The following is a 72,089-nucleotide window of genomic DNA, read 5'->3' as shown; positions in this document are numbered from 1 at the left end:
TGGGGAGGTCACCCTGTCCACTTACCACGCTGATCAAGCACAAACAGCACCTGTTTTCCTCTATATACACACTACTAAGCACTTACAACAGGGGCATATTCCAGCAAAACACGCCTTATGTCCTATTGTGCCTTTGTTTTAGTGTTCCAAGAGTGTCTGCACAAGGCTTTTGCTGAAACATCATGTGAGTTGGAAAACCAGTGAAAGAATGAGATCATTTGCACTTCTGACCTCCAAAGTTATTAATAAATCCATATGCAGCACCCTAAATACTAAGGAACTTGTGAAGATTATAAAACAAGTTGCAGCCATGAGAATAAAGTTTGTGTGACTGTCACCTGATATCTAATTCAAACAGTTCTGACCTTGGAAATGTAACAAACATGCAAATGTCTGTATTATGGCTTACTCACAGGCCTCAACAAGTTGAATCACAACAGTAGCAGCAACGTTCATCCCTTAGGAATTATTAACACAGAAAAAAAGCATAAAAACTTGCGCCCTTTTTTGCGACTTTCAAGAAATGTCTGGGTCATATTATATTTCACCTCACAATAATTCAATGATTAATTTATATTCATATGCGACCCAGATATGGCTGTTAAATTCAGTCTTCAACTCTTTTAGACCGATTTGCATGACTTTTCCTGTCATTTGTGATAGATAAAGTATCCATAAATATTTCATTACATTTACATTTATGCATTTGGCAGACGCTTTTATCCAAAGCGACTTACAGTGCAATTATTACAGGGACAATCCCCCCGGAACAACCTGGAGTTAAGTGCCTTGCTCAAGAACACAATGGTGGTGGCCATGGGGTTAGAACCACCGACCATCTGATTAGCAGCCCTGTGCTTTAGCCACTACGCCACCACCACTCATTAGCGGATTGACCTCCATCAAAATTTATTTTATGATTTAGACTGATAATTTTGTAAATCTGTTAAAAGCTAAAACTGTGGTTTGTGAGCAAGAGCAATATCCAGCCCAGCGTTTCCCCAACCGTGTCGCTGTGGCACCCTGGGGTGCCATCTGGTGAGATCATTAGTGCCGTGTGAACAATCCTTCAAACATTTCTAAAACCCAAAAGATTTAGTAAATTCTCAAAGGGTGTCATGACTGAAAAAAGGCTGGAAAACACTGATCTAGCCAATAGAATATTTTAGAGCAAAGCAAAGCACAAAAATTTAGATTCACTATAAAAAAAAATCCCATTATTTTTCCATGACCTTAAATATTTGATTAATTTCCAGTTCCATGACTTTTCCAGGTCAGGAAAACACTATTTAAAATGTTCAGGTTTTCCATGACCATGGGAAACCTGTAGTCTCACTTCTAAACTCAGTTTTCCCTCAGTTTAAAATCAAGTGCACTATAATGTCAGTAAAATTGAAACAATTCTGCTGCTCAAATACAAACTGTCATAACAACTATGAATATGTCAGCAGTCAGCTCATTTCCGGCAATGTGAGCGGCTTATGTGGCCTTTGTGGCTTGGACTGATTTGAATAGTCTTACCAAGTGTGGGAGAAGAAAAGAGGCCTACTGGTTTAACAATCATACAAGATGGCGCGGCGCTAAAAGCACCAAATCAACGACGAGCACAGCACTTGTTATTAACAGCTGTGTCAGCAAGAGCAGCATTTGTGCCGTCCAGCGCCGGCCGCCCATTACTCTTCTCTGTGTGCAACAGTTCAGCAGCTGTGCAGCCTTTACAGAGCAAGCGGGAGACATCCTGTTTTTAAAGCAAAATTTGCTGGGGGGGGTGTACGTGTGTGTATGGAACAGACCTGTTTCCAACATACCACTTCAAAATACCAGAGTGCTGATGGAGCTTATTTTGGGAGGTTAACATGAATGTACATTATTTGAGATTAGAACTTACACCTTGAGAGGATCTGTAAATTACTGTACTCTTTGTTCCTGTGCAAATGAATGCAATGACTCACTCACCAAATAAACAGGCTCACAAAAAAGTCTGATGTTTAACATGTCCCCTTTAGAAAGATGTCCAGTGTGCAAACAAATGAAGAGGTCAAACATTAAACCCAACACACATTCTTACCAATGTATCTACCATGGAGTCCAGAGTTCATGTGGTGCAAATACACATGGACCACAATGCAACTACTCACTAAAAGTGAGATAAAATACTTGTCATGTGCACTACCCAGAACAATATGTAAAAAGCGAGATGAATGTCCTTACTGTCATCCGACTTTGATTTGGCTTCATAAATGACAGTGGAAACTCCCCTTACATAAATTCTTGAAAAACAGCATCAAACTGGTCAGAATAAGAATGTACTTAAGCTTTTAAAATGACTAAGTTTAATTTGAAGAAGTAATTACATGGGTGTTTCTGTACACATTTCTCGAAATGAGTAAAACAAAGAGGGGAAATTAACAGAATGAAGTATTTCTCTCAAAAATTCAGTCCACTCTACCACAGGCACTACACTTGAAACGTAAGAATGTAACAATACCACATTTTAGAGACATATGACTAAGTGAAAAACAATCTGGTCAATGCGTTTAGCCTATATGGTAAAGGGGCTACAAAAGGCATCCCTTTCGACTTGTAAATCAAATCTTGTTTAATTTTCACTTGTTTTGAGCTACACTGCAATGCAGATACAAACCTTTCGGCAACCTTTTGAGAGCACAAGACATCACTCAGTTTGATTAAGCTATTAAGTTTATATCTATGGCAATTCTTTCATTCAGAATTATAGCCAAAGATTTTGTTTGCATAAAATGGTTCATGGACTCATTTACAGGTTGATTATCATTGTATGTGAGTGATATCATAATTATGGTATGGTTTTACACCACATTGCTACCTACAGTTAGTATGCTGCAACCTCCTCAGCAAATCTGTGCTTTGCTACAGTATATGCCTGGACAGCTTTTTTGACACATCTTGGTATAAAATGTCTTTAACACACTGATGGACCATTTGTTGGAGACAAAACCCCAAACTCTCAAAAGAACTGAAAACAACAAAGATAGAAAACCTACACTTTCGAGGAAAAAAATATATAGAGAATCTTCATTTAGGAATGCTTTGTCATGTTAAGCCATAGTCCAAGGTGTGACAAGTGTTTGCCACAATTCACAGAAAATTAAAAGCAAGCCAACCCCATTACGTTTCAAAGAGATACATTTTTAAGGGTCATTTCAAACCAAAACAAAAATAAATGTTAACTATAAGTCAAAATATGACGAATATTTGTTGGGAGACATCTGATTTGCCCCATACTGAGTTTATTTGTCCTAAACAGTCAGTGCCAATCGCTGTCATTAAGACTTGTAGTTAGACGTTAACCAAGTTAAGCCCTCGTACAGTCCATCGCCGGTGGTCGCGCATGAGGGCTGCACGTACCAATTCCTATCCCTGATGCGGGTCAGTCCCAGCTTCTCCTGGATCTCGTGCGGCTTCATGGCATCCGGTAGATCTTGCTTATTGGCGAAAATCAAAATGATGGCATCCCGCATCTCGCGGTCGTTGATGATGCGGTGGAGTTCTTGTCTGGCCTCGTCGATGCGATCTCGATCCGCACAATCCACTACGAAAATTAACCCTTGTGTGCCTGTGTAGTAATGTCGCCAGAGGGGACGGATCTTGTCCTGGCCGCCAACGTCCCAAACGTTGAACTTGACGTTTTTATAGGTGACCGTCTCCACGTTGAACCCGACAGTGGGTATCGTGGTCACAGACTGGCCCAGTTTCAGTTTATAAAGGATGGTGGTCTTCCCTGCAGCATCGAGTCCGAGCATCAGTATTCTCATCTCTTTGTTACCAAATATCTTTGATAGCATCTTCCCCATCTTGTAAAATGTTCATAAATGGTTACTTCCCTCCAAAATTACAAATATGATACGAGTCAATCAAGACAGTTGACTTACAACAGAACTATGTGGGCTGTTCTTTTAATATTACCTTGGAGGAATGTCAAATTTGGAAGTAAACAAGATCACAGAGTGTGTATGTGTGTAAAATGTCAATTTGAACATACAATAACGGTGAACCGATTTGGGCTACTGAACCACTGATTATGTGACAGTACTGAACACTTATGGAAGGTCAACAGCTCGAGCAGTTTCTCCAGTTGTGGGGTGATCCCTGTTTGAAAAGCACCACAACTGGATAATAATCCAGAAAAATAAGAAGAAAATAGCGTATTTCAGAGCTGTTGCCTTGTGGGTGTCAAGAGCCTGCGGTCTTTCGAGACTTCCTCTTGGCGTATGAATGTCCGTCTTGAGGGCTTTTCCGCTTCCTTCCTCCAAAAATGTAACCGGATAACAGCCGAGGGCGTTCAGGGGCTCGACAGTGTAGCGTTATTTTAGCCGGCAGGTGGGTCTTTCATCTGGGCCGTCTGAAGCGGAGCTGCATCGATTTCAACCGTCCCGATGTCGGATTGTGTCTCACGTGCCCCTGAGAAACAAGAGATACTCAGAGGGAGTGCCAGAAAAGAGCGACTTAGCCTGCTAGCTTAGCTGACCAAACAACCCATAGAAAATAGTCACTAATCAGCTTTTACACATACTGTTGATAGGATATGCGAAATATACTTATTCAAAACGTGTTCTCATTCATTTTAAGTATGTTTCGGTTACCTGCGGAGGCCGACCATTCTCTCGCGGTCTCGACCCCGGTGCCCACTCCAACAATCAGCCGACTTACAACCGCCGAATGCAGTGTGAATCTGGCTACGTCAACGCGAGCGAGCGGAAATGGCTGCGTCGGCTAAACTGTCATAATAAAGGTCTTTGCAAACGTCAAAACTGTGTTTGCGTTTGAGAAACTTATTTGTACAACAGATGTATGTAGAAAAATCTGCTGTAGAAACGTTATGCACAAAAATGTGATACATTCTGATATGAATATAACAGAAATGGGGAAAATTATAGGAAATGGAATTAGAGATACAATTTCCATCAACTTTACTATAGTAATATCTACTCCATAACATAATAATATAAACATCAACATATAATAACAGATTTGTGTGTATATATATATATACACTTGTTGTTCTATTGTTGTATTGTTTGTGCACTGGAAGCATCTGTCACCAAGACAAATTCCATGAAGCATACTTGGCAATAAAGCTAATTCTGATCCTGATTGCAAAATTGAATTGAAAATAATAATAATAATATATTGTTGTTGTTATTATTATTATTATTATTATTTATTTATTTATAAGATAAAGAATTTGAACTGTGAAACGTGTATTTATGAATGAGTTGTGTTGACAAGTGTTTGTTGACTGAACATGATATTTTCCGCTTAAGTGGACATCGTTTATAGGCTATTTTAGTAAGTCTTGTGCTATTAGGTATAGTGTTATAATTATAATTATTAGTAGTATTATTATTTTAATTATTATTATTAGAACACTGCATTAGCCTAATGTATTGCATGAATGGGCTCCTATGTGTAAAAGTAAAGGTGAGAAACGTAAGTGTTGGGACTTTTGTATTGACAACGATATTCTTTCCTCATCTATAACGCCTGATCTTCTGATCTCTGACGTAAATACCTCAGTCAGAAAAAACGGAAATGGTGTGGGTAAGGATTATGCGCCACCTCCTTAAAGTCATTGACGTGTGACATTTTTTCTTCATCTTTTTTGCACGTTTTCTGATCTTCGTAATATTATTTATTTAATTATAGTTATTATTTGCATTTATTTTTCAATCAGAGACAGCATGAGGAGGATGGGGACTTTGCTACAATGCATGATATGGATTTCAGAATAAAGAACAATAAATTATTAACAGTAACTTACATACTACTAGTGTAATCTATTATAATAATATTTTTGAAAATAAGGTACATTATTGAATATATAATATTATTAATAACATATAATAATGTAATTAATATAATTAATAATTTAATAATGTTAAAGATTATTATTATTAATAACAATAATCATCATTATCATTATAATAATGACAGGGTAGACAGAGTAACACTTTTTAACCCTTATGCATCAATAAAAAAAAAATTCAAGACCTTAAAGGACAAAAATGTCTGCGTCAAAAAACTGCCATAAAAAATAATATATATGAATATTATTTTCCACTTTCAAAGACTTAGACTTTTTTAATTAAATAACTTTCAACTATTGTAAGAAACAATAACTTTCAGGATTTTAACCCTTTAAATGCCATTTTGTTTACATAATGCCACTGTTGTTTTTACACACAGACACACTCACACACACACACACACACACACACACACACACACACACACACACACACACACACACACACACACACATATTTCTCAATACACACATTCAAAACATACTCTGACATCCATACCAACACACCCACACAATTTTAGCTGCATCATATATTAATTTGGCCTGCAGTGCTCCATAACAAATCAAACAGAAAATGGGGGAAAAACATGTATTTGCTCCAAAGGCTAAATATGAGGAAAAATTGCGCCATCTGGTGGAAAATATAATATATATATATATATATATATATGGTGAATAAGCATGGTAAATAATCTGGTTTCAGTTAAAGGTGACTTCTACTGGTATGAAAATGAATAGACATCGTCAAAAGCTGTATTTTCATGTATCAGATCCCAAAAATAACATTTCTGACCAGCCACATCTCATTCTTTATATCCACAGGTTATTAATTTATGAATAAGTAGACCTAAGCATTAACACTTAGATAAGCATTCCTCCAAGAACATAAATGCAAATATACATATTTTAAATTCTTAATATTTGACCCTCCTTTACAGTTGTCAGATCTCAACCCAAGCCAAGTTATTCAAGTTACCTTTTAAGTTTAGAATTCAGGTTTAATTTGTGATATATTAACAGTGCTACATTTTGTATCAATCAGACATACAGACTGAACAGTAAAAATAGAGAGCACAAATGAACAGCAAACAGAATGAGGTAAAAAAATATATAAAAATAAGAAAAGGAGGTTCAAATATATTTCACCAGTGATTCAACTGGATTCCACCTGGAATTCGGCAAACAGTACAGTACTCTGTGTTACATACAACGCAACTCACAGCCAGGTTTGGCCAAAGCCTTTCTGGGGCCCTAAGCAGAATTTGATTTGGGGGGCCCCTCGGTGATGCCAATACGATTGACTATTGTCAATGCTTGATTATTCGCACACTATAAATCTAACAAACCCATTATCAATTTTATTAGTTGTAGCTGTGTTGCTTACATCATACCAATGTCTGCCTGGCATGATTTTACCCTTCTACGGTTTTTAATTGTAACATTAGCAAACCCACATGTGTGTTCAGGTGTTAATTTGCACTTTAACATTCAAAGTCTTACAGTACTAAGTGACATACTTAATGTGGTGTATGGAAAAGTAGAAAATTTAACCAGCAGACAGTATATTTACTGTAAACAAGTTAACCACTTTATTCTGTAAACTTTTGGTAAAAAAATAAATAATAAAAAATAGCAACGAGTTAAAGTGCAGAACAATCAACAGTATCTTCTTATATAAAAAATAAATGTAAATGTATAAAACGGACAATATTAAATTAAATACTTAAATAATGACATAAATTGAACAGATCAGATGGAGCTGTGACAAGATAACAATAATGGTTCAAGAGTAAAATATAAAGCTGAATAACAATCGACTACAAATGAAATCAAATATAAACTGTATCTTCTTATAAAAATAAATCAATGCAAATGTAAAAAACAGACAAAATTAAATTCATTAAACAGATACTTAAATAATGACATAAAATGAACATAGTAGAAGTAGATGGACCTATAAGGAAATTACATTAATAATTATAATTATAAATATGAATCTCAGGGTACTCTACAGTAAACTGAGCAAATACAAAGGCCGCTGTGGTATTAACTTACCTGCCACATCCGCCATCCATTCCATCTATGACTTTGTTCACACGGTTGAAAAACGCAACTCTGAATGGACAGGCAGGGGCAGGTTTACAATTTCTGAGGCCCCAAGCAACTGGTCAACCAGGGGCCATTTAAATCATAATTTTCATTCATCCTATCAGCCAATAACATTCAACATGTTTAATGAAATACAATTCTAGTTAAAGATAATTAATGCATTTTTTTTTTCAATACAGCGATAAAAAAAAGCAATATTTCCTACAAATATTTTTTACAAAAACACTTTTTTTATGAACAGGGTATGCACAACCTACTACTTCACTCACTAACATTTTGGAATTCAGTTGCTATTTATTATTATTATAATCTTATACAAATATTAATTGTTGTCCAGTTTTTCATTATATTATTATTTATTACTTTGATGATTTGTTGCATCCTCCTGACACCCAGCAAAAAAAACAAACATTATAATTTCATAATCATGCATCCCTTGGGCCCACCACCCATTGGAGGAACCGCAGGAGTCGGGTGCGCTGCCATATGGGCAGCAGTGAAGGCCGTGGGCCTCGACGGACCAGACCCGGGCAGCAAAGGCTTGCTCTGGGGACGTGGAATGTCACCTCACTGGGGGGGAAGGAGCCGGAACTAGTGAGGGAGGTGGAGCGTTACCAGTTGGATCTGGTGGGGCTTACATCGACGCACAGTTTTGGCTCTGGATCCGTACTCCTGGATAGGGGATGGACTCTATTCTTCTCTGGAGTTTCCCAGGGTGTGAGGCGACGGGCGGTGTGGGGATACTCACGAGTCCCCGGCTGAGCGCCACTACGTTGGAGTTTACCCCGGTGGACGAGAGGGTCGCCTCCCTACGCCTACGGGTTGTGGGGGGGAAAACTCTGACTGTTGTCTGTGCATATGCACCGAACAGCAGTTCAGAGTATTCGGCCTTCTTGGAGACCCTGAATGGAGTCCTGAATAGGGCCCCAGTAGGGGACTCCATAGTGATGCTGGGTGACTTCAACGCACATGTGGGAAATGACAGGGACACCTGGAAAGGCGTGATTGGGAGGAACGGCCTACCTGATCTGAACTCAAGTGGATGTTTGTTATTGGATTTCTGTGCTAGTCATGGATTATCTATAACAAACACCATGTTCGAACATAAGGATGCTCATAAGTGTACGTGGTACCAGAGCACCCTAGGCCGAAGGTCGATGATCGATTTTGTAATCATGTCGTCGGATCTGAGGCCATATGTTTTGGACACTCGGGTAAAGAGAGGGGCAGAGCTGTCAACCGATCACCATCTGGTGGTGAGTTGGGTCAGGGGTGGGGAAAGACTCTGGACAGACCTGGGAAGCCCAAGCGAGTAGTGCGGGTGAACTGGGAACGTTTGGAGGAGGTCCCTGTCCGCGAGATCTTCAACTCACACCTCCGGCGGAGCTTTTCAGGCATCCCTGCGGAGGTTGGGGACATTGAACCGGAGTGGGCAATGTTCAAAGCTTCCATTGCCGAAGCCGCGGTGGAGAGCTGCGGCCTCAAGGTTTTAGGTGCCGCAAGGGGTGGTAACCCTCGAACACCGTGGTGGACACTGGTGGTCAGGAAGCCGTCCGACTGAAGAAAGAGGCCTTCCGGGATTTGTTGTCCCGGAGGTCTCCGGAGGCAGTTGCAAGGTACCGACAGGCCCGAAGGGCTGCGGCCTCGGCCGTGAGGGAAGCAAAGCAGTGGGTGTGGGAAAAGTTCGAGAAGCCATGGAGAAGGACTTTCGGTCCGCACCAAAGTGCTTCTGGAAAACCGTCCGCCACCTTAGGAGGGGAAACGGGAACCATTCAAGCTGTATACAGCAAAGATGGGACGCTGTTGACCTCAACCGAGGAGGTTATTGGGCGGTGGAAGGAACACTTTGAAGAACTCCTAAATCCCAACACGCCCTCTATGGTAGAGGCAGAGCCGGAGGATGATGGGGGATCAGATTCTATTTCCTGGGGGAGGTCACTGAGGTAGTCAAACAACTCCGCAGTGGCAAAGCCCCGGGATTGATGAGATCCGACCAGAAATGCTGAAAGCTCTGGATGTGGAGGGGTGTCATGGATGACACGCCTCTTCAACATTAGCGTGGAAATCTGGGACAGTGCCTAAAGAGTGGCAGAACGGGGTGGTGGTTCCCTCTTCAAAAGGGGGATCAGAGAGTGTGTGCCAACTACAGGGGTATCACACTTCTCAGCCTCCCTGGTAAAGTTTACTCCAAGGTGCTGGAGAGGAGGGTTCGGCCGATTGTCGAACCTCAGATTGAAGAGGAACAATGCGGTTTACGTCCTGGCCGTGGAACGACAGACCAGATCTTTACTCTGCAAGGATCCTGGAGGGGGCCTGGGAGTATGCCCATCCGGTCTACATGTGTTTTGTGGATCTGGAGAAGGCGTATGACCGGGTCCCCGGGAGAGACTGTGGGAGGTGCTGCTGGAGTACGGGGTGGGGGGTCCTTCTTAGGGCTGATCCAATCCCTGTACGTCCAAAGCGAGGGCTGTGTCCGGGTCCTCGGCACAAAGTCGAAGTTCATTCCATGTGGGGGTTGGTCTCCGCCAAGGCTGCGCTTTGTCACCAATCCTGTTTGTGATATTCATGGACAGGATATCGAGGCGTAGTCGGGTGGGGAAGGTGTGCTGGTTCGGTGGGCTGGGGATCTCATCGCTGCTTTTTGCAGATGATGTTGTCTTCATGTCATCATCGGTCCGTGACCTTCAGCTCTCACTGGATCGCTTGGCAGTCGAGTGTGAAGCAGCTGGGATGAGGATTAGCACCTCTAAATCTGAGGCCATGGTTCTCAGCAGGAAACCGATGGAGTGCGTACTCCAGGTAGGGAATGAGGTTTTGCCCCAAGTGAAGGAGTTCAAGTACCTCGGGATCTTGTTCACGAGTGAGGGGACAATGGAGCGGGAGGTTGGCCGGAGAGTCGGGGCAGCAGGGTCGGTATTGCACTCGCTCTATCGCACCGTTGTCACGAAAAGAGAGCTGAGCCGAAAGGCAAAGCTCTCGATCTTCCGGTCAATTTTTGTTCCTACCCTCACCTATGGTCATGAAGGTTGGGTCATGACCGAAAGAACTAGGTCGCGAGTACAAACGGCCGAAATGGGCTTCCTCAGAAGGGTGGCGGGCTTCTCCCTTAGAGATAGGGTGAGGAGCTCAGTCATCCGTGAGGAGCTCGGAGTAGAGCCGCTGCTCCTTTGCGTTGAAAGGAGTCAGTTGAGGTGGTTTGGGCATCTGGTAAGGATGCCCCCTTGCCGCCTCCCTAGGGAGGTGTTTCAGGCACGTCCAGCTGGGAGGAGGCCTCGGGGAAGACCCAGGACTAGGTGGAGAGATTACATCTCCACACTGGCCTGGGAATGCCTCGAGGTCAGCCCAGTCAGAGCTGGTTAATGTGGCTCGGGATAGGGAAGTTTGGGGCCCCTGCTGGAGCAGCTGCCCCGCGACCCGACTTCGGATAAGCGGTTGAAGATGGATGGATGGATGGATATAATTTCACTTTTTTAAACAGCAATATAGTGCTTTGTGCATAAAAAGCACATGATAATAATTATTTTTTTATAAATATATTTTATTCATATTTGATTCACTGTGCTTTGCTGAATTTAAATATCATTCGATGTACATTTCTATAGAACAAGGAAGATGTCATGGCCAAACCCCTAAACATTTCTTATCTCTGAAAAGCTCAGGGTTTCCTCTTAAGAACATTTATTCATTTAGCAGACACTTTAATTCAAATCCATCAGTATGTGGACTTTGCAACGAGAGGGGCGAACACGCTTGATCTTGTTTACACAAACATCCCAGGCACGTACCGGGCGGAGCCCCGCCCCCACCTCGGCTACTCAGACCACATCTCTGTTATGCTAATTCCAGCATACAGACCGCTCGTCAGATGCACAAAACCACTCCAGAAGCAGGTGAAAACCTGGCCAGCAGGAGCCATCTCTGCTCTTCAGGACTGTTTTGAGTGTACTGACTGGCACATGTTCAGGGAGGCTGCAACATATGGCGACTCTACCAACTTGGAGGAACACACAGCATCAGTGACCAGCTACATGTGACCATCACCACACGCTCCAAACAGAAGCCATGGATGACTGCAGAGGTGCAGTGGACCTGAGACTCCACCTTCAGAGCAGGCGACAAGGCTGCCCTAAGAACAGCGAGGGTCAAACTGTCCCGGGCCATCAGAGAGGCAAAGCGCGCACACGCCCAGAGAATCCACAGTCACTTCCAGGACAGCGGCGACATGCGGCGCATGTGGCAGGGAATCCAGGTCATCACCAACTACAGGACAACATCAGTTGCCTGTGACATAGATGCCTCCCTTCCAGATGCGCTGAACGACTTATATGCTAGGTTTGAAGCACAGAACAATGTGGTGGCGAGGAAGACCACCCCTCCTCCCATGACCAGGTGCTCTGTCTTACCACGGCTGATGTGAGGAAAACTCTACATAGAGTCAACCCATGGAAGGCTGCTGGACCAGACAACATGTGTGACAACATGAGTGCTCAGAGGATGTGCAGACCAGCTGGCAGATGTTCTTACCGACATCTTCAACATCTCTCTGAGCACCACCATCGTCCCCATGCCAAAGAAGTCTTCAGTGTCCTGCCTCAATGACTACTGTCCCGTCGCACTCACACCCATCATCATGAAGTGCTTCGAGAGGCTCGTCATGAGGCACATTAAGAACCAGCTGCCCCCCTCACTAGACCCACTGCAGTTTGTGTATCGTCCAAACCGTTCAACAGACGACGCCATCGCCACCACCTTCCATCTGGCCCTCACCCACCTACATAAAAAGGACTCATACATTCGAATGCTATTCATAGACTTCAGGTCAGCATTCAACTCAATAATTCCTCAGCATCTGATTGGAAACCTGAACCTGCTGGACCTGGACACCTCCCTCTGCAACTGGATCCTGGACTTCCTGACTGGGAGACCTCAGTTAGTCTGGATCGTGAACAGCGTCTCCACCACCACCACACTGAGCACTGGGGCTCCCCCAGGACTGTGTGCTCAGTCCACTGATGTTCACTCTGCTGACTCACGACTGTGCAGCAATGCACAGCTCGAACCACATCATTAAGTTTGCCGATGACACGACCGTGGTGGGTCTCATCAGCAAGAACGACGAGTCAGCATACAGAGAGGACATGCAGCGGCTAACGGACTGGTGTAGAGCCAACAACCTGTCTCTGAATGTGGACAAAACAAAAGAGATGGTTGTTGACTTTAGAAGAGCACAGAGCTCTCCGCTGAACATCGACAGCTCCTCTGTGGAGATCGTCAAGAGCACCAAAGTCCTTGGTGTTCACCTGGTGGAGAACCTCATCTGGTCCCTCAACACCAGCTCTATTACTAAGAAAGCCCAGCAGCGTCTCTACTTTCTTCGAAGGCTGAGAAAAGCACATCTCCTACCCCCCATCCTCACTACATTCTATAGAGGGACTATTGAGAGCATCCTGAGCAGCTGCATCACTGCCTGGTTTTGGACTTGCACCGTTTTGGTCCGCAAAGCCCTGCAGAGGATAATGTGGACAGCTGAGAAAAACACTGCATCCACAAAGCAACCAGCATTGTGGATGACCCCACACACCCCTCACACAAACTCTTCACCCTCCTGCCATCTGGCAAAAGGTACCGAAGCATTCGGGCCCTCACGGCCAGACTGTGTAACAGCTTCTTCCCCCAAGACTCCTCAATACTCAGAGACTGGACTGACACACACACCCTGGTTTAATTATTGTCACTTTATAACTGTCTGCTACCTCAATAACTGCTATGTGCATAGAAGACTATCTCATAGTATGTTATGTTTACATTTGGCATTTTTAGAAACTGTCATCTTTTTGCACTACTGTGCACTGGTCGGCGCTGCACTATCTCTCACTGTGCCCATTGTCCTGTTAATTTTTAATAATTTATTGTACTGTCCCATACGTTTTGCACACATTTGCAAGTGCACTTTATATAGGTATGTTATTTAGTCTGTATAGTCTCATGTGGTTCTGTGTTTGTCCTATGTTGTTTTATGTAGCACCGTGGTCCTTGAGGAACGTTGTCTTGTTACACTGTGTACTGTACTAACTGTATATGGTTGAAAGACAATAAAAACCACTTGACCTGACTTGACTCAAAGCGACTTACAAAGGAAGCAATGAGCAAGCATTTTTTTTGCACAAAAGTCAACAATATCTGCAGTATTACCATATATATTGTGAAGAGGTCTGACAATAAGGAGGGAACGAAGACGCAGAGCTCTTCAGAAGTAAGGGTTCTTTTAATAGCCACAGCAATATTTTACAAAACTGTATGTCACCATGAACAGGGCAAAACAAAACTTCTCTGCATAACATAAATCTCTCTGATTATTTGTCTACGCCAACACTGGATTGACGCGTTGTTCTCTCCCCCGTCTGGAGGATATGTGGCCGTTTTTATGCCACTCTCCCCATGCTCACTGAAATTAGAGACAGGTGTTAGACATAATTTGGCTCAGGTGCAAGCACCCTTACCGCTTTCTCCCCCGGACGGGCGCTTGACCACGCCCCCGCTGCCACATATATATATATATATATATTAATTAACTTTTTTCTTGTTATATTGTAAAATATTAAGTGTTTTTAGTGTGGATAAAAGATACACCAAGATTTACTACTGTGGCAAGCATAGGGTAAGCATAGAGAAATTTAAATAAAAATAAATTGGTGGGTCTCAGGATGGTATACAATGGTAAAATGTTTCTGTCTTATTTACTTTACTTTCACCTCGAGCATATATTCGGACGCTACAGTGTATTGTTCATGTTGCAAAAGGCTGTATTTTATGCAGTGGCGGATTTATGAATGGGCGACATGGGTGCATCTTGCAGTCAACAACTTTGGGGGCGTTCTCATTTAGAATCCTCCACTTTTTCATTTTGAATCACCACCACACCCGTCCCCCAACCCCCACCGTCCCCGGTCAACAACTTTGGGGGCATGTTGAAGCAGGTTTTGCCCAGAGCGCCAAACAAGCTAGAACCGCTACTGAATTTATGTAAGCATTGTAGGCAACATGCGTAATATACAAGGCACGGCAGCCCCTCAGCACACTAGTGCAGAAGGGAAGAAAACACTGCCATATATCAAGCGCTGAAACTTTGCTTGGTGAAGAATATTGTTAAACATTGTAACAGTCACCTCTTTGCAACCTGAACTTGTTCATAACATTACATCTTTGTGACATCTGCGCTAAAAACAATCAAGATTCATCGCAACGAATGAAACAGAACGCAGGTGTCTCGACGTGCCTTTTGAGACCTGAAGTTCTTTTTAACTTGACCAGTTAATGTGCCAGTCCTGTGTGAGACACTGAAGAAACAGTTAGATACGGTGCAGCAGTCAAGGATGTTCCTCCAGCGCATGTTTACAAAGGAAAACAATGGAAAAACAGAGCAGACCCACACAAAAACGCGTTCTGTGTTAACAGCCCTTAATTCATGGGAGAAACATTTTCAGAAGTCCTGTATATTTTTTCATAAATGAGAAATTCGAACCTACTTGAAAGACTAACGAGAACCCAGAGGACCTCTAACGTGAACCGCTTTAAGAGCGCTGAAAACAGCGTATTCGCACGTATACCCAGAACATCATGTCACCCCTCAAGCTCACCACTCTTTTTTCTGAGCTTTCCAGATGTGCACAGACATTTTGGGGGCAGGGGCTCAAGTGGAAAAAAAGGGCACTTCTCATAATTATTTATTTTTAAATAAATGTTGTCATGATGTTAGATAACGCCTAATTTGCATATCAATGTGGTGATTGTAATGACGTAATTAAACATAAATTTTACTGTATTCACCTGTAGTGTCTCCATTAAGTACAGTACATTAGCCTGTATGGCCATGATATATCACCTTAGCTAAACTTTAGCTAACTTATTACATTAGCTAGCTCATGAGTCATGCATGTTAGCAAGACACAGGTTAACTATATTTGTCTTTTGGCTGTTGGCTAATTAGCTGTAAAGTCGAGGCACTGGTAGCTTAGTCTTTTGTTCATCACCACTCACCTCCACACAAGCCAAGACAAACACAACTAGGATAGGATCTGGGAGGGGCTGCCGCCTGCCTGTCTGCCTGTCTGTGTGTCTGATGTGCTGATGTGTGCTGCACTGCTGCGCGGAGACGTGGAGGGAGAGTGAGAGGGAGAGTGAGAGAGAGAGGGAGGGAGAGAGGAAGGGAGGGCACTTGAATTCGACAAAGTCTCATCTCCCGACCTGATATTTAGATTTTTTTTATTCAATAAATATATTTGTTTCACAGGGAAGCTGTGTGCAAATAGGAAAATATATATTAATTTATTTAAAAAATAAAGTAAAAAAAGCACCCCAGATAAAAGAGCACATTCTCTCGTGGAAGAAACAGGGCAGGTGCTCAAGCCCCCTTTGATGTCTATGTGTGCACATGCTTTATTTCAATCTCAACGTAAAATTTACCTCCAAACTGAAGCTATGCTTAATAATGTTTTTGCCTTATATAGAGCATCTCTCTTGCCTTATTATATAGCTAATATAGTAGCTTTTGTCAGTGTCAATACGATTTTTTGCATTCACATGGCAATTATGCATCGCTTTCTCATAAAGAGAGTAAATGAGAGTAAACTTAATCCTTATCATTTTGCTTATGGTCACAGGGCATCCAGCATGTGCATGATCCTGTTTACTTGTTTACACCTGGTATTAAGATTGTCCAATCACAAATGGACGCTACTAAATACAGGTCAAACGTGGTCCAATATATTTTGTGATTGGCTCACTCAAACCACATGCGAAGATGGTCAGAAACGCATGTGAACACATTTGGGATGTACATAAATGAAGCACCACCCACTCACTTGTCAATCAACCACTGTGCTAAAACAAGTACAAGCAACTTTGCCTGTTATGTGGGGCTTTAAAAAAAAAACAAAAAAAAAAACGGTGCACTGAAACAGTACACCGGTTTTTTTTCTCAACGTTCTTTTTGTCTTTTTATGCTTTATCATCATGCAGTTCTGACTTAGTGAGTGATGTGTACACTCCTGAAATTGAGACCCACCCCACAAAATAGGAACAAGTGGTTGAAGAAGACACGTTTGAGCAACCAGGTAATTGACTTTGAGGTTTCTCCACTTACTTGTTGCACAAGCCCCTCCCACTTGCCAGCCCTCTTGTGTAATTAGCCACTCCCGCTACTTGATCAGGAGTAAACACCAGGTGTCTTGCTGACTACTTGTGATTGGGTATCCCTAAATACATATTAATACCTGGGGTAAACAGGGAATATAACTTCTACTTAAAAAAAAAAGATATGGCTTTACATTTTCTGGTAAGAAATTACTCTAAAGACAATTTCATTTATTTTAAATGATCTTCTTTTAATAAGTTTTTTTTTTTTAATCTGATAAAACTACATTCATAAGTGTACCAATGCGTTTCGTGCGTCTCCATTTATTAGCCCGCGTTTATTAATGTTTAAAATCAACGCGCTGTCTCTTTAAGAAATTGAGTTGGTTGGCGGGGTAGCTCAATATTCCGTCTGCAGCTTCATACTACTCGGGTAGCTACAGCGAGCCAGATATGGCGGAATGGAAGCGCACTTCGTCAACTCCGTGCTCAGCAAGCATGACCTCGCTGGCTCGGGCGCTGTCTAACAGCCGGTTAAATCAGCTTGATCAGTCTGATGTGTTTCAGTTGCAGACATCCTACAGCCGGAGCGCCATGGGTCAGTTTCGCCGAAGGAGACTATCTAGCAGCGCCAGTTTAGAGTCTGTCGATGTCAGCCCCAGTGCCGAAGCCAGGGTCCTCGTCATAAACACCGGCGGAACCATCGGAATGACGTACCAGAATAACGGTAAACAGCACCATCAGCTGTGCGCGCACACACGACTGCATTGAGTTCTAGATATGAAAGGTGACTAATATTACACGCATTAAGACGCACAATGGAATTATTGAGTGATCTAGTCACATATTGCTGTACACAAATGAAACTGCACATAGTTAACAAACTTAATATTTAACATAACATCATAACATATATTTTATTTTAAATTTTATATTTTTTTAAGAAAAGATCAGGATCCACGGATCTTAGAAACATTTTAATATTTGGGATGTCATCGTGACCGTTATTGCATCAGTGATATATCAAACCAAGTGGCCAATGAAAGCCAGGTTCAGAAATTTAGGGGGACTTGGGGCAAAAATGTCACTTAAAATATATTTAAAAAAATGCACCGAATATGTGGGGCCAAAACAATTCCCTCCCAACAATTCTTTATTTAAAAACTTTCTAATGTTTGATGTAGTTCTTAATATTCTATTATTGTCCTAGTTATACATATTATGGCATACATTTAAATTCATGTTGATTTTAATTCTTAAGAGTAAGAAGTAGCCTACTAAATTCTACATTTTGAGACATAATTTGACATAAATTGAAGAGACAGTTTATGTTTTAAATGGTTAGAAAAGAAAAGCCCTTCATAAAGGTAAAAAAATGTCCTTGAAAATCAAATCCGGTGGGCAAATATTGCCCTTTTAATGTAAAAGTACATTTCTGACACTGTACATTTTTTTTACTGTAATTTTAATGCTACTGTAAAAAAAAACACAATTGTTAAACGTGTAGTTATGTTAAAATGTATGGTACAACATTTTAATATATAAAGTACAATATATGTAGTTTTATGGAAACATTTAGTAAAAAGTCAAATTCTTTGATGTGAAAAGTCTGATTTTCCCATGTAATTAAAGGTAAAAATTTATATAATGTTTTAAAAGATAGTATGTGTACTTTTTATGATAAATTATTGTTAAAATTACAGTAAAAAAAACAATAACCAGGTGTTCACAGAATTCATAAACTTTTGTGGTGTTCTGGGTTATATTTGATGTAGTTTAATTAAAGTTTATTGTATTATTTAATTTCACATTTGTTACCCTGATGGTGTTTAGTGTTTGTGTGAGTGACACTGAGCACTGTCTTTTCATGGTTACTGGTCATTGCTCCAGGAAGGGCCTGTATTGGTGATCTTCATGTCATCATACCCTTCTGTAATTACTACGGTGATCAACAATACATTATAAAGTAAAAAGCAGATTTTTACAGTTTCAGAAGGTTAATACTGTATATATAATTTAATAATATAAACAATGATAATGCTTCGTAAAATATACAGGCATCAAAATTACATCTCGTAAAGCCTGAAGCGTTGTTACTGTATTTTTTACAGTGAATTTCTGGCAGTGAATTTTTTTTTTTAGTGTATTACCAACTTGTCCCAATGTCATTTTAGTTGATGTATGAAGTCAGTTCCCCCAAGTTCACAAGGGCATCCTAGAGTAACCACCATGGACATGTTGCACTATCTTTCCTAACCAGAAATTTTCCTTATAATATTTTTTACATCTATTGATTTGTCTTTTAAAACTTAACAAGCACTTTTGTTTGTGTGAATGTTTTGCTTGAAATGTGTGCTTGTGCTGTCTTTCTTCAAAATGCCTCATGGTTTGATGTTATCTAGCGCAAAGGCTTTCGTGCATTTTTAAGTGTAGATTTAATGCATGTACTGTCACGTATACAGTTTAATAGTCTAAACTCCTAATTATTTTTGAGGTTACTGCAGAAACGTCTACAAGCCCCTTGAAACATTTGTAAACCATTTGTAAACACTACTTCTAGGATACTGGATACAGGTTTAGTCCCAAAGAATGTTGATAAATATTCAGTTTTATGGGAATATTTGATTTGTCTGCTGAGGCACATTGATTATGTTGTGTGATTCATAATACCTAATAATAGTAAAGTGCTACATGCAGTTCAGTGTTGAAGTCCTTACCAGCAAGATGTAATGTGTATTAAATAAATATATGCTACTCAGCAATTGGTTATGAGAATTGCATTATGTGTAAGCCCCAGTGAATCTTGTGAGAGAGAGTGACCCGAGAGCATTCAGTTCAGAGAACGGATATTAATAGCCCAGATGGCAGGGTACATTGGCAAAATCAACAACTTTGGTAGCTCACAGTATGGTGAGACAACATGTGTTGAGGATCTTGAATAGTACTGTCTAGCTAACAATATTGGTGAAGAGAAAAAGGTGGTGGTGTTGCTGAGTTTAAATGGGTGCATTACACTACCACCCACTAAGCAGAAAGATAAATAATTTAAAGACATAACAAATGCACTGCAAAATCTTCTGAAACTGAAGACACTTATTAGTGCAGAGCTCTTTTGCTTTCATAAGGAAATCAGCAGAAAACAGAAAGTGTGGCAGATTACGTTGCTGAGGTGCGGAGATGGGTTGAACTCTGTTAATGGTACATTTGTACTCCCCATAGCTGGACTGGTAATCTGGCATGCCATGCATTTTCCTGGTGGGCCGACATACTTTGGGGCCGATCAGGGGCGGACTGGCCATCGGGAGAACCGAGCAGACCGGTAGGTCTGCCGCGAAACGTGCCGAATTGGCCGTGATAAGCTAAAATGTGCCGCCGCGTTATGCAGAACTGACCACAAAATGGTGCCGCGATATGCAGAAAAGGACAGCGAACAACCCCCCACCCCAACAAATTTTGGGCCTGTTGCCAAGTTAAATCCCAGGCCGATTTCTCTTTCCAGTCCAGCCCTGGTACTTAGCTATATGGCTGATGGCCATGGATCAGGTGCTATTGGGCATTCCAACCCACAATGTAAAAACAATTTAATAAAATAAACCTTTAATTGTAAGTTTTGTCAACTTGAGATTGAACGCTGTTTAAATCGAGCATTCAGTTGACTTAAATGTAACTTGTTAAATGAGCAGTGCAAACTTCTTCGTTTTTAGTCATGAATTGAAGTGATGGTGGCGGCGTAGTGGGCTAAAGCACTAAACTGTTAAGCAGAAGGTTGTCGGTTCGATCCCCACTGTCACCACCATTGTGTCCTTGAGCAAGGCACTTAACTCCAGGTTGCTCGGGGGAATTGTTCCTGTAATAAGTGCACTGTAAGTCGCTTTGGATAAAAGCGTCTGCCAAATGCATAAATGTAAATGAAATATTCTCACTGAATACAATAGCTGTAGTCTGGGTCACCTCATCCTAAAGAAATAAGATGCAACCTAAGGATAGCCTGTAATAGACAAGCGCTCATCATATATTGCTTCTTCCATAATGAGACTTGAGATTGCCAAGCAAACTTGCATGGGCCTCAACATTTTAAAGCACAAACAACAAACACATCATGAAGTTAGTAGATAACAGCAGCACAAAAAGCAGTAAATGATCAAGCACAGTCATTTGCATAATTTATTCATGACATAATGCATGCTAGGAATTTGAATACATTAACATAATGTGCATAGTTCTCCTGAATTACATTTTTAATTTCAGTTAAATTGTTTTTCGAAGTTTGACTCGTCCCACAATAAACACCTTTAAAGTGTGAGAATCACCTTACAAACACTTTTGCAAACAGCATTTTCCCAAGGTTCTCAGCATCACGCATTGCATACAGGAAACAGTGTATAAAGACATGCAAAAAAATAGAAAAAAGAAAATCAATAATACATTTTAAATGTGCTACTTAAAAGATGCAAGCTTTCCTGATCCTAGTATATTAAATCTTAATATATAAACCTAAATCCACTAAATATATATTTTCCTGTAAAGCTCTTTAATTTGGGGTGAAAGATACAGATACATTGCGTCAGATGTCACTTTACTCGCAGCTAATTGGTTCAGTGTCTGTTTGCGATCTGTTACCCAGAATAAAACCTGCTCTGGAGCAGGTTAGCCATGTAAGTTACCATAGCAATGAGCGCTGGTAAAAACCGGCTTGCCTGTTTGAGACGAAAAAAACAGTTTGCTCAAACTAAATGCACCTGGATAGCCACTGAAACCGGATTTTTGAGACAGGCCTCTAGATAGATGAGTTATCTCAAGATTTTAAGTTCTGATAACAAAAATGCTAAACCATTTTTTAACAGTGTGAGCACTTGGAAAACAGTGTTTATTTCTCTCTATTTTTAGCATATAACCGAAACAACCAAACTCCTTCAACCCTAACCCACCATTCCCTAAAACCCCTTCTCTTCTGATTATTGTTAGATTTAAAATAAATAAATGTATAATTAAAGTTGAAGTTGATATTTGGCTGATCTGAGTAGTAAATATTCCTAAAGTATCACATGTACAAAAAATGTGATAATCATGTGATAAGAAGAGTATAAAAAAAGTGTCTATATTAAGAACCACTGGTTTCACAGCTCATTCAGTCAAGAACAAGATTTTGTTTGGGGTTATGTAGATACTCAAGGAAAGGGCACCAAGTCTTGAATAATCTTTTTTCAGAGCTTCATAGAGAAAATCTGGTCTTTTCAAGGTGAAAGTACGACCTTGTATCTCTGATACATTAGGGATGAGTGGGTGGAGCAGACTCCTTCCACTAAGTAGTATTGATTGGTGTGCCAAATGGGAAGTAAATGCATGGACTTAATGCATTGATGCAGATAACCATGACTTCTCTAGTGCAACCCCAAACATTGCCTGTGCTTGAGGATTTTTGAGAGGCTCAAATACAGAACGACAATAGTGCTCCAGCTTGGAGAATGACCAGAACATGTGAATCAGTGAGCCATCTGCACCATTACATAAGGGGCTAGTTCTAGGGTAAATGCTAAATAACTTAACATTTGGGCTTGATGCAGTACTTTAAAGGGTTAGTTCACCCAAAAAGGAAAATTCTCTCATCATTTACACATCCTCAAGATGTGTATAACTTTCTTTCGGAGTTAAGATTTTTAGAAGAATATCTCTGCTCTGTAGGTCCATTCAATGCAAGTGAATGGTGACCAGGCATCCCAAAAGTTCTAGCCAGGGATTAACAGTTAAAAGTAGCAGCTGGGAACAATCTCTTAAACTCTCTGTAAGTTTAATGTCTCCACACCAACAAGGTTGAATGTTAAATGAACAAACACATCAGACCACACTGGAGTGGTGGTGGCGTAGTGGGCTAAAGCACTGAACTGTTAAGCAGAACGTTGTCGGTTCGATCCCCACAGCCACCACCATTGTGTCCTTGAGCAAGGCACTTAACTCCGGGGGGATTGTCCCTGTAATAAGGGCACTGTAAGTGCTTTGGATAAAAGCGTCTGCCAAATGCATAAGTGTAAATGTACATCAGATGTCCGTTTCGTCCCTGTCTGTGCACATGGTGGATGAGCTGTAAAGTCTTATGACATGGTAACCTGTAGTAAATCTATATGTCAGGCCAGAGGTGTTTTACACATAGATACAAAGATATCCACCTGGAATACACAGCTGAAAGTCTGTATAAAAGTTGGACTGCACACATGGATAATTTATGATAAGCAATAAAGGGGTAACAAGAGGAGTGCTTTTGTTTGCATAATTCAAATTCAAAGAACTGGGCTTAAGACAGCATAGATCACGTTTTAAGGTTTTATTAGCTAAATCTGATTTTGCTTTCTGCCAAAGGATGTTAATCTTTCAGATTATGAGCTGTAGTACTAGGCTGCATCCTGCACAATAATTCGGTTTCAGAAAGCACGCGAACTCAAATCTTTATCTTTAAAATCTTATCTATAAAAAACGACACTGATAAAAAATTGATTGCATCTTTTAAAGAATTTGCAAGGTGAAAAACAAAACCTTCGGTTCTTTGAACATGTAAACCAGAGTTCAAGGATAGTATGCTTATTACACAACGGAGTTGTAATTATGTGAAAATCTCCTTATTTGTGAACATGGGTACTTTTTGAAAGTCATTTGGTTGTTATTCAGTGGAAACTCTGTGTTGGGTGCCCTTGCACACCAAAAGCCTACAATTTTAGACTTCCCAAGGACATTTTGTTCCACGACACAACAGTTCTAGCAGCTGGCTCATTAAACACATGGTCAACAACACTAGTTGGGCATACAGGCTGCTGCTTATTTCTGCATCATCAGTTTTTCGTTTCTTTTGATTTTGGGGTAAAATATTGAATTGTTCTTCTAGCAAGGTTTCTCAGATTCACCATATTAGTTATTCAGTGAAACAGCAAATTACATATTCACCTCACCATCAAGATCTTAGTCCCAAAAACTCAATGCTGTATTACAATATGGATGCACGTATAAACTGAACGGCACGATAGCAATCCTACATTTAGCTAAATATAACCATAGTACAAGTAAATTAGCAAATTGGTACACAAATGACCCTACAGTGCTAGTGCAAGTGGCCTTTATAGTGTAAATGACATGAAATGTTAGCAAGGAATGTGGTTCAAAACATCAAAATGTGCCGTAAGTATACAATCCTGTCAATGAATTAGTTTCATCTCGAAATTTCACTGCTGGTGTTGAAGTACGGGGATAATTATATGTATATGACTCTTTTTGTCTTTCTGTATTTACAGTTCTGTCTCCAGAACCAAATGCTTTTGTCAAAACTCTACGCAAACTCCCCATTCTGCACGATGAGCAGTATGCACAACAGACACAGCTGTATGACTATTACAAGCCTCAGGAGAACACACTGGTGCTGCCGTAAGTTCCCATGCAAACACGCATGCAAATGTGATCGCGTTAGTTATTTGTGGAGGTGTTATCCTATTCATCTGTTTCATGTGAAGTCACTGTGTGACCATGCCACTGTAATTGTGGTAATGTAATATAAAAGTTAATATAACTTGTAATGTTCATTGATGCAACAAAAGACGGTGAAACTTTTTTTTTTATAAAGCTTGATTTGGCAGACACTTTTATCCAAAGCGACTTACAGTGCACTTAGTACAGGGGCAATCCCCCTGGTTCAACCTGGAGTTAAGTGCCTTGCTCAAGGACACAATGTGGCTGTGGGGATTGAACCTGCAACCTTCTGATTACCAGTTATGTGCTTTAGCCCACTATGCCACCACCACTCCAAATACTGTATGTGCTTGGTTGCCATCTGTGTATTCATGAACTGTCTGTCATTTCTTACATTCATACAGATGGGATCATCACAGAGTTTTGTAATATTGTGACCAATTCAGACAAGAAAGCAACACAAAGACATTCACTTTTAAAGGAAAAGTTCACCCAAAAGTGAAAATTCTCTCACCATTTACTGTACCGGTACTAGTCCTCATGCCATCCCAGATGTGTATGACTTTCTCTCTCATGCAGAACCCAAACAAAGATTTTTTTAAGAATATCTTGGGTCCATACTATGCATGTGAATGGGGACCAGAACTTTGAAGCTCCAAAAAGCACATAAAGGCAGCATAAAATTAATCCATACAACTCCAGTGGTTAAGTCCATATCATCAGAAGCAATATGATAAGTGTGGGTGAGAAAAAGATCAATATTTAAGTCATTTTCGGGGGTGGTCAAATATGGATTTTCAAAGTAAAAAAGGATCTGTTTCTCACCCACACCTATTATATCGCTTCTAAAGACAGATTAACCACTGGAGTCGTGTGGATTACTTTGTGTTGCATTTACATGTTTTTTGGAGCTTCAAAGATCTGATCACCATTCACTTGTATTGAATGGACCTACAGAGCTGCTATACTGTATTCTTCTTCAAAAAATATTTTTTTTGGGTGAAATATTCCTTCAAGGAGATGATATGCTAGTAGGCTTCTACACTCTTTAAAGCCATCAAACTCGCCAGTATACATAGATGGATCATGAATTAAATTTATGTATATGTGTACGAATGTCAGATTTGGCAATATTTGCGCTGACTGACCTGTATAAATGTTTTCTGTGACTTGGCTTGGATCAAAAGCAATGATTGACGTTCCTCTGTGTTTTTGAATTCTCCTTCATTGATGGTCATAAATATGGTGGCTGCAAGAAAAAAAATTCACATAAATGAAACAGATGAATATATATCTGAATAGATACATTGACTGTAAACCAATCAATATTTGTAAATTAATTTAATAATTTCAAATGTACTCATTTACTGTTAACTTTCTGCTTTTATCACACATTTTTTGACAATAACTTCAGTATTTTGTTATACTGTTGTGGTTGGTTTCTATATTATTTGCAGCTGGTTAAGTGTTAAATGGTTAAACAAACACATTGGCTGAGTTTGAAATGACATACTACCATACTACTTATACTATTTCTGCCATAGACACATATGGCAGAAGTAGTAAGAGTAGGATGGGTAGTATGCTATCTTAAGAAATGATGAGCGTTTCTATGCTGTAGCCAACGGAGGGTGCTGTTTCCTTATATTTTCAGAAGTGTAAAAAATGTTCAGACAGTAATGATGTGTGTTATGTTGACAGGAAGCCTACTCATGCAGCTGACCAGCTATTTCATGGGTCCTGTAGTACTGGTAGCATAATGTTTGCCCTTGTGGGATGAAAGTGTAAATGTACTTGCACAGGCGTGCACAACTGTGGATATACGTGTTTGCATGATTTGCGCAGTATCTTGCCTGGTTAGGCTTGTCTCCACCACAGTTATGTTATTATTGTGTAGTACTGTTTTGAGCTATAAGAAGGGCAGTTTGAGTATGGTAGGGTGACCGCTGTTACAATAATGCAACTCAATGGCTGTTACTCATGCTATTCGCTTTTGTAATTTATAAAGAAATGATTTCAATATTTCCATACTGCTGTGTGGCATGGGTTAAGGCTTGAATCTTAAATACTTGGAAATATTTGCACACCATTATTTTTTGCATGGAATTCAATGCAGAATTTTTTAAGTATTAAAAAAGACAGATAACAGCAGAATGATAATTCAGACTCAGTTTGAAGGATTTATAGAGATTATTATTAATTGGTGTGAATAGGCCTTTAAAGTCACACTTTGGTGAATCAAAGTACCAGTTTCCTTCCGAAACACAGCAAAATCTGTACATTATTCCAAACTTTTGGCTGCCAGTGTATATTTGTAATCAAAATGTATCTCTCTTCGTCCTCCCTCTTGGATTTACTTATCTGCCAAGCTCATCACGGTGCATTCTGGGATCGCCTATGGAAGGATACATGATGTCACCTTAAAATATGGCTAAAACAAAATATCTTAAGAGGCAGCATAATTAAGATACGTACCTTTTGGAACTGTCTTCGCGTCAGGAGTGCGCCTATGATGTCTTAAAATGCTGCCTCCGGAACAGACCCAATAAGTTTAGTCCTAATCTGTTTTAAAATGTTGTCCTAAATTGCCTTGTACATATTGAGGCTCAGTAAGTTTTAAACTCTTAAAATGTACAATAAAGATTATGTTCCTACTGCTTAAGCAATAATTTCTTCATAAATGGCCACACCAATGTCCCCTTTCACACAAAGAGGGTCTGGATCAACCGTAATGGTTTACTGATGACTCTAGTAGCCATAGGAACTTTGTTTGGACACCGATGCATTTGAGCACATTGGATTATTCTTGTGGCACCCTTTCATTTATATGATCACAAGCATATGTTTTGGTCTGCTCATCTGAGTGGAGGCTAAAAAGTGTGTGTGTGTGTGTGTGCAAAAGAGTTTGTGTGTAGGTCTGCTCCGCCACCCTACTGTTCTATTGATTCATTGAACAAGGGCTGGGCTGCACCCTCCTCCATGTCTTTATTTTCTGGGAGGATGTCATGAGGGTTGGGAGGGATTTCTTTTTAAAAACGGAGAGATTAAATTAATCTTTTCAACAAGGTATAAGAAGTCACATGACTCTGCTAGCTCATCTGTGCACCTAACAAGGGTGGCCCAATGTAACAACACTTGCAGTTTTAGGATAAGACACTTATTTTTAATTAGGACAAGGAGGTCATGCTCATCTGCTCGCGCTCTGTGCTTAAATGGGGAATATCCCTCAGCGCTCCTTCATAACAATAAACCACAGCAATGAGAACGAACAGCCCCTTGAGCAGCGATCAAAGTCTGAAGTCTGCTTCTTCACAACATTTGCTCATCCCGCCTCTCCTTAATGCACAAATGCTCACAAATACACAAGCCTACTCTCTGGTGACCGTACTCTTTTTGTCTGCACTTTAGGGGACGCCCTGCTGCTCGGGCAGACGGTGTTCCCCTAAATTTATATGTGCTCTCCCACCACCCTGCCCCCTTTTTTTATATGTTTGATTTAGAAAACCTGAAATGAGTCCATCTTCCATATATGCTGTAAATAATCTGTCCATTTGAGAAAAATTGCATTATTTCTGTTTGTTTATATTGGTTTAACTAAATGAATTCTTGTTTGCCTAGAAATATTTTTGCTGTTTTAAACGAGATGTTTTGCTTGACATTTGAAGCTTGTTGTCAATGTGTGAAATGGTAAATGTGTGTTGAGGTTATCATCATTTGGGTCTCATTTTGTCTTTTTTTTTTTTTTTTTTTTCCCTCGCTCTCTTTCTCAACTCAGACTGTCCAAACAGAACAAGAGGATTGTGTATACCATCTTAGAATACTCTCCCCTACTTGATTCCTGTAATATGACCACAGATGACTGGGCCAATATCGGAAAAGACATTGAGGTGCTTAATTTTTAACCATTTTTATATGATAAACCCTTTTAACCTTTATTCCTTAAAGCTTACTAGTACTGTATCTATTTTTCTATGTTTCAAGAACAAATTTTTTGTTTAGTACTATATATTGCAATACGTGACTAGTATATTTTTCAATTTCACCAGCCCTTATTCATTAGATAATATTACTTATTCCTTTGCTTCTAGTCACTATTCCAGGAATGACAAGTAATTGTTCCATTGTTATAGATAACAAATTGCTACATTTTGCCATTGAAGTCAATGGGGATCTGTGGTTTTAGAAACTAGATTATTACTTCTATGTATTCCAATAGTGACTAGTATCTTTTTAAAGTTTGCTAGTAGCGGTTCATTGGATACTAGTACTCAATAGTGATCTAATAAGTATCTATTCCAGTTGTATTTATTAGATACTAGCTAGGGCTGGGCCAAATGGCCAGAAATATTATCACAATATTCTTATTCATATTTGATATTTATCACGATATACATTCACATTTGAACATTGCAAATTTTTTTGAATTTCCAAGTTGGCAGAAGAAAATATTAAGACGACAAAACCTAAACAGTCAAAATAGTCTACAAATCTGCATCAGGGACCCAGAGACCGCCAAAGCAGTGGGGTCTGAGGGATCATCTTCCAAAATATTAAACTATTTTACAGAGTTTATCAATTAAGTGCAGTTGTATATGAATGTTAATACATTATCTGTTCATTTTGAAGCATAATAACAGCAGTCCCATATTTGTTTGAATATTTACATTCAAATTATATATTTTTATATTTCTTTACATTCAGATACCCAAGTGTGGAGCGGAGGGGGGCGGGGCCGGGTTGGAATCCGCTCCACACCAAGTATGGGGGCATAGAAGTCCTTGTGACTGAGGAATGATAATGGGGGTTCAGGCCAGGGCTGGACTGGTAATCTGGCATATCGGGCATTTTCCCAGTGGGCTGACGCACTTTGGGGCAGATCAGGGGCTGACTGGCCATCAGGAGAACCGAGCGGGCCAGTAGTTCGTTAAAAATGTGCCGAATGGGATGCGATAAGCTAAACTCCGCCGCGTTATGCAGAACGGACAACAAAACTGTGCCACGATGTGCAGAAAAGGACAGCGAAAATGTCCTTGTAATAAATGCCAGAGGTCATGACATCTGATTGATTTTCACAAAATTAGAACAGAAATCTATTTGTTTATTATCAACGGCTAATAACATGCTAATTAATAACGCTAAATGTAGAAGTAAAAACTTTATGGTCTAAAGGCGATTTGGAACCACATTAACTTATGCTGTGTCTCATATCTACTTGCATGCAGGAGAAAGAGGCAACGTTTGTGGAGCGGGACAAGGCATAAATAAAATGTGTTTGGTGAAAAAATATTCAACAATACAGCACAGAAAGATCAGAGCTGGTGTATACAACACTGTTGTTTTGTCGCGCTGCTCACTAGAGATAATGTGTTGGCGCCATGAAGTCTTGTGGTCTGGATGGAATAAATCTGGAGTCTGAACCCGGGCTGTGGTGATTGGTGTAGCCTAATAGTTAGCAAGGCAGCTAACATTAGCAACTTCATACAGTCTGAGAAAACTGAACTGCTTTCGTTTTAGCAACATGCGCCTGTTCGGTAGACCATAGCCTAAATATTGAAATTACTCAAAAGCTTATCGTGGATTTTTTTAGCATGATAAATATAAAGATCGTTTTATCACCCAGCCCTAGTACTAACACTTATTTATTATACATTAGTATCTACTAGGGATGCACGGATACCACTTTTTCTCTTCCGATATCGGAAATCTCAGTATTGGCCGATACCGATCCGATACCAGTGTTGTTTTTTGCATAATCAGTATAGAATATCTTTACATTATTGTGTGAAACTAATTGGGTGTACTCTTTAATATGTAAAGAAACACAAACCTCTAACTACACATTATTTCAATATAAATGTATAGCTCATTAAGAAAATCTTTATTATTAACTAGTGTACTGGATAATGTAGCAGCAAAATTAACAGTAATTCCAGTATAAATCGTCAGTTGAAAATAACCTTTTTTTTTTTTTTTTGGCAAATTTATTTAAACTTTTATCTGCAATTAAAAGGATTCAGATCTCTTTTTTGTTCAATTTAGTTGTAAGATATCAGCTCAATTTTCATTCACACAGTTATTTTTTGGAACCCATTCAACATAAATATTATCATTTGTAAACAATAATAGTAATATAAAGTAATATATCTCAATCGTGCACCTTTAACTTTTAAACCCTCTAGCTTTTATTTTGACATTCTGAACTCTCCAGGAAGTCCTGTAAGTGTGTCTCTTTGTAGGCAAGTTCAGTTTAATTTGCTTATTATTCAAATTCTGGTAAAATGCACATCTGGTGCTGTTCTAAATACATATTATAAGTGAAATGAACTATTGAGCATCTACATCTGAGATGCTGTTTGTGAATAGCGCTCAAATATTGTGCACCACGTGCAGGCTAAAAATAGTCGCGAGTGTGTGTGTGTGTGTGTGTGTGTGTGTGTGTAATTAGAGCAGCGCCATTCACTGACCCGCTGGAGCTGCGTGTGCATTTTATATATTTACTTATTAAACACAGCCTTTTGTGATTCACAGAGCTATTGCACGTCTTCAAGTGGCTTTGAATAAAATGCACGAGTCATATGAACTACTTTAATTGTGTTTTTATGGTTCTGTAATGTCATTTTTTTAGCTTGACAGTAACGAACATGACTAACACTAGAGGTCGACTGATAGTGGATTTTGCCAATACGATAACTAAGTCGGAGGGAACGGACAATAACCGATTAATCGGCCGATGGTTTTTCAAATTGCTTTATTGAATGTCAAAAAAAATTTAAAATCCCATTCTTTCTTCACTACGACCCAGATGCAGTTAAAAATAAAATCCCAGATGCAGTTTTTGTTCAACCAAAATCCCAATAATAACCAGAAAATAAATTTACGATTTGGTCCATAACGCAGGACTTTAATGTATAAACGAGCCTGAAACACACCGGGGACTCTTATTTAGAAATTATTAAATGGTGAAAAAACTATTGGCAACTATCTACATAGTTTTATGCCGATAACTGATAGTACCAAAAAACAACTATCGGCACCTATTTATCGGTATTTCTGTCTACCTCTAACTAACACACTGTATCGGATTTGGATCAGGCTCGTGGACCAATACCTGATCCGTTTAAAAGCTTCAGTATCGGAGCCGATACCGATCCAGGTATCAGATCGGTTCATCCCTAGTATCTACTCCAATTTAAACATGTTTAGGTTACACTTGTTAGCATTAGCTAGTGAACTAACAATGAACAATACTTTAACAGTATTTATTAATGTTAGTTAATGTTAATATCAATATACTAATAGATTTTAAAAAGTAACATTTGTTAACGTTTGTTTTGAAAGGGGTGGAGTAATTCGCAATTACTGCAAATGTGAAATTAAAAGAGCTCATACACACGTACACCAGAAAGCTGTTTAAAGCGAGAAAGCTGATGAAGATATAAAAGCTGCGTGCACTGTGCAATGCGACAGATACTTACACAATAGTGGGGTTTCCCTTTACATCAGACTTCAGTGTTCCCCCAACACGCTTGATCACATACCCACATGCACACTCTTTCAAACCATATAAACGGCCCTTATGCGTTAACATAAACACATACAAGTTGTGTTCTCTGATAGAAACTGTTAATCCCTTAATGGCGGCATTCACATTTACGTGATGTTTCTTAAAGCCACAATCTGTAAAACCCCAGAATAAGTTTTTTTTTTTTAAATGCATGTAAATATGTTGAAAGTGTTAACAGAATGAACAAAAGACATAGAAGCCCTAGTGATGTCAAATGATGTCCACACAGTAGACTAACCAGGAACAATGCTTCTGCCCACAGGTGAAGAGCTGTAGTTTCAACCACACAACTTTACGGTGCTGTTTGCAAATGTTCGTTGGAAGTACATTTTCAGGAAACAACAAATCGTTGCAACCATAGTTGTCTAACAATGCTTTAGGGAAACACACCTCTGACAAGTCATTAAATATGACAAAATTTAAAAGCAGCTATAACTAGTAAGATAATAAATGTTACTAATAACAACTGGAGTAGGCACTAGTGCCTCGTAAATTAGTGCTAGTATTTAATAAATATGTGCTGAGATAGATAGTTGTCACTATTGGAACAAGTACTAGTATCTAATGAATGTTTAAAGTTGTGTTTGAAAAAGATTCGATTCACTATTGCAATGCATACTAGTCGGAAGTGAATGTTGATATCTAAACCACAGATCCCAAAATAATTCAATGGATTAGCAGTAACTATGGAATAGTTACTTGTCACTGCTGGAATAGTGACTAGTTGCAAAGGAATAAGTACTAGTTTCTATGATTAAGTACTAATAAATTAGTTACTATTGGAATACTTACTATGAACTGAAAATTCGGATCAGTAACATAAAAAAGATACTAGTGAGCTTTAAGAAATAAATGTCAAAAGTGCTTGCCATAACCTTTTACACTTACAGTTGACTTAACATTAACTCTATGGACAGTGTTAACACACGTTGGTCACTGAGATGTCTGCTCTGTGTGCGTTTACGTCCGACAGTGCATTTTGTATTATTTTATATTTGATCGCTTAACTGCAAAATATCGTAGAGACTTCCGGGTTGACTTATTTCACTCAGGATGGCAATGAGCCTTGATCTATATATCTATCTATCTATGGTAAATGGTCTTCACTTATATAGCGCCTTTTTAGCCTTATCGGTATTCAAAGCATATCATTCTCTCATTCACACACACCAACGATGGCAGAACTGCCATGCAAGGCGCTTGGGTGGGGTTCAATGTCTTGCCCAAGGACACTTCGGCATGTGGAGACATATGGGCTGGGAATCGAACCACCAACCCTGTGATTAGTGGGCAACCTGCTCTTCTGTCCGTCCGTCCGTCCGTCCATCCATCCGTCCATCCATCCCAACTACTTCAAACTGTCAGGCTAGGCTTTCTCAAGGCAACATCAAAGTTTGTCTTGAAAAGTTGGTTTGGATAAAAGCCTCTGCTGAATGAGTAAATATAAACATGATGTTTAAAATGCATCTCGGCAATTCTCGATACATGCTAACTGGGAAATATTAAAAATAAGAGTGGCTAATGGCTAGTGAATTAACTAATTGTTTGAAATGTTTGCAATTATTTGTAAATAATTCAGTCCGCAAGTTTTGACCTCAAACAAACCATCAAACAGTTGGGGGATGTAAAAATGAGTGTTGAGAAATAGCATTTTGTGGTTTGCAGAAACACTATGAGGAATATGATGGTTTTGTCATCCTGCATGGCACAGACACTATGGCTTACACTGCATCTGCCTTATCCTTCATGTGTGAGAACCTTGGAAAACCTGTCATCCTCACAGGCTCACAGGTAAAGCACCTTAACCATTATTGTATTCATAGTATTTTAATCATTCAGTTTTTCAGATGGAGTTGGTTGTGATGTTACAGACTACAAAATAATTCTTATTTCCAGACTCCACCACATTTGTATAGATGAGGTGAACTAATTATTAATTATTAACTTAACCGTTAACCCAATCTTCTTTACTTAGAACTTGAGAACCATCTTGTATGTGACAGGTGCCCATCTATGAGATGAGGAATGATGGGAGAGATAACCTCTTGGGGGCGCTGTTGATAGCAGGACAGTTTGTTATCCCTGAGGTGAGTGAGGCTGTTTTTCTAAGCAAGAGATGCCCTAGTAGCGCTTACACATTCAGAACATGCAAGATACCCTGAGTTCAACAATAAGGACTGTTTTCTGCTGGCCAAGTTAGGCCAGTAGTTCAGAGTTCTATGTGCTCTGCTGATATTTTCACTGGACCAATCACAAAATAATAAAAAAAAATAAAATATATATATATACACACAAGACATAGAAACACATGTGCGTGATCATTAAATGTAAGACAAAGCGCAGCACTTCCATTGCATTAACTGGCCCAAACTTTCTCACATATTTTGGTATGTTAACAAAGTATTTTTTAACGCTCCTCAATTTATCCAGGATCATATAAATTAGGGATCCATCAGTCACTGTCATGAATTGAATTATACACTTACATAAATCTTGCAGTATATTTTGTTTCTGCATTAGTCATATTAAGCTGTTCAGACTGCTGAGTCTTTTGTTAAAACAGAGTGACGTATGTACTGACTGTGTAAAAGCATAACCACCGGTACACCACCCATCAAACAAGCCAGGACAAGTCCAGTCGGCCCATGATGTGGCGTTTCAATAAGGCCTGACACACAACTAACATGACTAGAAACTGAGGAAAAGTACCATAAAGCAAAAAGAATTTAAAAGACGTATATATAATGAATAAAAGGCTGTTTGAACTGACCGAGGAAGAATGAAACACGTCTTTCTCCCTATCTTTCTTCACAGGTTTGCCTCTATTTTCATCATAAGCTGTACAGGGGCAACCGTGTCACCAAAGTGGATGCTGGAAGCTTTAATGCTTTTAACTCACCAAACCTGCCGCCATTAGCCAATGCTGCAGTCGACATTAAAAGTAATTTCACTTCTGCCAACAATAATGCACTGTCCCAGTCAGATTTGTGTCTTTTACTATATTAATGCAATTGTAAACATATTAAAAACAATATAAATATGGGGAACAACAATGATTGGCTATATATATATATATATATGGCCAAAAATTAATCACTGAGTTGTTGCCAAATATTTTTATTTTTAGATTTAAATGTACAATATATCCTTGTAAGAGGGAAAGTGGATATTGTAGGCGCTGTAACTGGTCACCATTAATTTTTTACTGTCTTGTAATCCCCTTTTAGCTTTTTTTTGCAGTTCAAAAGGCAATCTGCAGTTTGAAAAAAAATAAAAAAATAAAAATAGTTTTGTTAAAAGGACAAATAATCAATTTAGCCTCTAAATTAATATGAGATCATAAAAATGACATGTATAATAATTATACACAAATGACAATTTTTTTTAAATACCTTTTAAAAAGTATTTTTGATTAGTATAGATTGATTATAACAAATTACACTGTTGGATACTGCATACAATTACTGCTTGAAAATTCATACATTTAATGAGTATTTTAATTTATTTTTACTGTTTAGTTAACTGGGACACTGTGTGGCGAGCAAATACAACCACCAAATTCACTGTCAACACACAACTGAACCGCAACGTGGGCCTCTTGCGGCTCTTTCCAGGGATCACTGCTGATACAGTAAGGCCATGTGGTAATGTCTGCTTTATGCCACATATTTTTTTATCAACTTTCAAATGATAAGAGGAGAGGGGGGAGAACTGGATCAGGATTGGCAGAAACCAGATTCAAACTAATGTTGCCTACATTACCCCCTTGTAAAATCTGGAAACAATCTTATTACATTGTTTATTTCGCACTGTAACGTGATAGACTATGCAATTAGTTCTCAAACTGTGGCCCTTGATTTGATTGGATGAATAAAAAAAAGAAAAGGAAAGTGATTATTTTTGTGAATAGTAAATAGCACTTCCCACACAACCCGGCTATTTGTATTAAAATGGCCAGGTGGGGCCAGACACAACTACAACCAAATATGGCACATTTGTAGAGATGAGATATATAAGCCATATCGTTGGAGGGGTCTCAATTAGTAGAATGCAATGAGAAAATTTGTTTCACTCGGAGTCCAAACTGCAGTGAGTATTAGTTTATGAAACTTCCACTGAAACATAAATATAGCAAACAGAAGTGTCTTTTTGTCATGTTTTTCCTTATTACTTCCCAAAACGTACATATTGTTACAAAACATACATTACTTGCATAACTTACAGCAGACCATTCCGATTCAAACAAGCCTAAACATGGCATAATATAAGTAGATCTTGAAATATTCCTCAGACTGTACATGTGTGTGCACATGTCCGAGGACATCCACATATGTGCTCATCTAAAGGATTGGGATGCTCCTGAACAATTCATATTTCTGTATTTTGTAATCAAATCCATTTAATTTCCAACAAAATTAAATAAAACCAATAAAATGTAAAGAAATTGGTCCCAATTTTTTGTCTGTTTTCAGATGCTATATATGAACAAAGTCAAGGAATTTCATTCCAATTGGATTGAAAATCTTTAAACCTCCCGTTCCAAATCCTACTTGGGATAGAATTCGCTGCAGTCATGGATTAGATCTTCACTAGATGTTGGGATAGTTAAACCTCCAATGCATTGAGTCTGGACTGGCTTTGTTTAACATTTCCACTGGATATATGAATTTGTAAATGTGACTTTTACTGGTCAAATACTTGTATTTAAAAATCTTTTGTGATTAAACATTTGTTTTAAATTGAAATCTGCTATGCGCAATGTAAAAAGAGTTGAATTTCACTACAGTTTCACTGTGAACACTTCATCCAAATGATCATTGTGTTCCAGATTTGCTGTAATGTCTCACTTAGTCACCTGGGCCCAGTGATGGTAACTAGCTGCTGTTCTTGGTCTGTAATGAGTTATGGAGCATGTCTAATTCTTTACAAAAAAGCCAGGAGCTGGCACTACCATTTACGCCACCTCTGTTTAGAGCAGCGTGGGGGAAACGTGTATTTACTACCTCAATCTGGCTCTTTTGCCATGCGGTGCATCTGTAGATTTTTTTTTCTTCATTTATGACCTTAGTTTTTATGGCTGATCCTTCAAATACACTTCTGTTTTTATGAGGCCTCTTCACATTCATTTATTGCCCTAACCCTAATATTCTTCCATTTAGAATCAGATTTTATTATATTCAGAGGTCTGATATGGAAATGTGGAGAAACTAGGGATTTAGCCAGCACATTTAGATTTTTAGTTGGTTTATATGAGGTTTTATCTGCTTTAATTTGTTTCAATAGTCTAACATGGTTAATCAGAGTCAGTGGGTGTTTATCACTCAAACAAACATCCACAAGTGATAGCACTGTCTAAATTAACCCATAGTAGGTAGGTATTTGTAGGTGCTTACTAGAGTTCAGTAGTTATCAATAGCCACTGCATTATATATGCCATTTGTGGGAGTTAAGAGAACTATTGTTAGTAATTCAGACATCATACATATTTTCAGTTTGACCTGTGTAAAACTTTAGGGACCGTGTCTGTGATGCCTCTGAAATGTCCTTGGACGTGCAGGTGTTTGGGAACTGCTCCAGATGTGCTATAGTGGGCATGGGGTCCACCAGGGCTTTAATTTAGTCTTCAGTGTTGTTAGTTATTTCCTCTGTGTGACTATTAGGCCACACACCCCCTCTAGTATAATAGTGTGGCAACGTAATGGGCTGGTCATCCCAAAGGGACACTTTACGCAGTGTAAAATTAAAACATTATAAAGTGTGGTGTCTTTTTATGGGTGGGTCCTACATGGCTAAACTGTGTCTTCATGCCGTTCTAAAACTGTCTGCCCTTCACCCATTGAATACAAAAGAAAATGTTAAAGGGATAGTTAATCCAAAAAGATGTGAATAACTTCCTTCCTTCTGCCAAACACAAATGAAATGCTTTATTTTCATCATTGTTGTTTCTTCTTCTTCTGAGCAGTATAATAAATATTCTGCATTTGGATCCACAATCTCTCGTCTCATCCTTCCCAGTAGCGTGACAAAAGAACCAGCCACATTATGGATCCAGCAGAAATGATTGAGAAATTGTCCCAAGAGTCCACTTCTGCAGCTGAGTACTGCCTTAAATTCTGGAGTCTGTCCACCCAATTGGACTGGTGTGAGAGATGACTCAAAACTATGTTCTGGTTGGGACTCAATGGCCGGGTGAAGCGACTGGTCCCTTTGAACTGTGATTTTCTGTCTCTTCAGGATTTTATCTCCAAAATCGTAAGGACAGAACTTCTGCTCTCAGTTCCGGTGGTTCTGGAGACCCCCTTGACACTTTCGGCCATGTAGACCAATCCCCTGCCGCAGCCTTCCACAGCCTCACCCTCAAGACCTTCCACGGCCAACAAGCCAACACCCGTGCCTGCCATGGCCAACGAGCCAGTTCATGAAGCCTCGTCCGTCCAAGAGCCAGCGGTACAAGCCTCATCCATCCCAGAGCCAGCTTTCATGCACGCTCCAGCCCTAGAGGGGTGGGCCACTATGGCTCCAGTGGTCTCCGAGCTCCCTTCAGCAAAGACCAGCCTGGGTGGTCCTGGAGACTACCTTCATCGAGCCTCTCATGGCTCCACCCCTTGAGCCTCCCATGGCTCTGCCTTCCGATTCTCCCACAGCTGTGCTCACGGCCATCCGGAAGAGGAAGAGAAGGGCTCCTGCTCCCCAGGCACTGCCCGTGCTCACGACCACAGAGGTCATTCCCCTATCACTGCCCATGCTCATGACAACGGAGGTCATTCCCCCATCAATGCCAGTGCTCATGACCATGGAGACTGATTCCCAGTCACTGACAGCACTCCCGGCCATAGTGACTCCACCCTCGGAGTCTTCCATGACTCTTCCCGCTCCTCCAGAGACAACTCCTCCAGTGGTAATGTCCGCTCCCCCAGAGACTCCTCTTTGAGCGGCTCTGCTAAATGCCCTGCTCCTCTGTTGCTGAGACTCAACTCCCCGAACCAACTGTGGCTCCGACCTCCTGACCCAGAACTGAAAAATGTGTTTGAGCAAGGAAGCCTACAAACCTGACTCAGTAACACCAGGTCTGTCTGGAGCAATGGGCCAAAATTCCAGCAAATTATTGTGAGAAGCTTGTGGAAGGCTACCCAAAATGTTTCAACCAAGTTAAACAATTTAAAGGCAATGCTTCCAAATACTAACAAAGTGTACGTAAACTTCTGACCCACTGGGAATGTGATGAAAGTAATAAAAGCTGAAATAAATAATTAATCTACAATTATTCAGAAATTTCACATTCTTAAAATGTGAAGACAGGGAATGTTTTCTAAGATTAAATGTCAGGAATTGTGAAACATTTTGTTGAAATATATTTGTCTAAGGTGTATGTAAACTTCAACTGTATTTCGTTCAGTAAAGACCCTATACACTTTTATTTTCTTTGGAATTTTGACCTTTTTTCTATTAGATGATTCATAAGAGAAAGGTTAAGGAATATTAAAGAAGTGTGGGCATACCTACAAAAAATGGACGAGGTACAGGATGTAGAAAGTCCTGGGTCACTTAAGACCTGAGGTATGCATTTAAGGGTCAGTTTAGATCTGTTGTTTTACCAGGTCAAAGCCTTCTTGCAGCCCCCTATGGAGGGGATTGTGTTGGAAACCTACGGCAGCGGTAACGCCCCTGACAACCGCACTGACCTGCTGGAGGAGTTCCGTAAAGCGTCCGAGAGAGGACTCGTCATGATCAACTGCACCCAGTGTCTCAGGGGCACGATCACAACATCTTACGCCACTGGCAAGGTATGGGTGTCTGCTTGTGAATGGACTTATGTGGGTGTATTCCGCGAGTGTGTAATCCCTTGATGTATCCTCTCAGGTTCTGAGTGATGCAGGTTTGGTCGCTGGGTGTGATATGACCCCAGAAGCTGCTCTTTCAAAACTCTCCTATGTGCTGGCAAGAAAAGACCTCAGTACACAAGAGAAAAAGAAGGTAATCTGTTTGTGAACATTCATTTTAAAGCACATTTGTTGATGGTGTATTGTGTAATCTCTGTGCCACTAGCATCACCAAACTGCTAAAATAACTAATGACAAGAATAACTATACAGTAGTGTGGTTTATATATAATTTGCATACAGTAAGTAATTTATGTACATTTATGTGTGCCTACAAGGCAGAAAAAGAATATCATTAAAGTTTAAGATTTCTCGTTTAAGACGTTATTTGTTTTAAGATGCTGAGCCGCAATCTGCGGGGTGAGATGATAGCTGACCTTGAGGGGGCCAAGCTTACTCTCAGCGACAGTCGATTTATTCAGGTTATTGCCAAGTCCCTCAGCATTAGCTGTAAAGAGGTGAGTGGGTCGTACATTCAATTCAAGTGTATTTATAAAACAACAAGAGTTGAACAATGTGCTGTACAGCAGCTGAAATGTACGGTGACCGGGAGGGGACACGTTCGGTTTGTGATTTTGTCGTGGCTACGACATATTAACTCATGGGAACGTGATAATATGCTGTGGCCACGAGATATTAACTCGTGTGAATGTGAAGTCGTGGCCACGACATCGTTTTGTCGAGGTAACGACATCCTTATGTCGTGGTCTCGAGCTCTTATGTTGAGGGAATGACATCCTTATGTTGTGGCCACACGATGGGAAGTCGTGGCCTCGATCTCATGTTGATTAGGACTGTCATATAAAGATATAGAGCGGCCTCTGGCATTTAGACATGAGTACGTTATAAGTGAAAGACACCTGAAGCGCATTCTTAAGTTTAATGGGCTTTGCCGTCGGAAATTGACTGGCTTGAATGAAATATTCAGATTCATCGTTGACCAGTTGAACGGTCCCGGACGCCTCCACGGATACCGCACTGCAGTTAAGTTAGTTTTATATTTGACATTTGTGACAATACTCTTTAAACTCTCCGTGCAAATCACATTTTCAAGCAAATAAACCAACTTTGACATGCATGAATGGGTTTTCTTTGCCTAGCACAAAGCTGAATTAAATTTTTTTTTATATAAAATGTCCCTATAAATCTATTAAACTCAATGACCATGTCATAAGGATGTCATCTCGAGGCCACAACAAAACTAAGTGAACCAAACATGTCCCCTCCTGGTCACCGTAGAAATGACACGGATACAAAATACAAATCTTAAGGTTGGTTAAAAGCCAGGGAGAAAGGCACATCTTCAACTTTGTTTTAAAGTCATGTATCATTGAAGCAGTTCTATTGTAAAAGGTAGACCGCAAAAGCACGGTCACTCCTCAGCTTTAGCTTAGACCTAGGAACTGTCAATAGCCCCTGATCTGAGGCTCTTAAGTGATCTCCGGGGATTGTGAGTATGTAAAAGGTCTGCAAGATATGAGGGTGCTGATCCATTAAAGGATTTAAAAACAAATAATAATAACTTATAATCAATTCTATAATGAACCGGAAGCCAGTGAAGAGAGCTTAAGATCAGGGTTATATGTTTGGGCTTATGTGGACCCATCAGCAGTCTGGCTGCAGCATTCTGGACCATTTGCAGTCGAGCAAGGGATGCATGGCTAATTCTTATATAAAGACAATTGCAATAGTATATGCAGTCTTTTAGCTTCTAATGTTGTTATTCAATTCTAAGCACTCAAGAGTTTTTGTTGTTCGATATGGTAGGACCAGATTCAAAACCAGAAGAGGTTGTGATGAACCATTATAATCAACTATTCTCTTTCTGATGTCCGCAGGAGCTTGAAGCCATTCGAGATGCACTAACGCCCACGCTGGCCTGCGCTGCTGCTAAGATCGGAGACATTGAGGCTTTAGAGGCCATAAGAGAAATGGTGTGCTTTTTTATGGTAGTTCTACTAACTTAAAGTAGCAACGCTACTAACTTACTGGGTAATCAAAATTGTCATGTACCTACACATGTCCCAAAGATGTTTTTTTTTTTTCTTCTTCTGTGGAATACAAAATGAGATGTTAGGCAGAATGTTAGTCACAGTCACTTAATTTTCATTTAATCTTTTTTACTACAATGAAAGTGAATGGTGACTGAGGATAACATTCTGCCTCACATCTACAGTAGTTAAAAAGTCTCTGCAATGTAGTGAGCAATTTTTTTGTCAGCAACTTGTAGTGTAGTTGGCTACTTTTTCAAAAGTTTAGCATAAATTAAAACCCTAATAAGTTGACTCCTCAATTGAATGAGTTAATGGCGTCTCCACAACTTGAGTAATGAGGTTCACTTATCTTGGTGTTCATATAGGATTAACTTAAATTTTGTTGTTTCTATTTAGTAATTTTTGTTAAATTGACTCAAATGTAGATTATACAATAACCTTATGGTGTCATCAGATGCAACAACTTTTAGCAATTTAACAACATAAATAATATAACAAATGAGTAAAAACCTTGATAATTTCTTAATGACAATTTTTTAAATGTCCCCTTTAGTTCCCTTTGACCAATGAAACCTAATTAAATAAAGTGCAAGGGATTATGGGCATTCTTCATATCCTCAATTTTGTACAATCGTTTAAGTTACTAACACTTGAAGTCTTAAAGGAATAGTTTCCCCAAAAATTTTAATTATCTCATTAACTCTCCCTCATGCCATCCAAGACGTGTATGACTTTCTTTCATCTGCTGAACTCAAATGAAGATTTTTAGAAGAATGTTTCAGATATTTTGGCCCATACAATGCAAGTGAATGGATGCCAAAATTGTGAAGCTCCTAAAAGCACATAAAGGCAGCATAAATTAATCCATAAGACTCCCGTGGTTAAATCAATATCTTTTAGAAGCAACATTTTAGGTGTTGGTGAGAAACTGATACATTTTTATGTCCTTTTTATACTATAAATTCTCCTCCCTGCTCAGTCAATCTCCACTTTAACTCTCATATTCTTCTTTTTGTGTTTTTGGTGATTCACATTCTTCATGCATACCGCCCCTACTGGGCAAGGAGAAGAATTTCTAGCAAGAAAAGGACTTAAATATTGATCTGTTTCTCACACACCCTTATGATATCACTTCTGAAGATATGAATGAAAACACTGGAGTCTTATGGATTACTTTTATGCTGCCTTTGTGTGCTTTTTGGAGCGTCAACATTTTGGCACCATATGGACCTACAGAGCTGAAATGTTCTTCTAAAATCATAATTTGTGTTCTGCAGAAGAAAGAAGGTAATTCACATCTGGGATGGCATAAGAGTGAGTAAATGATGAGAGAATTTTCATTTTTGATTAACTATTCTTTTAAATGAGAGTGCTTGTGAATGTGTGGATCCGGTGTTGTGCAGGCATAGAGACACAAACTGCTCATAACTTTAGAGATCCTTGGCTCATACACGGAAAACCCTTTTTTTATTTTGTAAAGTTTGTATCAGATTACAGCAGGCATTACATTACAGACTACATATATATATATAGTAGCCTTTTGCAGTTTAATAATCACTGTGAGTCACGTAGCGACCGGCTTTTCCGGATTGGGACTCTGCTGACATTATGTCAGAGCTCCTTAGTCTAACAACACAGAAATACTTCAAAATAAAAGCTCCGCCCAAATAAAAGCTCAATTTACATGTGAAAGGTTTGACTGAAATGGATTACTACTATATAGTTATGTAATATTCACTTCTACTACTACTACTACTACTACTAGTAATAATATTAAATCAATTGTAACTGTATTATATTTAAGCAATATCTCACATTTGTGATACTCTTTTATGCAGCACTTTATTTGACAAAAATAACTCCAATGTTGTATGTAGGATTGTGCTGTGAGGTTCTGTATAAAATGACTTAATTTGATAAAAAAAAAAAAAATACAATATTATGTTGAACTGTAATTGGTATACTTTCATTTGATTTAAATGTTTAATTGATTTATTTGTTTCAACTTTATTTTGATGATAAAATGTAAATAAACTGCTGACATGGAGTTCAGAAAAATAAAAAACTGGTACCGGACTCTATATCGGCAGGTACCAAAAAATTTATTGGTACTCGTTCTTTAAGAAAATGGTATCGGAACGTCCCTCCTCTTAAGTCTATAGTTTAAGATAAATAAGTTAAATGTACATATACACTCACCTAAAGGATTATTAGGAACACCTGTTCAATTTCTCATTAATGCAATTATCTAATCAACCAATCACATGGCAGTTGCTTCAATGCATTTAGGGGTGTGGTCCTGGTCAAGACAATCTCCTGAACTCCAAACTGAATGTCAGAATGGGAAAGAAAGGTGATTTAAGCAATTTTGAGCGTGGCATGGTTGTTGGTGCCAGACGGGCCGGTCTTAGTATTTCACAATCTGCTCAGTTACTGGGATTTTCACGTACAACCATTTCTAGGGTTTACAAAGAATGGTGTGAAAAGGAAAAACATCCAGTATGCGGCAGTCCTGTGGGCTGAAAATGCCTTGTTGATGCTAGAGGTCAGAGGAGAATGGGCTGACTGATTCAAGCTGATAGAAGAGCAACTTTGCCTGAAATAACCACTCGTTACAACCGAGGTATGCAGCAAAGCATTTGTGAAGCCACAACACACACAACCTTGAGGCGGATGGGCTACAACAGCAGAAGACCCCACCGGGTACCAATCATCTCCACTACAAATAGGAAAAAGAGGCTACAATTTGCAAGAGCTCACCAAAATCGGACAGTTGAAGACTGGAAAAATGTTGCCTGGTCTGATGAGTCTCGATTTCTGTTGAGACATTCAGACGGTAGAGTCAGAATTTGGCGTAAACAGAATGAGAACATGGATCCATCATGCCTTGTTACCACTGTGCAGGCTGGTGATGGTGGTGTAATGGTGTGGGGGATGTTTTCTTGGCACACTTTAGGCCCCTTAGTGCCAATTGGGCATTGTTTAAATGCCACGGCCTACCTGAGCATTGTTTCTGACCATGTCCATCCCTTTATGGCCACCATGTACCCATCCTCTGATGGCTACTTCCAGCAGGATAATGCACCATGTCACAAAGCTTGAATCATTTCAAATTGGTTTCTTGAACATGACAATGAGTTCACTGTACTAAAATGGCCCCCACAGTCACCAGATCTCAACCCAATAGAGCATCTTTGGGATGTGGTGGAATGGGAGCTTCGTGCCCTGGATGTGCATCCCACAAATCTCCATCAACTGCAAGATGCTATCCTATCAATATGGGCCAACATTTCTAAAGAATGCTTTCAGCACCTTGTTGAATCAATGCCACGTAGAATTAAGGCAGTTCTGAAGGCGAAAGGGGGTCAAACACAGTATTAGTATGGTGTTCCTAATAATCCTTTAGGTGAGTGTATATTTTATGAGCCCAAAACTAGAAATTTAAGTATTGTTTAATTGAGACAACTTGATTTTTTCCAGTAATGACAACAACAGGCTTTACAGATTTGACTGTACTTCAACTAGTTTAATTTATGGGTAGCTTATTGTGTGTGGTAGAGCTAAACCAGCACATAACATGAAAGGACTGTTCAATGTAATTCATTAAACATCGTTAAACACACTTCCACACTGGATGATTTTTCAGATCCCCTTTAGTACAAATTATCAATCAGGTTGGACCGTCTGCCAAGCACCACTTCCTCCAAATAAATACCCCTTAACCCAGAGCATTTCAATACCTGTTTCAGACCAGTTTTAAGACCTGTTCTGAAAATCATTTACAAGAACTCATGCACACATTCCGTCAAATGCTTCAACGCCTTTCCAGGGGACAAAATGTTGAAAGCTGTGCGCTTAATATTCCTAAACATTTTAAAATTCGTAAACTATTTTTAATTGGGAAATAGCATATAAAATAAGCTATTAATAGGCCTACTTATGTATCATTAGTTTGGACGTAGTGGGTACGTATGAAATAACATTTGACCCCAGCTGGCTAAACACAAACATTGATTTTGTAAAACATGATGTCACTGGTTAAACAGAAGAGGAAACCAAACATATCTGAATGCCAAACTTCAGATGAAACAAATAAGACCTCTAGTTCACTACTGAGACGTCCTCCTGTTTTATTTGTATAACCATAGTACTGATAACCTTAATCCTGTATGATCTGCTCTTATATAATAGATTTGGGTTGTTTTCACAGTATTTGTCAAGGTAATTTGCTTGGCATTTTGTGCACATGAAAAACAAAATACAAGTAAAATATAACTAAAACATGCAAATAAGTCAGATGTATCAACATTGTATGTGGGTGAATCTCATGAAACCTGTCAAATGTCGGTTCATATCCTTAAAATCAAAAGAAAGACTATGCTTAAGAAATTAAAGCCTATTTTAGGACCAATACGTTCTTTGCATTGTAACATTATTTTCATGGCATTTATTTGCATGACAAGCATTCCCTCCCTCCTTACCACACTGCGTTAAAACAAAAAAACAACTGTAATGCGAAAATATTCGTATATATTATTTAAATTGTTAAGTGAATATTTTATGCATGTAATTTATGGTCTATTTTAGTATTTAGAACTGAGGGAAACATGTTTAAATGTCATTGAAATAATGTGACAATGCCAAATATTTGACAACCCTTAATTACATTTTTTTTGTATTTTTTATAATTTAATGGCAAAATTTTCATTATCTTTATGCAACAAAATAAAAAAATATATACATATTTAAATAATCTTAAATAAAAAATAAAAAAATAAATAAAAAAAATGTAAAAATATAAAATATATTTTGTACTTTTTTTTTATTTTTTTTTTTTTTATTATTATTTGTTTTAGGTGAAATGAGACCTGGACATTTTTTTTTTTTTTTTTGATTCTCCCTTGTACTGTGCAAAAGTCTTAGGCACATAAGATGTTTAACATAAACATTTGTCTTAAGATGGTTATTTATATCTTTAGCTGTAGTGTGTCAATAGGTAATATACATTTTACGCAAACAGAATAAAAAAAAGAATAGAAGAACAGGAAGCCCAGCAACAGATGGCATGTCCCCACAGAGACCCCCACTGAACATTTGAGTCAGTCTGGGATTACATGAAGAGACGGAAGCAATTTAAATATAGCCGAAATATGTAGGAGATCTGTGGCGAGTTCTCCAAGAAGCTTGCTATCTGCCAACAACCAAGAAAAACTGTGTCCAGGTGTAACTAGGAGAATTGGTGCTGTTTTGAAGGCAAAATTGGTCACACCAAATATTGATTTAGCTTTTTTTATGTTTACTGGACTTTGGATTATGTTAATTGAAAAATGAATACTAATTATGGCACTATTTATGAAGAAATTCTCACTATGCAACATTTATCACAAGTGCCTAAAACATTTGCACAGTACTGTACATTGTACCGAATACAGTCTGAAACAGACACCGGAAATTATAGATGTGTTTGTGTTTAGGGCACTGACTTAAGCATGGCTGATTATGATGGCCGCACTCCACTACACATCGCCGCATGTGAAGGGCATCTGAAAGTGGTGCAATATCTCCTGAGTCAGGGGGCCACTGTCTACGCCAAAGATCGCTATGGCGACACACCCCTTCGCAATGCCGTTCGCTTCAGGTAATGCTGGCACATGTAAGGCCGGATGGTCTTGATCTGCTTCTATGCATTTGAATGTAAATGGAAATGAATGTTCTGCTTTAACTGAATGCTTACTATTGTTTTCGCCGTGGCTAGTGTGTAGGCGTGGAGATATGTGTATGTGTTGTTTAACTGGTCTTTTCATGTAACACATTTCTTCCATTCACTCAGATTGATATCACTAAGGGGCTTACAGCTATAGGTCATATATATGTTTCAGTGTACTGTATGTAATTCATGCTTTATTTATTTTTTCACCTCATTTCTAGAGCCAGTTAGAAAGTTAGTCATTTAGCCCAGTGGTTTTGCGTCAGGAGTACACATAATGCCACTACACAATACCAAACCTGTAATTAGTAATGTGGTGCAGGTCATATATGCTTTTCGTTTATGCCTTTATGTAGTTTTGTTCATAGTTTTCAAAAAAGGCAACCAAGTGGCAAATCAATTTACAGCATAATACTGTAGAGGTTGATTGTCCAACACAGCCCTTGACGTCAACAACAAAATATATGGCTAGCAGTATATCTTCCTTTTGAAAGTTGATAAGCCTGTTTATTTTGCTATCCTACATGCATAATATATTTATTTGGAGAGTTGCAGTTTGCTACTAGTATTTAGCATTGACTTTTTTTTTCTGGTTATAACCGGAAAGAAATAAAGACTGGATAATAAATAGCCAATTAAAAAATGATTCATTGAAGTTTACCAATTAATTAAAGAATTCACTGATTCACTTATGCAGTGTTGGGATTTCAAATTCATTTTAATGAATCAGTTCGGATCACAAAGAAGCGGTTAAAAAACGGTTCACTGATTCTGAAGTAATTCATTTTAGTGTATTGGTTTGTTCGAACAGTTTGTTTACAGATGTACTTAAACCCCTGCCAAGATGTTCATATATATATATATATATATATATAAGGAAAAAGTACATATTAAAAAAAGGATATATATAGATATATAAAAAAAGTACATATATATTAAAAAAGAAAAAGTACAAATATATTTTAAAAATGTGTGTGTGTGTGTGTGTGTGTATTATTTTTTTTTAAGATAATTTCTCTTGTTTATCTCTGTTTTTGACTTAGTTAAATATACAGTATTTTCAGTATGATATGTATTTTGTATAAAACTGAATTATGTTCAATGTAGTACAAGTTGTAATAAGTATACGTTTATATAAAGTATTTATGTTCAAAATAATGTCGTCACCCCTAACTGTTTAATGTCATTCTGAGATCATCGCTGGTTTTGTGCCAGATAAATACCTACTGTTCTGATTGCAGAATAATATAATACTATCTAATATTTATATTATTAAAATCATTGTCTTTCTTAAATTGCTTCAATGTAGTTAACTACTGTTTGATAGTAGCTTGCAGTGTATCCAAGTACTTTTTTAAAGGGTAACTTTACTGTAGTTTAGCTACTATAAATTGAGTAGCTTGTAATTTGGGAAGCTACTGTTTCAAAGCACCTTCCCCAACACTGTACAAATCACAGCTAAACCTGCTCTTTTTCTAATGTTCATGTCACCACACTGTTTGTCAGCTGTCTAGCTCTTGACTGCTGACGACACCTAGAACCTTGTGTACACTGCAATCACAGCAAATCTCTCCGAAGTGAATGTATGATCTACATCGGCCTATTTCTGCAGACTTTTTGCATATGAAAGCCCTAATATAAACGCTTACTAATGGCCACATTATGATCTGTCGAGCAAAGCAAATTATTGCGAGACACAGGAAATTAGGACGAAATCTGTCCCCTTTCTGTACTCCAATCCCCCATGGGTCATAAATAGCTTCTAAACGTTTTATTAGTTTTTTCTCTGTGGATGAATAAGACACAATGAAAACTGCATGAGTTGTCAACCTCATTAAGAGAGTTTAAGGGAAGGGGGTGCCACAATATTAGTATTCTATCGAGAGATAGACTGGGATAGAGTGCAAGTGATTCGAGATGCTTAATGAGATTAGTCAGGAGGCAGACAGTTACATTTTTTTAATAACATTTTTTAGGTCTGTGTGCACTACCAACTATTTTTTTCTCTTTTTATTTTTGGTTCAGAGCCATTAAAGGGATAGTTCACCTGCTATTCTGTCATAAGTGACTCGGCCTCATGTTATATGACTCTTTTTTTTATTATTATTATTTTTTTATTTGGAACATAAAAGGGGATGTTCACTCAGCTTGTTTCAATCAAATGGGGACAGATTGACCACTGTTATGGTGCTTGTTTTTCATGTTTTCATTTTGTGGAAAAGAGCAGTTTGGACAGTCAGGTTCTGCTGCTGAAGTCTTGTATGTCTAGTAGAGCTAGGAGATATATTAAATATTCACTACATACAGTATTTGCAATGATTTTGCTGGCTTAAGCATGGTGAATATCGCAATAATTTTGATCCACTTTTTATTTGACCAGTAAGTTCCCTAAAGAGTGCGTCATTTGACTGGTTTAAGACTTTCAAGCCGTTTCTGAGCGAATGCACATATTATATCACCCAACCTTGATGTTTAGTCATTAGTGGAAATGACAGAGTAAATGCTGCATCTTTTCTGTTTGCTCTACAAGTCTGAACACGTACCCTTTTTAAAAAAAAAAACAATGAGATCATTCAACTGACCTGGGAGCAACTCTCAGTCTCACTCTGAGTCATTGAAAAGGCAAAAGCTTCTTTTTCGATGTACAGTCACACAAGGTGACATTTTCCATCACTCCGGGTGTACATATTGGAGTTTTTGGAGCTGTGTCCTTTTTTTTTCTCCATAAGCGAAGACAAAATGTTGAAGAAAAAAGGAAATCTGGATAAAAGAAGCTTGTTTTTCTAAACCAGCCCTACCTGATTTAAGTTTCATGTCTGGCAGATACTGTGACTAGTGAGGAAAAACAAAACAAACTGGAAGGGCGACTGCCACCAGATTTGTCAGAGTATGGAGTGGAAGAGTACCATGTATGGGTAGGGCCACACTGAGGTCTAAACCACATGGAATAGATTAGGGAACTACCACACCCAGGTACTGTGTAAAACAACTGCATTATGTCATATTATAACGAAATACCACTCCAAGAGGCCTAAACACCCTTTCATATTACTAAAACAGTTTTGAGAGGTTTAGTTAATTAGTAGTGTTTGCTAATGCAAGCATTGTTATTGCTATTGCACATACTTGGGATTAAGAATTTGAACAAACCTATTACCCTAAATGTTGAAGTTCATCAAGTAACTCATCACGTAACAGCTGTGCTGGTCTCTTTCAATGAGTGATCTGAGCGATCAAACAATGAAAAAATTAGGCAAAAAAAGTTAATTGAAAGATGAACCCTAACCATATCTAGGGATCAAAATATTATGGAAACTTGGGTATAGGCTCTTGACTTGGGCCATTAAGCAACCAGCTAATTAACACCCAGAATGCCATAGCAACCACCCAGAACACCTTAGCAACCTTAAAGCAACATGCTAAAAAGCATTCTGAACACTTAGGAACTGTATAGCAATGCCCTGGAAATCACTCAAGAAACATGACATTTACATTACATTTATGCATTTAGCTGACACTTTTAGTGAATCCAAAGCTATTTACAATGCATTTTGTGTATACAAAAATTAAAAAATTATTTACAATGCATTTTTTTTTTGTGTTTTCACTGGGAATCCAACCCATTTTGCACAGACAAGCTGCACCTACTTGTTCATGAATTTCATGAAAATGAAAAAAAAAAAAAAAAATCTAGTTGCATTTTACTGTTAATATTAAAAGATCTTAAGTGCTATTCTAGCATGTTTCCTAGAAATTAGATGAGAATTTCTAGTCATACTTTGATAATCTATTAATTTTACACTGTACCTCTGTTCCTCACCCGTATCCTATGGTTGGTATAGAAATTACACTTAAATGCAATTACATTGATATAATAATGATTGCTCAAGTGTGTTTTCTTGTCCTTGCATGTCTAGACCTTGCCCGGCTGTGTGGGATGGCCAACCATAACCCTGAGCAATAATCTGTAAAAATAAAATCTATTAGTGGTGCCTTCTATGGATAGCGCCACTATTGCTATTGGTCATACTTGAGGTTAGGGATTTTAACACACATGGCACCATTTTTGTCATAATTCACTCTTCAAATCATGTGGCTTGTTGAGGTGAGATTTTAACATTTTAGTCTGGCAGGTGATAACACAGGGCAAAACATACCATAGACATGTATTGAAGGATGGATCGGGTTTGGGCTCTTTTGACTTGGACTATTAAGCAACCCCTACCAGACAGAACAGCATAGCATTGCTGGTCACAAGCTAATGTTGTGTTTTGTGTGCTGGTTCCCCAGCATATAATGCTGGTTTGCCCACCAGGCTTCTTAACTAGTTTAACCAGTTCACCAGAAAGACCATGCTGGTCAACCAACTTCACCAGCTAGATTTTTTTGGGTGAAAAGCGTGGTTAAGCTGGTCTACCAGCTGGTCTACCAGCTACCATTGCATGCTTGTTAATCTGGTCTTTTTTTAGCAGGGTCCACCTAGCAAGACCATAGAAACCAGCCAGAAATGTTTGCTGGTCACCAGCTTACATTTGTGTTTTGTGTGCTGGTTTGCTGGTGTCCCACCATGCTTCTTAACTAGATTAAATAGCTTGACCAGAGAAAACATGCTGGTCAACCAACTTGAAGAGCTAGGTTTTGCTGAAGAAAAGAATAGACCAGCACTAACCAGTTTTAACCATCTTAGACCAGCATGGAAGTTGCATGCTGCTTGAACTGGTCTTTTTAGCAGGGATCACCAAGCAAGACCATAGAAATCAGCCAGAACAGCATAGAATTGCCAGTCACAAGCTTGTGTTGAGTTTTATGAATTGGTGCTCCAGCATGTGATGCTGGTGTGCTGGTGTCTCCACCAGGCTCCTTAACTGGCTTCACCAGAAATACAATCCTGGTCAAACAACATCACCAACTAGGTTTTGCTGGTGAAAAGCATGGGTATGCTGGTCTACTAGTTAGGCCAGCACCTATCCAAAACTCAAGTCATTTTTATTTGTATTTTCACAACACACATTGCTTCAAAGCAGCTTTACAGGAAATCATGCATTACCAGACAAATTAAACTGTAATATCTATAAAGTCTTATAGTGATCATTGTATAGTTGGATTAAATATGATTGTAAATTGTGTATAAAAATGAATCATTAAATAATAATTAGTATTTAGAACCCCTGTGAGCAAGCTAAAAGGGACGGTGGCAAGGAACACAAAACTCCATAAATGTTGGTTAATGGAGAAAAATAACCTTGGGAGAAACCAGGCTCACTGTGGGGGCCAGTTCCCCTCTTGCTAAACAACATGAATATAATGCCAAAATTAGTTGGTTATATGCAGTGCAAGTCATGGTTTAAAATCCGCTGGCAACCACCCACAACAACCTTGCAACATGGCAGTGACTTTTGCATGTGCTAGCACCACCCACATTTTACTAAGAAAATATAAAAAGGCAGTTCATTTTACACTGTCTCCATTTAATACATGATAGAAGACTTTAGAAAATCAGAATGTGTGTTTTTGGATGCATGACGTGGGTTGATTCTGTTCATATGTATCAATAACGGAAATTAAAAATATGTTATGACCTTCTTAAGGCTTCCTATAAGTCATCTCTCTCTATATATGTCTATCTAATCTGTGTCTTTAGGCATAAGGATGTAGTGAGGCTGCTAAGGAAAACTGGTGCTCACTTCTTCCGTGATGAAATGGAGGATGCTGGAACTGAGATGTGCAGGTTTTTCACAACACACACACACACACAGATTTCTTCTCGCCCCCCACTTTGTGTACTCGGGTCTGACTCGTCATTCAGGGACTTTCATAAGCTTTTAGAATGCTCCCGAACAACATTGCATTGACAAAGCAAAGAAATTCTTGGTATCTGGCTCTGAACACGACAACAAGTGCATAGTGACTCAAACCTTCAACTAGGCCTTCATTATTAATGTATCACCAAAGGTTTTGAAAAGTGTTGCTGGGTGAATTGTGTTTTGTCAAAGCAGTAAGCCACAAGAGGCCATATATTACAGTGATTTAGCCAGAGTTAAAGGCCAAAGTATACTTTACAAAGTATACTGTCTGTGTTGACTCTCAGCGTGTGGCCCATATTTTCTCAACTTGTGGACAGTCCTCGCCTGTTCTCGTTGTTGGCATTGACTACAAAGAGTATTGCAAAGCAGTTGTAGTGCACATGCTTCGATTGCATTCATATTCACTCACTGTCAAAATACCGGGCATGATCCGGAATGCAAAAAAATTTATTATACCCTAGACTTCAGGGGTGTTCATAGGAACGCCGCTACGCGGAAGTAAAACTGTAAAACAACAATCTTGAGCGACTTAACACTTTTATAAAATGGTGACAACCTCACTATTATAAAAAGACACCAACGTTCAATAAATAGTTATATGTATTAATAATGAGCTATTCTTCTGCCTAAGAATATAGTCCATTATCTGTTGACAGTTGCAGATCAATGTTGCAACTTGGTGCATTAATATGGGATTCAACTGATGTGCAGTCACATGTGTACCTATATGGATAATTAACATTGACTTCAAACCGTGCTCATCCAATCTGAATTTAGAGTTGGAACTATCCATTTTTTTTAAACCATATACAGAAATAAATCTTCCACTTGTATCAACCTTCACCGGTAATTATAAATGAGCTCCATAGAGGGTTCTCTCGCATCTTAGAAATCCTGGAAAACCTGGAATTGTGCAATGCAGTTTTCTAGTAAAGGAAAAGTCATGGAAAATGAGAACAAAAACTAAATGTCCTGCAAAATAATAATTTGTCTTGGAAAATATTTGATTGTTATTGTTAAAGTTTGATTGTGTCGATGAAAAGGTTTTTGTACAAGTATTGATGAAAAAAAAATAGAAGTCTAAATTTTATTGAGTAAACTTAAGACAACGATGACAGTCGGATCGCAACTTTTTTTTTTTTTTTTAAACAAATTCACACTCCGAGTTGATAGCATGGTGATGTGTCCTTTTCACATTTGTATGTACATTTTCAATAATTCAACGATTGGAGTCTGCTTATACTGCTGTTACCATATGTAAGGCATTATGATGTCTGTGATGCAGAAAACACAGATGAAAGTTGCAAATCCAGTCATAAAAATTGCATTATGCTGTGATTTTAATAAAAAAAAAAATTTAATTTACATGTGCTGCATGCTTCAAAATGTGTGAGGCCGGCCACTAATGCGCTGAAAAAACCTTAACATGAGCATCACGTGTGCTCTCTATGTGTGTAGTAGATGACAGTGAGCAGAGCACTCTGAAGCATGCAGCACATGCAGACTATATGTTTATATTAATGGGTTTAATAATCACACTGGGACAATTAGCAAACTGCTTATCCGGAGGTGGGAAACTACTGTCAAAAACACAAAGAAATGGCAAAATAAAATCTTGATTTAAATAGGCATGTGAAATGGGGAAAAAAGATGTTTAATGCAATGAAATAATAATGTATTAAAGCAATATCGTGTTCTGTTGTGCAGCAATTCATTTGACAAAAATATCTCCAGTGGTGTTTCAGATTGTTCAGACCACAGATGTAGAAAGCACTTTAGTTGATTAAAAAAATAATGCAATGTTATGTTGAAAAATTTAATCAATAAAAAAGTATTTGTTATTCATTTGATTAAAGTTTTAACAAATTCTTTTGATTAGACACCATTTTGATGATGAAATTTTATTGAACTTTTGAATGCAGAATTTTGAGAAAAAAATAACCCTTCAATAACCACCATTTGAATGACCTCTCGTGTTTTTGCTTAAATGTTACAAATGTGTGGCACATAAAATGTCCTGGAAATGTCCTGGACAATTGTGCCTTGAAAAGAGTTGGAACCCTGCCCATACTAGGAACAGAGTGTCACTATAAAGCTGTTGTTGTATTGAGATGAGGTCAATGTCCCATGCCAAATTCTTCTGAATTATTATTCATTATAGTAATAGAACATTATTGTAATAGCCAGTGAATTTCTGGTGTTAGGATTAGTTTATGAATGCCCACGTAGAGGTTCTTGTGTGTGTTTTACAGTCTTGCTGCAAGTGCAGACTTGGAGGGACTTGAGATGTGGCTCTTGGCTGGGGCCGATCTAGCCATGACAAGTTATGATGGACAAATGCCAATGGAAGTGGTGAGTTAACGGAGAAGCATCTACAGAGTTTACACGGTCATGAAAATCTCGTAAATATCGGCGAATTTGAAAACTGTGATTTGCAGGTCTGGAAAAGACATTCAAATTAATAAAATATTTTTTTTCCACTCCGAAAGCTCAAGACTCCTTTGTCTTACTGACGACAATTGTACACTAAAAAGTTCAAATGTTTAAATATACTGAATTACTTCCAAGGATTGGTACCTGGCCTTAAAATTTAAATCTGCCAGCCGAGCCTGCCGTCTGGCTTTCCCCGACTTTCGAGACCTGGGAGGGAGACAAGGGGAGAGGGAAAGAGCAAGGTGGAGCGACAGTGAGAGAGAGAGAGGAGAGAGAGAGAGAAAAAAAGCTTGCCGGTTCCCAGACACGCCGTCGCGACGACAGCTGCTCCTCCCTGGGCGGACCGGAGCGAGTCCTCTGACCCCTGGTGGATGGAATGCCCCTCCACATTCTGCCAGCAGGTAGCGAGCCCTTCCGCCACTTGCAGCGGCTCCACCGCTCCAGGCGGCTGACAGCGAGCCCCTTCTCCCCTCACGGACAACGGCCGTTCCTCCGCGTCCAGGCGGCCAGCAGCGACTCCCCTGGCGGACGGACGTGGCTGCTACTTTAGGTGGATGCCAGTGGCGAGGATTCCACCACAGCGCATCCCTGCTCCTTCCCGGGTTTCGGGACCAATGTAACAGGGTTTAAAATAGACAAGGAAAAAATTTAATGTAAACTTAAACAAAAAGACACAAGCATAAACACGCAGGGTAGCTGCGTGTGGCTCTCTCTCTCATGAACTGCCACATCCAGCTCGGCTTTATCCCTCTCCTCGGCTGATTAGCCCGATTGGGGCCCGGCGGTCTGCACTCAAGGCCTGGCCCCGCCCTCCTCCTTGTCACAATAACCACAATAATCTATGCCTGAATGTGTCATTGGATTCATAAATCTATAAGACTGTAATGATTCTCTGGATAAAAGACCAACAGTTTTTGTTGGTTATAGTGTTGCATCAGGTACAAAATATGTCTTCTGTGTTGTCAAATCAGGTGTCAAACTAGTCTATAAAGAAATGTTGTCATGCTTCATAAAATATTTTATGAATGGGTTATGATTATGAATCTCACAATGCAGGCAAGAGCTGCTGGACGTGAGGAAGTTGTTGAGTTCCTACAACAAGCTCAATACCGAACTCAGGTACTGAACACACACACACACACACACACACACACACACACACACACACACACACACACACAGATACAAGCATTGCTCATTAACAGCATGCATATATATATATATATATATATATATATATATATATTACATATACACATACACATACACACACACACACACACACCGATCAGCCACAACAATAAAACCACCTGCCTAATATTGTGTAGGTCCCTATTCTCACTATTCTTCAAACCACAATTGTACAGAGTGGTTATCTGACTTTATCAGTTCGAAAACTGGATGGTTTTTTGTTTTTGGCACCATTTTTTGTAAATTCTAGAGACTGTGTGTTAAAATCCCAGGACATCAGCAGTTACAGAAATACTCAAACCAGCCCATCTGCCACCAACAATCGAGATGTTAAACCGAGGTCCTGACTCTCTGCAATCATTAAAAAATCCCAGGGTACTTCTTGTAAAGAGTAGGGGTGTAACCCTGGAGTCTGAATTCCCACATTCGACCTTCTCAATCATGGCCTTCTAAAATCCCCATCCATTAATTGGCTCTTTCACTCTACTCTCTCCTCTCCACCAACAGCTGGTGTGTGGTGAGCGTAATGGTGCCCTATGGCTGCCGTTGCATCATCCATGTGGATCCGGCACACTGGTGGTGGTTGAGGAGAGTCCCCTGTTCACTGTGTAAAATGCTTTGAGTGTAGTGTCAGAAAAGCAATAGATAAATGTAATGTTCACATTCATAATAATCTTTATTTGTATATAGTCATACACATCTGGGATGACATCAGGTTAAGAGAATAATGAAAGAATTTTCATTCTTGGGTGAACTATTCCTTTAAGATACCAACCAAACTTGGTTTTGTCCACATACTTTTAGCTTTTCATGCTTAAAATATTTTCATATTTCATTTAAAAATAAAAATACAATGTGCACTTTAAAGTGATCAGAAAAGGAATTTAATGAACATTTACAAAGGGAAGTGAACGTATAAATGCAGAAAACAATCTTGAAAGATTGCCTTGTTTACTAACTGTGCGTACACAAATTTGTGCGTGAAACAGGTGTGCACTTTTTCAGATAGAAATTATGATTAATCATTACTGATTCATACACAGTGCCTATATGTGTGTGTGTGTGTGTGTGTGTGTGTGTGTGTGTGTGTGTGTGTGTGTGTGTGTATATATTATATTATACACACACTGGTGGCCAACATTTTTGAATAATGTACAGATTTTGTTCTTATGGAAAGAAATTGGTACTTTTATTCACCAAAGTGGTATTCAACTGATCACAATGTATAGTCATGACATTAATAACTTGAAAGATTACTGTTACAATTTGAGAAAAAAATTCAGATTTCTTAAACTAAATTCTCATCCAAAAATCCTCCACATAAAACGAAGACAGCTTTGCAGATCCTTGGCATTCTAGCTGTCAGTTTGTACAGATAGCATGCTTCCTGTAGCACTATAGATGTGGATGTCTTGTCAGGCACTTCTCACGCACCTTACAGTCTAGCTCAGTGGTTCTCAACCTTTTTTGAACAAACGCCCCCCCTGACCTCTTCATGATCCTCTTAACGCCTCCCCCCCCTTAAAAAAACAAACAAAAAAAACCAAAAACACTTCAGAAATACTATTACAGCCAAACAATTGCAACACTGATACCTGAAGCCTGAGTTTTTGGTAAAAAAAAAAAAAACTGAAACAGAAGTTTCTTATTGTATTTAAACTACATGTAAAAGCCTCAAGTTGAGTAATATTGTGTTTGGAAAAAAATGCAAAAACACATGGATTGTTTGAAAGGTATTGCAAATGTATTTAGAAATTCAAACAAATTCAGGCTCACACACAAATTTTTTTAAGATGAACCAATCACGTGAACAATAACGTAACTAACCTAAATGGCCAATGAAAAAGCAGCGGTCGTTCGCGCACTCAATTAGCTAGGCAATATATACTAGGCTTCAAATTTGAATAGCCTACAAACGGTCATTTGATTTCAAATGACAAAACGACAACAGCTCGGCCACCTGAACTGAACCGAAGAAAAAATGACGTCAAAAACAGCCACTTTTTTTTTTATTAATTACGGTCATTAGTGTGAGCCCTGAGCACTAATTATGCGCCTAATTATGTATTCCGCGTTATGTACAGAAAAAGCCGGTGAAAGCACCTCTATTTTGTGCTGAAAATTCTCCGCCTCTTAAAAGCATGTGTAACTTAGAAGCGGCTCTCCTGGCATATCCTCCTGGTGAAGTGGCAGCAGTAATCCGAGCAAGACGAAGACATAGGCTAAGGAGAAGAGCTGAAAAGATTTTTGCGCAGGCCGCCTGTTGAGTACCTCGGAGTAACGCCCCCCATTTGTGCCTGAGCGCCCCCCCCTCTCTGCTGCCTCGTTACCGCCCCCATTGAGAAACGCTGGTCTAGCTGATCCCACAAATGCTCAATGGGGTATGGGCATAACTCTCTTTTCCAATTATCTGTTGTTTCTTTGCCGACCTTTTCTTTAGTTTTTCTGTTTCAAAAGTGGCTTTTTCTTTGCAATTTTGCACCCCTGAGTCTTCTCTTTACTGTTGTACATGAAACTGGTGTTGAGCAGGTAGAATTCAATGAAGCTGTCAGCTGAGGACATGTGAGGCATCTATTTCTTAAACTAGAGACTCTGTATTCATCCACTTGTTTAGTTGTACATCTGGCCAATCAAATCTCTTTCTGTTATTGTTAGAGCCAGTTGTTCTTTATCTTTGAAGACTGTAGTGTACACCTTTGTATGAAATCTTCATTTTTTGGGCAATTTCAAGCATTGTATAGCCTTCTTTCTTCAAAGCAATGATTGACTGATGAGTTACTAGAGAACATTTTTTTTGCCATTTTTGACCAAATATTGATCTTAAGACATGTCAGTCTATTACATACTGTGGCAACTCAAAAACAAACATAGACGGTGTTAAGCTTAGTTTAATAAACCAAATAGCATTCAACTGTGTTTGATATAATGGCAAGTGATTTTCTAGTACCAAATTAGCAATTTAGCATGATTACTCAAGGATACGGTGTTGGAGTGATGGCTAGTAGTGGTGGTGCTGTTTTTACACCAGTAATGTCCTGACTATACTTTGTGATTAGTTGAATGCCACTTTTATGCCAATTAAAGTGCCAATTTCCTAATGAAACAGAAAAATCTTTAATCGTTATTCCAAACTGTTGGCCGCTATATACAACCGTGGCCAAATGTATTAGCAGTGACATAAATTTTGTGTTTAGCAAAGTTTTCTGCTTCAGTTGATGTGGTGTTGATTCACATTGTTTCTAGATTATTGTGCAGAGTGATCAGATGCATTTTAAATAATTGCAAAAGCTTAATTGGCCAAAAAGATTTACTTCATCACAAAAAAACTAATTGCACTTTTTTTTTTACCCTGGCACAAAATGACCAGCTAACATAATTTCACTAATCATATCAGCAGCACCTGGGAAAGTGTGAATGAGTACTAGTCAGGTGAAATCACTCATTCTGATTGGATTATAAGAGCAGACTGATTGCTATAAAAGGAGGGAAGAAGTGCTTCCAATCACAATCACAATGGTTACCTCTAAAGAAAGACGTGCAGCCATCATCACTTTGCATCAAAAGGGCCTCACATGCAAGGAAATTGCTGCAAGGAATATTGCACCTGAAATAACCATTTACCGGATCATCAAGAACTTCAAGGAGAGAGGTACAACTGCAGTGAAGAAGGCTTCAGGAAGTCCCAGAGTGTCCAGCAGGCGCCAGGACCATCTCCTCCTGAGGAGTCAGCTACGAAATCGTGTCACCACCAGTGCAGAGCTTGCTTAATATTGGCAGCAGGTTGGTGTGAGTGCATCTGCACGCACAGTGAGGCGAAGACTTTTGGACAATGGCCTGGTGTCAAGAAGGGCAGCAAAGAAGCCACTTCTCTCCAAGAAAAACCTCAAGGACAGAATTAAATTGTGCAGGAAGTACAAGGAATGGACAGCAGAAGAATGGTGCAAAGTTATTTTCTCTGATGAAGCCCCCTTCCGACTGTTTGGGACATCTGGAAAATCAATAGTCCGGAGAAGAAAGGAAAACGCTACCATGAGTCCTGTGTCGTGCCAACAGTGAAGCATCCTGAGACCATCCATGTGTGGGGTTGCTTTTCATCCAAGTGAGTGGGTTCTCTCACAATTCTGCCCCAAAAACACTGCTATGAATAAAGAATGGTATCAAAATGTCCTGCAAGAGCAACTTCTCCCAACAATCCAGGAGCAATTTGGTGATGATCCGTGCATTTTCCAGCAATGATGGAGCACCATGTCACAAGGCAAGAGTGATAATGAAGTGGCTCTGAGATCATTACATTGAAATTTTGGATCCGTGGCCAGGCAACATGCCAGAGCGAATTGCAGAGGTTATGAAGAACAAGGGTCAACACTGTAAATATTGACTCTTTGCATATATTGAATGTTTTTGCCAATAAAAGCCTTTAAAACTTGTGAAATGCATATCATTGTTTTCCAGTATACCACAGAAACATGTTAAAAATAATCTACAATACTGAAGCAGCAAACTTTGCAAAACACAATATTGATGTCACTGCCAATACTTTTGGCCACGGCTGTATATACAGTGCATTCATAAAGTATTCAGAGCCCTTCATTTTTTTCACATTTTGTTATGTTGCAGCCTAATGCTAAAATGCTTAATATTTTTTATATATATATATATATATATATATATATATATATATTATTATTATTTTTACATCAATCTATACTCCATACCCCATAATGACAAAGCAAAAATAATGAGTTTTGAAAACTGCTCATTAAAAAGAAAAAACTGAAATATTACATTGACATAAGTATTCAGACCTTTTGTTATGACACTTGAAATTTAGCTCAGGTGCATCCCATATCATCATGGATCATCTTTGAGATGTTTCTACACTTTAATTGGAGTCCACCTGTGGCAAATTCAATTGATTGGACATGATTTGGAAAGGCACGCACCTGCCTATATAAGGTCTCACAGCTGAAAATGCATATCAGAGCAAAAACCAAGCCATGAGGTCAAAGGAACTGCCTGCAGAGCTCAGAAACATGATTGTGTTGAGGCATAGATCTGGGGAAGGCTACAAAAATGTTTTGACTGTATTGAAGGTTCCCAAGAGCACAGTATCCTTCATAATCCTTAAATGAAAGAAGTTTAGAACAACCAGGACTCTTGATAGAGCTGAACACCTAGCCAAACTGAATAATCTGGGGAGAAGGGCCTTGGTAAGAGAGGTGACCAAGAACCCGATGGTCACTCTGGTTGAGCTCCAGAGATCACGTGTGGAGATGGAAGAAATTTGCAGAAGGACAACCATCACTGCAACACTCTACCGATCTGGGCTTTATGGCAGAATGGCCAGACGGAAGCCTCTCCTCAGTGCAAGACACATGAAAGCCTGCTTGGAATTTGCAAAAAAAGCACCTAAAGGAGACTCAGACTGTGAGAAACAAGATTATCTGGTCTGATGAAACAAAGTTTGAACTGTTTGGCCTTAATTGACCAAGTGTCATTTCTGGAGGAAACCAGGCACTGCTCATCATCTTCGCAATACCATCCCAGCGGTGAAGCATGGTGGAGGTAGCATCGTACTGTGGGGGTGTTTTTCAGCAGCGGAGACTGGACAGGGTTGACGGAAAGATGAATGCAACAAAATACAGATATATCCATAATGAAAACCTGGTCCAGAGAGGCATAAGGTTCACCTTCCAACAGGACAATGACCCTAATACACAGCCAAGACAATGCAAGAGTGGCTTAGGGACAACTCTGTGAATGTCCTTGAGAGGCCCAGCCAGAGCCCAGACTTGAAGTGTGTGTGTGTGTGTGTGTGTGTGTGTGTGTGTGTGTGTGTGTGTGTGTGTGTGTGTGTGTGTGTGAGAGTGTGTATTTATCACTTTGTGGGTACCAAATGTCCCCATAAGGATAGTAAAACCTGAAATTTTTGACCTTGTGGGGACATTTTGTCGGTCCCCATGAGGAAAACAGCTTATAAATCATACTAAATTATGTTTTTTGAAAATGTAAAAATGCAGAATGTTTTCTGTGAGGGGTAGGTTTAGGGGATAGAATATAAAGTTTGTACAGTATAAAAACCATTATGTCTATGGAAAGTCCCCATAAAACATGGAAACACAACGTGTGTGTGTGTGTGTGTGTGTGTGTGTGTGTGTGTGTGTGTGTGTGTGTGTGTGTGTGTGTGTGTGTGTGTGTTTGTTCCAAATAAAACTTTACTCAAAGATCTTGCTGCGCATGCTCTTAAAAAAAGAGTGCGTCTTTAAGGATATGCTTTGCAGTGCGACATAAGGGTGTGCAAATGATGCTTTTCCTTTAAGTGAAATGTCTACCACTATGTAAAAGTCACTTATGCTGCTCATGGAGAGTTCATTCACACAACAGTGTCATTTTTGTTGCATGATATGGTGTATACTTGAATGCAACACAAAGTTATACATTTTTAATTTGACAACAAAATCCCTCGTCTTTTTATTGCAGCCAGTATTTGAGGAGAATGAGGAAGAGGTAAATTGTGTTTTGAGCTGTTATATACAGCATGAGCTGTGCTGTGATTGGTGACTTGCATGTTTCAACCATGGTCAGATTCTAGTCACTTGCTGATCTCATTTTTTGCTCATAAATTAACAAGAAACAGGACTGGATTGAGAACTGAATTCATCTTCAGCTGGAATTGTGATGCACCTCATTTTTACTGATGGAAACATTGATCTGGACACAGCAGAGTGGATTGTAAAGTTAAAAACTGTACACTAATGTTGCTTTAAAACTATTGTAAAACACATTATACTTCTCATTTCATTCCAAAAGTAGTCCACACACAGTTAGACAAAGCTGGCGATGCAATCTGGACCTGTTCCCATTGACTAACTGGCTTATTTTCATGGTCACAATGCCGAAAAATAAATGTTAAAAACAAGCAGACTTAAACATAAAAAGTTTTAGTTTCTTTGGAGACATTAAACTATCATTTCAGGCAAAGACCAGAAACAAGCAAAGACATTTGCTTTAAACAATGCCGTATGAACATACATGACTGTTAGAGCATGAGCATGACTGATCTATAGTGGAGTAAGCACATTTTTATTTATGTCTTTAATGGAATGCAAATGCAATATTGCAAGCCATCCACACTTTTTATGAATGTACTATTTTTTTCTCTTTCTGTCTCTACTCTAGAATGGCGAGTTTATCGAGTTCACCGCTTGCCCAGCAAGATCCTGAGGAGACCGTCCTACTAGCTGTTATTTCCTGCAATTATCTCCAGTTTCTCATTTTCAGCAAACCACGATTTTCTTTGTGAGCCCCTTAAAAAAGCACAAGCCATATTGTTTCTTTTTTATTCTTTGGTCCATCCCAACAGATATGAAATTATTTTGATATTGACAGTAAAAGAATGCTATTTCTGTATAAGCACATTATTCAGGGAATTTTACAGCACAGTGCTAATGTAAAAGCAATATGAGAACATATTAATGTGTTTTATGGAGGAGTATGTTCATTAGAATATGATGTATTTATTATTTACATATAGAAATGCCCATACCTGAAAACTGTTCAACTTTTTCTTACTTGCACAATATGTAATAATTCAGTATGTAATAATTGAATTACCATTTGCACTTGACCGCTGCAGAACCTGTCTCAGGTGCATTTACAATCAGTCAACTGTGCATGCTGTTTGTTCATCCAGTGTTCTTCATGTGTTATCTGTCAGTGCTATCTCAATCATATAAATGCATTTGTAAATGTATTTAAATGAATAACATTAGGCAGTTTTAATGTTAGTGAAACGTGTATGTAAAGCACACTGCTTTTACAGAAATGTGCTAAAAAAAATTATAATAATAAATTGGATTATCGTTTTAAAAAGTAATCAGTTGTCATGTGAGTAACTTTCTAAAGCAAAGTATAATTTTAGTTAACCAAAATTTATATAAATGAGGTGTAATGTTTCTTTTTTTTCTTTGTCCTCCTCTTCAGATTGGTCATGCTTGAATTATTAGATCAGCTCAGGAAATGTTTCAATCTATTTTACTATTTCAAACTATTTTAAACCCATTTTAAATGTGTCTTGTAATAAAGCAAAAACAATTATGGTCTTGTTGTCCTAGCACATGCCTATACTGTTGTGTTCTTTTTGTTGAGTCAATAGGACTGAAAAAGGCAATAAATGCATTTGTGGTTTGTTGCTGTAAATGTTAAATAAAATTGTCGAGCACAAAGAGAAATGTATTTACTAAAATTATTTATACTTGAAGATGTCTAATTTCATGTTGTTCCATCAGCTGTTGTGTTAAGCACAAAGACAAAAGTCATTGCACAAGAATGTTAACATAATCAGCATATTGTTAAGTCAGATGTCACTGTATCAAATAGAAAAACGAAATGTCAAATGGCTAAAGCATTGGTGTGATTCACTTGACATTGATACTTCTACTGTCACCCTTCACAAAAATCTGTAAATATCTGCCAACATTATGGAATGGTGGAATTGAATGATTAACATAATCTAGACATTGTACATTTTAAGTTTGCTGAATGGACTTGATTAAAAATGACTTTACGTGATAAAGTAGCCACAAAAAGTAGTTTAAACACTTCAGCAACACTTGCACAGTGACATTCCATCTGCTAACAAAACACCAAACCAAGACAGTACGCTACAAGCAGACTTTGCAAACCAAGAGATGTTAGAAGTTGTTAGGTTATAAGTGATAAAACAATATCCAATTAAATACACTTTTAACTGTGACTTACTGTAAGTGTACAGACACTTTTTCAGGCCACTGTTTGTTGATTATGAAGAGGATACTTAAACTAAAATTAAAGCTGAACTTTAAGAATATGCACTAGTTAAAATAGACGATGCTGTTCCGATTGCTCTTTTTCTGCCCCAGGAACCCAGAAAAGCCGGTTGGACCTGAAGAGTCGTCATTCCAGTCTGAATGAAAAGCCCAGTGTGAACTGTACACGTTTCGTGCAGTATAAAAAGACACTGCACACACAAGTTATGTATAGCTGAGCCGAGGACATTTTCAGAAGAGCCAGCGACGTTTCTTTGCACTTTAGTAACAATATTTGTTTCGCTACGGCGGCGACGCATATTTCGGATGGATGACGTGAACTCGGTCAGGAAGAGTTTACGTTCAACGAGGAGATACTTTTTGAAAGTTATGGTGCAGTTGCGGTAAGGGGCCGTTCACACTCGACTCGTTCTGGCGTTCCGTCTGCGCTATTTGTAATTGTTGGTCCACATAGGCTTACACATGCCTCAGACGAACGTATTTTAGCGTATACGTTTTATGGCATCGCGCCATATTTAATTTTGACGGGAATGAAAACCGCCTGAAAATACATATGGCGCTTAGAATAAGGTCTACTGCGATGCGTTTGTTTGTGTTGATTAATGTTGCGTTTATAAGATGATATGTCTAGTTAAAAGTATTTATTGTAAAAATGAAAGGGTTTTAAAAACACGTTTCAGGCCTCCTGCGGTCTGTTCTGTTGGGCTCAGTTAAGCTGTTGAACGGAATGTGTGAACGGCCCCACAGACGGCGGAAGACAAGGTCCTTCGGATGTGGATAACGCCGGGTCGGATCTTCTTTGAGGGGTTTATTTGGTCTCTCTGGTGCAGTGGTTCTAAACAGTTCAACAGTTCTATCTCAAAATTGTGAAATGTTTAGGACCACTTGATCAGGGAGACAATGTCACTGGGTTCTGGAACAAGGACATCAGCCTATATAACCTGTTGTAGGCTCCAGTTGTTGGACATTTCAACAAGTGCAAGGTGGATCTATACACTGTAGTAAAAAATTAAAATAATAATATATATATATATATATATATATATATATATATATATATATATATATATATATATATAGAGCCTATTGTTAGTTTAAGGAGCTAACCTTAACTGTTAAAAACTAACTTTTTGTTTTGTTGTGCATTTATATTGTTAAATATAGCCTACTGTAATAAAAAGAATTTGCCAGGAAAAAAATATGCTAATAATGTGTTTATTAAATGTTAATGAACGACCATTTATTCCTTTATTATAATCATTTATTTGTTCTAATTTGTTCTATATAAGAATCAACCTGACTACACTGAACAAATAAACGATTTTGTAGTGAAGAACATAGCAGAATAAGTAAATTCTACATTCAAACGTAAAAATGAATTCTCTAGTTTATAAGGAAATATTACTTTACAGTGTGTCATTTTGTGTCAATCCTAAAGCAGAAACCCTATATTTATTTGCTAATTTAAGTTAATTGTACTTAACTTTTCGATGCTGGTAAAAAAAAGAATGATGTTGCATGGTTTCTCTGTTTGCAATTTTATTGACACCGTTTTTATTGTTATTTGTGTTGTTACGTTTGGTAACTTCTTGTTTAGTGCAGCCTGAAGTTCATTTTCTACTCAAAATGACCAGTTTATGATCAAATAAAATAATAATAATAAAAAATAAAAAATACATAATCTGTTGATTGTCACCCTCATATGTTTTTTCATAGACTTCATAGTACGCATTAAGCTTCACAGTGGGAGGCTTCCATGCCATGTGGTATACATTATATTTAATATGTGTTTGTAAGCAAAGTTCAAAACATGACATGTTCTAATAATATTTCATTTAAATATTACTAAGATAAGTTAAGCACCATGTATACTGGATATCATATTTGAAAGTAAAAGTTACAGTATTTACTAAAATGTTTAAGTTAAATGAACTCAACTCACTTTAACCAATATTATATCATGAGGTTAAGTATTTTATTTCATTAAGATTTGCACAGATTTTACATAGATTTGTGTAAAAACTTGAAAAATAAAAATTTGGTAAATTGTACTTTTTTCAGTGTACATTGGGTTACACCATGCAGCAAATATTTTTGTAACCAAAGTAAAAAAAAAAACCATTTAAATTTTTTTTAAATATATATATATATATATATATATATATATATATATATATATATATATATATATATATATAATATGTAAACAGTTTTGTCAGTCAGTCATTTACTAGCGGATATGTATTTATGTCATTTTTCTGATTAATGCGGTCTAAGCTAAAATAACCATTTAAAAGAATTAAAAGTGTTGTTTGTTGCAAACACTAAAGAGTTGTGATGCATTTGTGCGTTTGTGAAATGTACGTCTCTCTCTCTCTCTCTCTCTCTCTCTCTCTCTCTCTCTCTCTCTCTCTCTCTCTCTCTCTCTCTCTCTCTCTCTCTCTCTCTCTGTCTCTCACTCTCTCACTGTCTTTCTATAGTTTGGTATTATATGAATACTCATACGCAAAATCTACGAAAATATGTTGAGTATTTTTTTGTTGTTGTTTTATTTGTTGTGGTCTAAACTGGGACCAAAAACATCATCAGTTTGGTTATGTTAGCTTATAGTCTTATAGCCTATTATTTAGGAACAATTAAATTGAATGGGTATGGGTATGGGTATGGGCTACTGGTGGGTCTGTGGGAAGTACGTAGGACTAGCTTTTGTATTTGTTGTGTGGTATATCCTTTCTCTTTAGAAGTAATTTTCTTTCTCACGTATGCCCCCTTGTGTTTCCCTCTGTTAATATTGTGTCGAATTAATATAAATTATTTTCATTTTGCTTATTCAAGATTAAAATATCATCGTCTCGCCCATCCCAAACACTCTTCATTGCAAAAGTCAAAAGATTAAAGGACACACCAAACTGACCCTGCCAGCAGTGTTTGGTTTACTGGTGTGCTGTCCGTGGTGCTGAACTCAAGCCTCCCAAGTCTCTGGGGGACCATTCGCGGTCTTTGCTAGCCTTTCAACATTCGTTTGTCAGCTTGATTAAATGGGCCGAGCCTTAAGATTTAAGAGTTTGTCTTAAGGTTTGACAACGGCACGACACAGATGAACACAAACTGTCATGCAAATCAATATCTACAATTATCATGTCTCAACAATTTCATCAGTTCATTAGGTAAGCAAAAGGGCGACCTGTGACCTTGCTTTTAATTACAGATCCCGACAAAACCATGCAGAGATGCTGCAAGCTGTGCATCAAACAACCACTGTACATATATCGACTGTTTGTCGTACAACACTCCACTCGATATAATTTCGGTTCCACCACATACTGATCACGGTACAGTATTTAGGGTTAGGTCAGTGGGGTCAAAAACTTTCGAGGTCCAAAAACTACACAAGATGTAAAGGTATATAACCAAGTGGTTAAATGTCTTCTAAAAGCTGTATGGTCTGTTTTGGATGAGAAACAGAACAAAATGTGACTCCATTATCACTGTAAATCTTGACATTAGCAGCCTCCTTGACACACGCATGAGAGGAGCAGCCTCGCGCTTGACGCATGCGCAGATCGCGCACAGCCGAACAAGTCGTAATAGTTTGAGAAGACATAAGGGTGAGTAAATGATGAGAGAATTAGCCCTCATTAGCAATCATTTTTTGGGGAAACTGTCCTTTTAAAAACTTGTCTACAAAAAAGGCTATTGAACATTCTCACCGTTAAATACTAGGTTCATTTAATACACGTTGGCCTTCCGTGACAGTGAAAAAATGACACAAATAGAGGGGCGTATTGTCAGACGGTCACAATGGGCACCTGACATCAAATTTCGTGGTATAGGCTTTTCAGAAAAATGTCAAAAGTTAAATAATTATGTATAAAAAAGCATATACATACAGGTAACATACAAAGTATCAAAACATTTTATGGCAAACATAAATTGTCATTAATAATTTGTATACAATTGCAATGCATATAAAAAAGAGATAACTAACACCGTCCTGAGATTTATGAAAAGTCCCTTGTCATGAACAGTTCAACCTTTTAGTGTTCACTTATTAAAACTAATAGTTTATTAAAACTCCACTATTACTTATTAAAACTAAAAGTGTAGTTTTCTTTTTATATTTCAGTAATTTCAGCCAGGTCTCATGATTTAGTTGTGAACTAGGTGTTTGAAACCAACATACAAATCACTGCTAGATTAAACAAGCATATGTGAACGTGGACTTTTGACTAGTTACCAAATTGCTTTGTATTAAAACATCCCCTCGCGCGCTACATCATCCAATCCTTTATTCATAAAAGAACCAAAACGAAACAATTATTTTAGGAAAACTCCCTCCAGTCTTATGCTTCAATGAACCCACATTTTGCTGTCCCGTGACGTTGTTAAATTATTCATGGGCGTTCAATACAATCTCTGATTCTGTTTACCCGAGTCCTCTAAGGCTCTTTTTGATCTGGGAGACGCGTCCTAAATAGCGGCAACATTTGCTAAACGCTCCGTCTTGCACCGCACTGGTGGAGCTCGGTGTGGTGAGTTTGGGTGGAAGATATTTCAGAAGTCTTAATGAGGAGCCCGGAGCGATTTGCTTACATGCGCAAGGGCAGCAGATGTCGAGCTGCGCTCCCGTGAGACTCGATCTGCGGAATTTCATCACCGTGCCAGGATGTCCCTTCCCCATCCAGGAGGGAGGTGCGGGAGAGGCTTGTGTACGTGGTAAATCACCTTTACAATGGATTGTAATCATCAGGCTGTAAAGGACCAATAATACCCCACCCTTCAGACCCGAAAAACTAATCTGAAAAGCTGGGCTATCAATGCAACTTACGACTACGTATATTGGGGCAAGTTGATGAGCCAATATCCCTTCCAATTCACAATTGTCAACCGTCAACTGCCTATAATTCCCTTAATCGTAGCGACAAAACCCTGCTCCTTCAAAGGATAGTCTACAGGAACGAGTATATTATGGCAATAATGCCTGCCTGCTTATCTACAACGTGCTCCTCTGTATACACGAGATAAGAGTTTATATTAAGAGGGCAGCAGTAATGTCCTGTTTTCGGCTTTGAAAGCTCAACAAATAAGTGACCAATAAGCTGCTCAGGAACAGCACAGTTTTGCATTCGGCTGCTCAAACAATGAGCACCAGGGAGCCTTTGCTGGATGTGGATCCGTCTTGGTACTTAAGGATCTAGTATTCAAAACGAAGGGGCCTTGAAATAGACTTTAATCGCCACACAACAGAATGGTTAAAGACACATTTGAAAGGATTCAAATATCGGGCAGTAAAGGACTCTCATTTTGCACAGTATTTATTTGTTTAGTTGACCAGAAGTTTCACTTTTCCTTTCACATGCTGTTTGAATTGCTGCATTATACACAGGCATAAACAACTGATGTCTAGGTGATGTCTGACAAACAGGCATGGACTATCTAGAACCAGATATATTTTGAGAATCTTTTTATGCATAATTTTCATGAAAAGCACACCACTATTTTATTTTGTATGCTTGGGTTTGCATCAACAACTAAAACAATTACATCAAGAGATAAGACAACAGCTGACAGGGTCGTAGCTAATGAACAGTGGTAACGATTATAGGGGCCCACAGGTCTAGGGGGGCATAACAAATGTGTATGCTATCCTATGAAAGGGGCCCAGAGCAACATACAGTCATGGGGCCAAGAATTACTTGCTACGGCCCTGACTGGAAAGTGTATTTCAGTTTAACTATTCAATCTTTTTTTTACATACTGTACATATATTGCACTGCAATTAGTGTATCCATTGTGTGTCCTTTGTTTAGAACACAAACACTGCTGACAGGGGTGGGAGTAGCTATCTTGACCCAATACAGAATGGCAAATAGTGGATATAAAATAATAAAAAATTATAAAGATTAATCAGCTTAACCCAAACCTTAATCAGTGTTTATTTACACTCACCCTAACACATTTTTTCAGTTTATATAATCTCTTTTATAATTTTTGTAATGGCAGATAGTTTTAACACTCACATTGTTGACCCCACACTCTGTGCCATGATGAAATTGCATTCAAACTGATGACTCAATTAAAAATGTTCTGTGGATTTAAAAATGTATACTTTTGGACCCCCAAAACAGACCGTCTCAAAAGGCTGCTTATCTTCACTATCCAGAAAGAGGATCTT

General features: G+C 38.7%; 2 protein-coding genes across 7 annotated transcripts; one reads left to right on the top strand and one right to left on the bottom strand.

The window, feature by feature from the left end:
* Window positions 1–2,031: 2,031 nt before the first annotated feature.
* Window positions 2,032–4,704, bottom strand: arf6b (ADP-ribosylation factor 6b). The gene is made up of 2 exons (XM_052154196.1): window positions 4,623–4,704; window positions 2,032–4,440 (listed from the first exon to the last, which is right to left on the bottom strand). Exon 2 carries the CDS (start codon window positions 3,831–3,833, stop codon window positions 3,306–3,308), a length of 528 nt encoding a protein of 175 aa, XP_052010156.1. The 5' UTR covers window positions 3,834–4,440; window positions 4,623–4,704; the 3' UTR covers window positions 2,032–3,305.
* A 12,528-nt stretch (window positions 4,705–17,232) lies between these two features.
* Window positions 17,233–65,327, top strand: LOC127662546 (60 kDa lysophospholipase-like). 6 transcript variants are annotated; one of them, XM_052153773.1, is made up of 19 exons: window positions 17,233–17,288; window positions 17,654–17,813; window positions 24,364–24,493; window positions 26,237–26,272; window positions 28,311–28,422; window positions 33,765–33,890; window positions 34,103–34,186; window positions 34,914–35,040; window positions 35,618–35,730; window positions 39,698–39,883; window positions 39,960–40,073; window positions 40,317–40,436; window positions 41,817–41,912; window positions 47,447–47,610; window positions 53,321–53,407; window positions 55,736–55,835; window positions 56,973–57,035; window positions 63,588–63,614; window positions 64,287–65,327. In XM_052153773.1, exons 1-19 carry the CDS (start codon window positions 17,271–17,273, stop codon window positions 64,329–64,331), a joined length of 1,908 nt encoding a protein of 635 aa, XP_052009733.1. In that variant the 5' UTR covers window positions 17,233–17,270; the 3' UTR covers window positions 64,332–65,327. The 6 variants fall into 6 exon arrangements, with proteins under 6 accessions (XP_052009733.1, XP_052009727.1, XP_052009729.1 ...); XM_052153767.1 differs by lacking the exon at window positions 17,233–17,288 and having other exon boundaries at window positions 17,510–17,813; XM_052153769.1 differs by lacking the exons at window positions 17,233–17,288; window positions 26,237–26,272 and having other exon boundaries at window positions 17,510–17,813.
* Window positions 65,328–72,089: the final 6,762 nt, after the last annotated feature.

This window comes from Xyrauchen texanus, chromosome 22 (genome assembly GCF_025860055.1).
Source record: "Xyrauchen texanus isolate HMW12.3.18 chromosome 22, RBS_HiC_50CHRs, whole genome shotgun sequence".
Lineage (NCBI taxonomy): Eukaryota > Metazoa > Chordata > Actinopteri > Cypriniformes > Catostomidae > Xyrauchen > Xyrauchen texanus.
Note: the sequence above shows the minus strand (reverse complement) of the source record. Positions and strands in the feature narration are given on the sequence as shown.

Bases quoted from the DNA above. Each gene is read 5' to 3' on its own strand.
- LOC127662546 (XM_052153767.1), top strand. From the start codon at position 17,540: ATGGCGGAATGGAAGCGCACTTCGTCAACTCCGTGCTCAGCAAGCATG. The intron at 24,494-26,236 runs GTAAGTTCCCAT...TTATGTTGACAG, and splicing joins GAGAACACACTGGTGCTGCC to GAAGCCTACTCATGCAGCTG. The intron at 63,615-64,286 runs GTAAATTGTGTT...TCTCTACTCTAG, and splicing joins TTGAGGAGAATGAGGAAGAG to AATGGCGAGTTTATCGAGTT.
- arf6b (XM_052154196.1), bottom strand. From the start codon at position 3,833: ATGGGGAAGATGCTATCAAAGATATTTGGTAACAAAGAGATGAGAATA.